The following is a 72,089-nucleotide window of genomic DNA, read 5'->3' as shown; positions in this document are numbered from 1 at the left end:
GTTATATAAAATATGAAGTTAAAAGATGAGCATATATGAAAACTTGAAGTTAAAAAAATAAGGTAAAATGATAATTTATTAGTTTGTTTTTAATAAATTGGGTATATTTGATATTTTAACTACTTATTATAAGGGCATATATGATATTTTTAGTTTTAGTCGGGTATATATGAAACTTTTCAAGTTTGTAAGGGCAGATGGCCTTCAAAGGGGTTAAAGCCACTATTTTATATATTGATGCATGTAGACCCAACCCCTGTTTAAAGTTTTCCCATCTTGTGATTTTTATATTAATGTTTTATGACATCAAAAAACAACAAACTTTCAAGTTTTTATCTGTGCATCAGTGCATGAAATGAAGTAAATTTTGTACGATTTAAATTAGCAAACTTTTATTTTGTTACCATTAAAACCGTTGTCACGTCAAACGTGAGTCATGTCACCTTTCTTCACTGATTATGGCAGGTATGTTGTATCAAATTATATCGAAATAAATAATTTATTACTTTATGATAAAAACAAAAATAAATAAAGTAATAACCCGTTCATTGATGATGTAATAAGCACTTTGGTTTTGTCTTTTAGTTTATAATTTTTAGCTAAAATTACCTAGCTTCCCTCGAAATCTATGATGATGAGTACTAGAAAGAAATAGACAGGTATTAATCTCAAAATAGAAGGCTACAAAATATGTTTTAAAAACATAAGCGAAATCAGAAAGCAAATACTTTTTAAATTTTAAGTCATCTTATTATATATGGTTTCGAAATTATAAAATATTATTTCTCCAAGTAAATATTTAAGGTTTAAGCTAAAAGGTTCTTAACATTCTATTTGTATTCATTAATTAATATTTAATGCTACAACTAATCTTCAAGTGTAGAAACTTTTTTAACGAGCACACACACACACACATTTATTTACCTGCAGGCGTGGAAGTTTCCACACAGCCCTCATACTTTCTCTTGAGGCTGCACCTTCAGGCCAATCTAACCGTGCACCCCTTCTAAAATATTTCTCAGATCGACGGCTGACAAAAGAACGAGTTTAGGTCAGAGCCTTTTCAGTATTCATGAAATAAATACAGGCGGCAAGATTTAAGGGTTGGGTAACAGGAGTCAAAGAAGGTCATGCTTTCGTACCAGTCAAAGTAGCGTTGACACATTAACACCTTTTTGTCTATTTTTATAGGACTATAATATAATATAATAGAAATAATTGAATGTATACAATTTGGAGAGATTGTGTTCATTAAAAATGGACTTTTGGTGAGTTTCAAACTGATTGACCTCTTACCATTTTAGCTAATATAATTATGCAACCTGTTTAAAAGAGTAAAATGCCATTTTCTTTTTCGTCCCTGAGGTTTGGCCACTTTTGCGACTTTCGTCCAAAGGTTTGTTTATTGCATCTGGATCCAAAAGGTTTGAAATCTTGCCATTTTCAACTGATTCGTTAACTCCATCCATTTTTTAACATTAAATCAGGGGTATTTTCGTCATTTTAGCTATTTGTTTGGTTTATATATATATATCAAAATGGCAAGATTAAATGACGGAAATACCCGACTTGACGTTAAAAATGGATGGAGTTAACGAGTCGGGTAAAAATGGCAATATTTCAAACCTTTTGGATTCAAATGTGAAAAACAAACCTTTGGACGAAAGTCGCAAAAGTGGCCAAAACCTCAGGGACGAAAATGGCATTTTACTCTGTTTTAAATAAACCCATCTTTAAGTAAATGAGTCGAAATTGCTAATGTAAGAGTTACGTAATAATATCTTACTCAGCTCTCATGATCATATGTTGAGGAAGCGGTCCTAAAACTCTCTCCATCATGGCAAGATGTTCCAAGTTCTCATGAGTTTGGAATAAAGCTTCACCCTATTTGCAAAAGAAAATAAATAGATTAGAAAGGTTTGTCATTAATGACACGAACACTTCGATTTTTCAAATTATACTTCCTAAAGAGTAAAATGCTATTTTCGTCCCTGAGGTTTGGCCAGTTTTGCGACTTTCATCCAAAGGTGTGTTTTTCCGCATCCGGATCCAAAAGGTTTCAAATCTTGCCATTTTCATCTGGCTCGTTAACTCCATCCATTTTTTGTCTCCGTTAAGTCAGAGGTATCTTCCTCTTTTTTGCTAACTTGAAGGGCAACTCGGTCCTTTTCATTTTATGTAAGAAAAGAACCGAATTGCCCTTTAAGTTAGCAAAAAAAAGACAAGATACTTCTGGCTTAAAAGAGAAAAAAATGGATGGAGTTAACGAGCCGGATGAAAATGGCAAGATTTCAAACCTTTTTTTGGATCCAGATGCGGAAAAACAAACCTTTGAACGAAAGTCGCATAACTGGCCAAACCTCAGGGACGAAATTGGCATTTTACTCTTTCCTAAAAGAACATTTATTTCAAGGAAACCGTTTAAAAAAAACTCACGGAGTCCGCATATAAGCCCCCTGACATTATTTTTTACATGAATCTTTGAACTTCTTAAAGAAAACAAAACACTTACAGAGCAAAGTTCAACAAGAATACAACCGACACTCCACAAATCACATGGATAATTCCAACCAAGGCCTACATGTAACAAAATATGCAACTTAAATGACACAAAATGATATTTTACTTGTGAGACCACATGATAATAGAGTAGACCACACTTACCCAATATAACCTCTGGGGCTCGGTAATGTCGCGTTGATACAACATAGCTGTGATCTTGGTGTTCAAACGTAGTACTCCCAAAATCAATTAGCTTGATAGCACTTGTTTTTGGCAAGTTCTTAAAACAAGAACCTTCTTTTCCAGATCTTGAGAGAAACTTGATTACCATATGAGAAAAACAGCATTAACATCATAATTGCTAACATTTCTAACAACACTGTCATTGTCAACATATGAGAACTACTGAATTACACAAAATATGCTTGCATTCAATGTAGGCATCAAATTTTTAGATCGTTTTCTACACTAGATAGTTCAGATACACATTAGTTTGTTTCAACTGAACTAATTTATAATTTCATTTGAATCTTATATTTACTTAATTATTTAAAACTTACTAATCAGTAATAGCTATTATAAATGAATAATATAAAACATAAAAATCATAATCAATATCACGATAACTAGGTTGTTTTTGTTTTACAATATATTTCGTAAACTAATTACTAACTTCTAACTTTTTTACTGTTGTGTTGATATATAAATATATGTTACTTGCTACAACAACAAAAACAATTAGACCACTTTAGTGATTTTGATTGTAGACGAGCAGGTTTACACCAAATTTTACACCATTTAGGTGGTTTGGTGCATACAACGGGGGTAGGGGATAGTCACGGACTCACGGTATAAGTAATTAGGGGGTAAATACTAACATGTAATTAGTAGGTAAAACTCGCATCTTAGATAGTTACAAAATGATGAATAACAATGCATATTTCATATATTAGCATAGGCAAGTCCTACCTTATAATCTGGCACCTTGATATACTCCGATGAAACCAAAAGAATATTTTCTGGCTTTAAATCGGTATGTATAAGGCGTAAATCATGCATAACTGCAAGAAAAAAATAAAGGAGAAATTAGAAAACCAGAGGTAAAACTGACGATGACGTTAGTGATACAGGAAAAGATGAATAGAAAAACAGTACTAACAGTTCACATAAAGACACGTTTTGTCTGAATAATATATAAAAAGAAATAAAAGAAACAAAAAAATGGTACAAGTTTTTGCACACACATGCAACAGATTCCAAAAGTTGTCTGCCAAACTCGCGAACAAGATCAATGGGAAATGAACGGTAGTTGTTTTTACGGAGAAAATCATATAAACTTGGACCAAGCTTCTCAAAAACCTGTTAAGAAGTTCTTTTAACTCACAGATCCAGGTGTGACGATGACATGGCATCATTGTCATCGCTAAACTAATAAAATCTCAAACAAACACCGATAAATACTTACAATACAAATATGATTACGATAGTCAAACCAATTCCGTATTTGCACACAACTGCAAAAATATTAAAAAACGTTTACACCACAATCACTTTAATTTCTACAACTAACAACTTAGCAAAACAAAAATAAATAAATAAACACCTACCGTGAACCACCAACATCATGTCTGGCAAGCTTCTGTAAAACATCAATTTCAATCATGGCGGCTTCACGATACTTGTTTATCGATCGAACGATTTTAATTGCTACAGGCTCTTTCTTTTCATTGTCTAAACACTCCAAAACTTGCCCGAAAGTACCTACAATTGATTTCACCAACAAAATATCCATAAAAAAGTTAGTTATATTATAGAGTAAACTTCTATTTTGCTCCCTGTGGTTTGGTGGTTTTAACGCTTTTGCCCCAAACCTTTAAAAATGGACATTTTACTCCCTGATCTATGCAAGCTATCTCTATTATACTCCCCGCCTCAAACGCCGTTTATTTCAGCTGTTAAATGACTGTCAGTTACTAAACCACATGACTAAATTGCCCCTCACATGAGGGGCACATGACAGTCATTTAACAGCTGAAATGAACGGCGTTTGAGGCGGGGAGTATAATAGAGATAGCTTGCATAGATCAGGGAGTAAAATGACCATTTTTAAAGGTTTGGGGCAAAAGCGTTAAAACCACCAAACCACAGGGAGCAAAATAGAAGTTTACTCTATATTATATATCCAGACAGAAAATAACACAGAAAGAAGATAGCTAACCTTCACCCATTTTGCTCAATATCCTATCTGCAATTTAAAAACATAGCATCATTAACCATTATCTGTTAAATAAAAAGTTCATTATTCTTGAACATTGAACAAGCAAAAACAATAACTCTGAAAAGAGTCAAAGAGAATACGTGCATTCACTAAAAAAGTGGTTCTAGTCCCTATACAATTTTCATGATTGATCAAGCCCTTGAAGTTTTAGTCTTTGAATCAAATATATGAAAAATATTTCGGGATCTGCGGTGTTCTTACATCGAGGAGTTATATTTTCTCCTACTGCAAACATATAGTGCCCTTCTTTATCATCTGGTCTCCATGGAGGAGAACCATTATGAGGTATCCCTTTGTAGTATATTGACGAGTAAGAAAAAATAGGGACTGCGCCGTTTACGTATTCCTGCCTGCAATATAAAGCTGGATGTACCTGAGTGACAAACAAGCATACAAAATTTAATGTTAGCATCGGAACAATTAAATTTCTTAGAAAAACTCAGCACTACAACCCCATGCTGCTTTACAATGCTTGAAGACTCTTTATAAATCAATTGTTCTTCATCCAGTGTTATATGTTCCATGCAGATCCGATTACCAAGTTATATACAAGTCAAAGTGTTGAAACTCAACTTTAGATCCAAACTGGAATCTGATCATGCAAAAACAGATCCATTTCCTAAATCGAATCACAAGTCCATACAAATTTAACATCTCTTATATTAATCAATCATATATCACTATATCAGATGTTATCTATAATAAACTAATCAAACACATTCTGTAACATGTTGATCTGTTAATTACCTAATTTACAAAAAAAAAAAAAAAACTGCATAATTTTGGGAGAAATCAACCAGATCCGTACTCAACAAACATTCTACAAACAGAAATAAAAAATTCTAAAATTAACACAAGTAATTCGAATACAAACAACTCAAAGTTTCTAGAAAAATTCATCATATATCACTATATCAGATGCTAGATGTTAACTAATCAAACACTTCTCATAACATGTTGATCTGTTAATTACCTGATTTACAAAAACTGTATAATTTTGGGAGAAATCAGCCAGATCCGTACACAACAAACATTCTACAAACAGAGATATAAAATTCATAAAATCAACAACACAACTAACTCAAACACAAACAATTCAAAGTTTATAGCAAAATCAATCAATCAAATCACAACAAAATCATGAAATTAAACCTTCGGAGGAGGATGAACAGGATCAGGCACGTCCCAGGCCAATCGAGGCCGTTTTCTCGGTCGTTTATCCATGATTCTGTGAGGAAATTCGACGATCCTCTGCGTCTCCATCACGTAACGCAAAGTGAGAAGTTAAGATCTGGATGCATGTGTAGATTTAGCAGAAGTTATACGTAATTTATCGGTGAAAATCGTGGCGATTTGCATGAACCCTAGATCTGGTTTTGAGAGAAAGGTGAGAATGGTGATGAGGAAGAAAGTAACCATGGTTGAGTTAAGTTGTTAACTCCATGGTTAGGATCACTCTCTTTAGCTGCACTGCACGTGACGTTAGTGATATCGAGACTTTTACTTTTTTTTTTTTTTTTTCTTTTAGACCATCCGTAGTGGTTGCAAATTTGGGCGTTTTGGGGCTCAATCACGCCCATATCGCTCTCATTACACCCATTTTATTACAAACATAATGTCTCACATCTTCACTACATCCATTTTAAAAACGCTCAATAATGCCCAATTGCTGACTGGGTTGTCACATGGCGCAAAACGCCCAATGGTGAATATTGCCCACTACGCATGGTCTTAGTATGTAAGAAAAAAAGTTAAATGCCCGGATAGTCCCTGTTGTTTGCATTTTTTTCACATTTAGTTCCTAACTTTCTAAAATTACAGCTATAGTCTCTAACTTTTCAATTTTCGTTCCCGGATAGTCTTTGTGCCTAACATCAGTTAGTTTTCTCAGTTAAGAGGGTGTGAAATGACAAAAATACCCTTTCCTCACCACCGCCACCACCAATGATGCCACTGTAGCATCCATAACCAACATATCACCTCTTGCATCAACATCCTCCTCATTCACATCAACATCTTCATCAATAATCATCGTGATTATCGTTATCGCCTCATCTATCATCGTCTCCGCCTCTCTCTACCTCTTCATCCGCTTCTTCTCCCATCGCTGCAACCGCTCCGTCGTTCAATCTTTCCGTCTACAAAGTTGAATCGATACCGGTAAAGTTGAATCGCTTGATTCGCTTCCGATGTTTACGTTTTCGTCACTTACAGGTAACACCGTCGGTGGTTTATATGAGGTTGATAATAGTTGAGTTAGATTTGTTCCTAATTTGATGACAATCGAATTAGGAATCTATAGGGTTTTAAAGTGATCATAAGTTCAGAACACAAGTTTCAAATGCTAAGATACTACCTAGGAAAATTAGGTGATTGAGTGCTATCATGTATTTATTTTATATTTAATTGAATTACAGTGAGGATTCCTAATTATCTGATTGTGTGATTTCTAGATTGTTGTTATGATATTATGTTGAATTACGGATCCAGTACCTAGATGGGGGGGAATGGATAATTGTCAACAGAATGATTGATTTTCTTATAGATATTGAAATTTGGGTCGGTGTTATGGTGTTTATGTTGGTACTGAATTGATTTGTGTTCTGGACACGCAGGTTTACCTACAAGATTTAAGCAATTGTGGGAAGCCATGTCGTTTCTTATGGCTGTGGTGGTTACGGTTTGCATTGCGATATACCTGGTCTGTCTTTTGCTTCAGTATTACAATGAAGAGTGGGGGGTGGGGTGGGTTGAAGGTGACTGTGGAGGTGGTGGTGGTGGTGGGTTTAAGGTGACGGTGGAGGTGGTGGATTGAAGGTCGTGGTGGTGGGTTAAAGGTGGTGGTGGTGGGTTTTAAAGAGGGGTGAGGAAGAAAATGAGGGTATTTTTGTCATTTCACACCCTCTTAATTGAGAAAACTAACTGATGTCAGGCACAGGGACTATCCGGGAACAAAAATTGAAAAGTTGGGGACTATAGCTGTAATTTTAGAAAGTTAGGGACTAAAGGTGAAAAAAAGGCAAACCACATGGACTATCCGGGCATTTAACTCTAAGAAAAAAAGTCATATTCTTGACCGTCTCCTTTCTCTCAGAAGTAACTTTACCTTTCTTCTTAACATGTTGTCATACAGTGACTTTAATAACCATAGTAATATAACAATCTTTAACACGGTAAACTTACATCTTGTGTTTTATTCAATCGTGAAGACATGCATCTCTTCGACGTGCATTCGGCATTCGTTTGTAACTTCTTCTAAATAATACATTATTGGATAAATGTAACATCAGTAAACAGCATTACTAATAGTTGTAAAAACATTAAATTCTTATATGTGTTAAATTAAAAATAAATAATTGTAATAATTTAGTAAGTACCCGAGTAACAGTTCTTCTTTCACCTACAGACACAACTTCTTCATCCTCATAGATGTCCTGGTCAACATTAATAAAATAATTAATATAATGCTAAAATAATTAAAACTTTTACTGTTAATGCTAAATACATACGCACCTTGAATGCATTCTTAACATAATCAGCCTTTGATATCTCAAGTACACTATCATCATCAGATTCAGCTTTCTTCGAAAAGCAAATCTCAGTCTCATCTCTATAAACTACTACCTCAAAAACAACATCATCAATTCTGCTAAACACAAGCAAATCATCCTCAAGTATCCCAACATCCTTGCACATTTCAGGCCATCCTCTAGAAAATACAAAGATTGTATCAACCTTAGACACCTCAACATTCCAATAGGAACCCTTATAACAGATTTGAAATTTGCCACTTGGTGGGCTGTTTACATAAAACTGTTTAATGAAGCAGTCTTCAATTATCTGCATAAAATTAAAAATAATGAATACTATATGTGAAGTATGTAACTTATGAGAATAAGCGCTGACACGTTTAAGATGCAAAAGGATTGAAGTTAAGATCAATAGTCATACCGTAAAACCAAATCTTGCATAACGATTAAACGTGAAATAAGATTCACCACACATCCCATCAGCAAAACATGAAAGTTCAAACCCTAAATCACCTAACGCTTTAAAAACCAACAAAGTATCCCTCGACAGATTGAGATCTTTAACAACATTGTCCCAACCGTCAGTTATTATTGGTGTTGAATTTTTTGTTCTGACCTTCATAACCCATTTTTTACCAGACTCATGATAGATTCGCAACTTATTTTTTTGCCAACAATCTCCCCACTTTTTATTAGCAAAGGCTATAGGTACATCCTGTATATAATTTTTAAGTAGTGTAAGAAAATATAACCCATAACAACTGTTAAATATATATCTCAATAAAAATAAATTATGTATATAAAAACATTTCATACCAGTTTCAAAGATTCTGGGTTATAAAGAAACTTGACAAATGTAGTATACATGACAAAACCTGAATCAGTAAAGATGTTAAAACATTGAAATTAAAAAGTTGGCTTCGAAGATGAACATTAACTTTTTGTATTAACAGAGTATCTACTGAAATTAATCATAGAAACAGAGTATGAGTTAAAAATTTTCTGCAAATAATAATTATTTTAATATGTTATCAACAAATGATTCAAACACCTAACTAAACCCTTCTTAAATGTATAGCAATAAACTTAAAATCGTATTTGTAGCAAGATAGGATTTGAATTATTTTTTTTTTTTTGAATTAAAATCGGTTAAACAATATAAAGTATTACAATATGAATTTACATACCAGTTGTTGAAGAAAAAACAACAAAACCTCCAGTGATTCAAGTGTAGAAGACGAAAAATAAAAAAGTTGAAACCCTATAAAATGACTGGGAAGAAGAGATTTTTGAAAGAAGTCAGATGATAGATGTTTGATATGTAATGATGCTAAAGAAATAATGACGGTTGTGTTTTCGTTTTCCCATATTTTCAACAAATGAAAAATATTTACACATAGACCCCTTATTGAATTTGTTGTTTACATTTACAAACTTAATAAAAGATATCTAAAAAAATGTGTTTGGAAACCTCTATTGGTCGTTGGAAACAGTGTAAGTCAAACAGTTGTTACATAAATAGAAGTTATGACAACAAATGATAACTTTAAGCAGTTGGTTTATTTTTAGCTAACATCTGTCCACGTCAGAAGCTCTGTTATCATAATGCATGACAGTTAGCAATCAGCACTATAGTAAATGAACAGTCATTAGGAAAAACAGAAATTATGATAACAGACGGTACCATTTAGCAGTGGATGTGTTTTTAGGCAAGCTAAAGTTTCAAAAACAGTTGTTTTCAATCAGTGTAATTCAACAGTGGTAAGTCTAACATCTGCTATTAGCCCAACCACTGTTAGGAATGACTGAAATAATTAAAATGAAGATGCGACAACAAAGATTAATACTATTTAAATTTATGTCATTTAGTCAACAGTGGTAAATCAAACAGTTGTTAGCATACACAGTTGTTTCATCATCAGCAGATTCTTAAAAAAACTACTATCAATGATCAAATTCTGAACATTTGTTTTATCTTTGCATTCATCTGTTCACCATCAAAGATTAATACTATTTAAATTTATGTCATTTAGTCAATAGTGGTAAATCAAACAGTCGTTAGCATACACAGTTGTTTCATCATCAGCAGATTCTTCAAAAAACTACTATCAATGATCAAATTCTGAACATTTGTTTTATCTTTGCACTCATCTGTTCACTATCAAAGATTAATACTATTTAAATTTATGTCATTTAGTCAACAGTGGTAAATCAAACAGTCGTTAGCATACACAGTTGTTTCATCATCAGCAGATTCTTCAAAAAACTACTATCAATTATCAAATTCTGAACATTTGTTTTATCTTTTCACTCATCTGTTCACCATCAAACCAACCCCTGATGATATTAAACCTCTGTTGACTTAGAGAGCAGATGTTCAGAGAGAATTCAACATCAACATAATATGTTAACCGTCAAACCAACCGTTGATACTATTAGACCTCTGTTGACTTACCAAACAGATGTTCAGACAAAATACGACATCAACATTATCTCTTCGCCATCAAACCAACCCTTCATATTATTAAACTTCTGTTGACTTACCAATAATTAAACTAATTCAAACTAGAAAACTAAGTAAATAAAACTAAAAGGCAACATAGACTCATAAGTTTACAATTTATTCATTTAAAAGTCCAAAAATTACATGACATACTGAACAACATTAAAATTCAAATCTAACAATAACAGCAAGAATGAAGAAACTTTAGCTTCAACTCCATCGATTGTTGAACCTCTCGATGTATGTCCTTTAGCATCGCCATGAACTTCACGTCTCTATCACCGCACTCTATATTACTAACAACACAAAGCTCACGAACGGAAGTTGAAGGCATGCGCATAAGATCTCTGGAAACCTTCTCTCTTGTAACACCTCTCACTAAAAATAATAATTAGGATGATAATTAATCAAAAAAGGAAACCCTAATTGAGACACCCAAGTGATTCTGCATAAACCCTAAAATTTCCAGAACAATTGGAATCAGGATCAGGGCCCCAAAAACTCAGGGGGTGATAAACCCTAGTGACGATTATCTAAATAAATTCGTTGTCTAAATTGAGTTTCATAAAACAGTTGACTCAGCATAGCTAGTCCCAAACCTGGCTAGCCTATAAATAGACTGCTTCCCTTACGGACCGTAAGGGAAGTGGCTTATGGTCCGTAAGCGTGTCCAAAAATCAGTATAAATAGCAGACATTGGGACTTGCATTCTGTTGTTAGTTCGACAAAGAAATTCGTTGTGTATAGTACGTTATAAGCAGAAACAGTCCATAACACACACAATCACGAAGTGCTGCCACAATCAGGGTAATAACTCGATCGCTATTACGATTCAACGTCCGATCGATTATAACTATCCAACGATTGTCCGAGTGCTACTCAAATTGAGCTTGTACTTTGATTATTCTTCGTGATTTCGACTTGAATATTTGAGTGCTGTTTGAATTCGGACTATGCTCTGTTATTCGTCGTGAATCCGTTGAATTATTAAGTATTGCACTTGTAAATCATTGTGAGGGTTTAATCTCGTGAATTGTCGTAACTGCTGTATTAGTTACTAACCCGTTTGTGTGTGCATTATTGTTAAATTAGGTTAATCAAGGCAAATCAGTAGGCTTATACTTTGCTCGTTAAATCTGCAATGTGAGTCATTCTCTTTTTATCAACTGTTTTACAAAACTCCAAGTTATTTTCAAAGTTATAATTACAGGGATTAAGTCTATGTAATCACCAAAGTACAGCCGGTATGTGGGGTTTTGTATACATTACTTGTTTCTCGTCACAATTGGACAAACGGGTGGCCAAGGGGTGATCTGACCACAGTCACAGACACCATTGGACAAATGGGCTAGCCAATGGATGGTCGAGTGACAAATACTGTGGGTAGTTGGATTGATATCAGAAACATTGTAATCGCTCTTAATACTGTGAATTATAACAAACGTAATGTTTTCAGTAAAATGAATGATTCACTCAGTATTTCCCCGCTGACAAAACCTTTTCCAAACATGTTTCAGGTGATCTGTTGTGATCTAAGGAAAGTGCCGTGCAGCACTACAAGCTCAGAGAAGTGGCTCAATGTAAATAAATAAAGAAACATGTTTTGAGAAATAAAGATTTCCTTGTGAAATCATCTTATTGTAAATTATGGGATTTTATCCCTAAAACTTTATATAATATATTAAATGAGCATTTTTAGTATTAAAAGATCCTGTGTTAAAAGACTTCCGCTGTCGCCTAAATTAAATACCACGGGATTCCTATCCCGCGGCTCTGGAACCAGGTCAAACCGGGACCGAGGGCCGTGACAGGAAAAAGGTGGTATCAGAGCCACTGATCGAGCCACTGATTTAAGCCTATAAATTAAGTGTTTAACAAAATACTTGATTTTACTAGTTGCTATTTTGTGATTATATGTGCTTATTAACTGGTTATTTATTAGATACAGTATGGGTAAACAAAAGATTTCTGCTATCTACCACAAATTAGATACTGCACCTCAGGAAAAAGGAACCTCTTCCTCCAAACCCCCAGCAGATCTAAAAGAATGAATTTTTATTCGTAAAGCAAATTATGAAAATCCTCTTACCCCAGAGAAAAGAAATTCAATTCTTAGGAAGGGTCAGGAGAAAATAAAGAAACCCCAAGCCAAGAAAGTGAGGTTTAATCCAGAAATTCAGGAATTAGCCAGTAATCCACCTTGAGAAGACCAATTAGATGAAAAATGGGCAAATCTGTATATGCTAGCTACCGTAGCAGAAAACGCAAATCTTTAAATTACCAATAAACCTGAATTAGTAGAAAATTGCTACTCCGTAAATAAATAAATCAATCCTAGTGTGTTCTCTTTCCTGTTGTCTTTGTACAAATTAGTATGCAATAAAACTTCAATGTTTATTTGTTAAATTTTGTTCCAAAGTTTTAACTTAACATTTTTGTGCGTTTTGCATATATGCTATCCAGCATGAATGAGATATCGGAAGCATTTCAGAATCTCAACCTCTACCCAGTACCAATTGAAGTCTCCCACGACTTTACTGGTTACATTGCTGACATAGAGGAACCCCTGGAATTCCAAGCTCCACCGCTGGAAAAAGCCAAACCTAAAAAGAGAAGAAGATATGTAGGATGGAGAAAGGTGCGCAGGAGGAAGCCAGCCACTAGGAGACTTCCTGAAATAGAAAATCCTGTGAGCAAAGGAAAAGAAATAGAAACTGGAGAGAATTCCAAACAAGCAGAAATAGAAATAAGGGAAGATATTAAGCAAAAGGGAATAGAGATCGGAGAGAGCTCTAAACAACCTGAGGAGATCACATTCCAAGACGAAATAGACCGTCTACTGGCGAATTGTGATGTCATAGAACCTATTAACAATAATCTCTACTCTTACCCTGCCACAGCCCAATTCCCAATAAACTTAGAACCAACTATTCCAGACCCACTAATCCACACACGACCTTTAGGCCAAATGGAAGAGTGGTGGACAAATGACTGGCAATTCCAAAATATGATCAATAGTCCCTATACTTTACTTTCTCAATTTGATCCAGAACCTATCCCCAACCCGCCAATGAGCTATGAAAACCTGGCCGAACTTCATCAGTTTGGTGAAGAACTGATAGGTACAGGGAATAGGATCCGGAAAATAGGGGAACAAATCTCTTGGAAGTATGACGAGAGGGAGCGTCACTACTAAACTGCCAGTTGATCAAAGAATAGTGGGGTTGGAAAGTCTGTTTGTATAATAATAGTAATAGTGAAATCTAACTCTGTAAAATGGGAAATAAAACATTGTAAGAAAGATAGTGTGTATTGACGCCTATATAATCTATCAAACAAAGTAGAAGTCGAGAAAATCGACAATTTTGGTTATAGATATGTGTTGTAAGGTTTTATGTGTTTATGTGTAATTGCTTTGTTATATTTAACTAGCAATTATTTGACACTAATAAATTACACTTATACCAATTATCAGATGGAAAACGCTAGTAATGAACCAGTTAATGAAGAGAATCAATCTGAGCAAAATCAGGAAAACCAATACATGACTAGACAAGATATTGAAAATATCATCACTCAAGGGATAGCTAATGCTATTCCTGCAATCATGGTTGCTGCTCAGAAACCTGTTGAACCGCAACAAATCATTCCTAGTAAACGTACCCAGGAAGATAATTTTAGTCATAGTGTAAATGGAGGCGGCAATCATGACAATAATAATCCACGACATGCTCCACCTCCTAAGAAAATGAAAGCTGCAACACCTGGTTGCACTTTCAAGGAATTTCTTGCTTGCAAACCTGCTGAATTTGCATGTAACGAAGGAGCAACTGCAGTACTGCGTTGGTTAGAGAAAACCGAAGCAGTAATTGCAATAAGTAAATGTGCCGAAGACGATCAAGTTATGTATGCGTCGAATTTGTTCAAAGAAGGGGCGTTAGAGTGGTGGAACACTGTATTGCAAGCAAAAGGAAGAAGGGTGGCCTATGCAATGAACTGGGAAGAATTTAAGAGTCTTGTAGAAAGAAAATTCTGTCCCGAATACGAAAAGGAACAAATGGCCAACAAATTCCTAAATCATCGTATGATAGGCGTAGATTGTCGGAAATATACTTCGACATTCTTCGAATATGCGAGAGTAGTACCTACCCTGGCTTCGCCAGAACCAGTACTCATTTCCCGTTATATTTGGGGACTAATCGAAGAAATCCGTAACATCGTTAAGGCTGCGAGACCACGCACTATTAACGATGCTGTGGAGTTAGCTAATACATTAACCGATGAACTGGTACGCACAAGAGAAGAAGATCGAAAGAAGGAATTGGCTCAGAAGATTACCCAAGGATTTCGTGTGGGTAATACTAAGAAAAGAGGAACAAGGCAATCCTCATCACCTCCTTTCTGCAGAAATTGCAAGAAGAAACACTATGGACAATGCAATATAATCTGCAACTTTTGCAAGGCAAGAGGACATCGTGAAGAAGACTGCAGAAGGAAAACAAGAATCTGTTATAACTGTAGAGAAATGGGACATTTCCAATCTGAATGTCCTAAGTTAGCTAAACCAGCAGACAATAAAGCCAAACAAGCCGATGGAGCTACTAAGAAGAATGCACGAGCATTCCAGTTGACCACTCAAGAAGCTGAACTCATCCCAGATGTGATAGCCGGTACGTTCCTAGTTCACGACGTGTTTGCAAAAGTATTATTTGACTCTGGTGCAAACCAAAGTTTTATTAATACTTCATTCTGCCAAGCTCTTAATTTACCATTAACTACCCTTAGGCAGATTTTTACGGTTGAAACCGCAGAAGGGAATTCTGTTAACATAGATAAAGTTTTGCAAGAAGGAAAAATAGAACTATTAGGCCATAAGTTTTCTGCAAACCTGTTACCTATGAACTTAGCCGGATTCGATGTGGTATTAGGAATGGATTGGTTAATAGCCAACCATGCTCGAATCCTCTGTGATAAGAATTCCGTAGAAATTCGTACCCCCACAGGAGATGTGATTTTAATTACAGGAGATAGACCTCGAAAACCATTGAAATTCATCTCAGTGATGAAAATGACTAGTTATTCGAGAAAACAAGAAATGGTGTATATGATTTCTGTAATCATTAACACTAAAAATAAGGAACTGCAGGACATCCTGTAGTCTCAGAATACCCAGATATTTTTCCAGAAGAATTACCCGGGTTACCACCCGATAGAGAGGTAGAGTTTAGAATTCATTTAATTCCGGGTACTACACCAATAGCCAAGGCACCTTATCGATTAGCACCCACCGAAATGCTAGAATTGAAAAAGCAATTAGACGAATTACTAAGCAAAGGATTGATACAACCTAGTTCATCCCCTTGGGGAGCACCAGTGTTGTTTGTAAAAAAGAAGGATGGATCGATGAGAATATGTATCGATTATAGAGAATTAAATAAGGTTACAATTAAGAATCGATACCCATTACCTAGGATTGATGATCTTTTTTATCAACTTCAAGGAGCTAGATATTTTTCCAAAATAGACTTAAGATCTGGATATCACCAATTGAAGGTACAAGAGGAGGACATACCTAAAACTGCTTTTAGAACTAGGTATGGTCATTATGAGTTTACAGTCATGCCCTTTGGATTAACGAATGCACCCGCAGCATTCATGGACATGATGAATAGGATCTGTAAACCATACTTGGATAAATTTGTGATCGTTTTCATCGACGATATACTTATTTACTCCAATAGCCAAAAGGAACATTGTGAGCACCTACATGTACTCTTAACTTTGTTAAGAAAAGAAAAGCTCTATGCCAAATTCTCGAAGTGTGAATTTTGGCTGCAAGAAGTGCAATTCTTAGGTCATGTGGTAAATCACGAAGGAATTCAGGTAGATCCTGCTAAAATAGAAGCAATCACTAAATGGAAGGTTCCACAAACAGCTATGGAAATTAGAAGTTTTCTAGGCTTAGCTGGATACTACAGAAGATTTATTAAGGATTTTTCTAAAATAGTTGTACCCTTAACTAAGTTGACCTGTAAAGCCATTAGGTTTGAATGGGGACCTAGACAAGAAGAAGCTTTTAAGATTTTAAAACACCTGAAGAGGTATGGTCCCAATTCCCTGCCTACATGGCAGGGACCACACCACCTCCATACACACAAGGCATCCACATCATCTGGATCTTCTAGAAGCTTCCAGAAGACACCCGGATAAGGCCCGGCTGGCATCAAAGATGCCTCGCCCAACATCAAGGACAATACGTGGCACCATACACAGGAAGCCACATGGGCCTGCGACAATCCAGGGAGCAAGGCCGACATGACCAGTACGAGGTACCCAGCACCGTCGAATGCAGGGACGCCACGTGTACCACTATGCCGTCCCTGACAGAGCAGACCAAGAGGATATTCCCCTTGGTCGGACAGCTGGCGCGCACCCACAGCTGGCACAGCTGCTTCCTCCTTCTTCACCCTCCGGCTATAAATAGAACCCTTCATCATTCAGGTTAAGGATCTTGGCTCTCTTTACTCACTCTATACACACACTGTTTTATTCATCTCAGAGCAGTACTTATTCTCACGCCGGAGCCTGGTTAAGAGGGAAAACCCCCTTTCTCCCTCTTAACGAGACTAACGGTGTTTACTGTTTTGCAGATCTCGGGCCTTTGATACGAGCAAGAGAAGAGGTTGAACCCCATAAGCGAAACGACCCTCTTGGTTATCCTTTTGTGTTAACCATTGTTTCAACATTGGCGCCATCCGCTTTTTTGCAAGACCACTCTCACCTCTTTTTCTCTTTTAGAAAACACTCGTGAAAATGGCAGACCAGAATCATTCACACCCAGCTGACGGAGAAATCTCTTCTTTTGAACTCGTTTCGGACACGGCACACGTCCAACGCGGTCAAAGGAACGAGACCATCCAAGAAAGCCAGCTGAACAACGAGTTTCCGTCCATTTTTGGAAGTGCGTCCAGGGCTGCTAGCCAGACCACAACTGGACCCATTTTCCAAACACCAACAAGAATCATCACTCAAACCACAAACGGGGCTGCTCTCCAACCTCCAACGGGGATGTTACATCAAACCCCACCGCCGATGCAGACTGTAAGCCATGGGCCAGGCCCTTCGGTGCCATCAGAACAAGCACAACTCAACTATTCTGCACTTTTAGGGCTACCCGAAGGAAAAACTCTGGCTTCCTGGTACGCTGAACAGATGGCGTCTATAAACCTCGTTTATACGCAGCTCAGCGCACAACAAGCCTTGCTCCAAGCACAGGCTAACCAATCAGCATTCGTAACTCCACAACCAAGGTCTCTGAGTACACACACGGCTCAGCAGACAAACGCGTGGAACTTACGACCAGAAAGAGAACCAGTGCAACAGGTCAGAAGACCCAGCATACAAGACACGCGCGATACCTATGCTGAAACAGAGAGCAACTTCGTCCAAACTTCCAATCAACAACGAAGGCCGATCCAAACCCGTTTGGGCGCACGAAACATGAATACAGAATGGGAAGAGGAGGAAGACGACCCAACATACAAGGCAGAGTCCACAGTGTTTAGCAGACTTCCTCCAGAAGACGAGGCTTACAAACCAACCAAGCGCGCGGGGTACAACCCCAAAGCAGAACATGACTTCACTTTGAGCTATCGTCCTGAGGACATGGCTGAAAATTCAAAATTTATCCCAGAAATCGCGTGCGCAGCCATCGACAAAACAAAGTTACCACACAACGTAGGTAAATACAATGGGTTGACAGACCCAGATGATCACCTCCAGGTGTTCAAAGGCGCAGGAGCAACAGGTGGTTGGAACCTACCAACATGGTGTCACTTGTTCGCTCAAACTTTCGTTGGTGCGGCACGCATCTGGTTCGACAATTTACCAGCTGGAAAAATCAAATCATGGGTCGACTTCCGAGAAAAATTCTTAGCACACTTTTCTCAACAGCGAAGACACGCCAGAGACCCAGGTGATTGTTTGAACATATACAGAAAAGACTACGAAAGCGTAGAGGATTTTATTACGAGGTACAACAAAGAATGTTTGGAAATCGGAGACATACCGGAAAAGATGATGCGCGCACACTTCATGCGAGCAGTCAAATGCGACGATCTGGTTAAAAGAATCAAAGGGCGCGACGGAGGACCCAAAGACTGGGAAACCTTCATTGAAGCAGCCAAGACCATTGCGCAGACAGATAGGCAACTGACCGGTGACGATCACCGTCAGCGCGCACACAACCATCACGATCGAAACAACAGAAGGGGTAGAAATCAACCCTGGAGGGCTTCTGGGAACAGAGAAAGAAGCCCCCCGCGGGACGACGCACGCCATACGATCAATCAGATAGCCCATCGAAAAGAAGTAAAGCGCGAAAACAGAGAAAAGCAGTGGACTCCACTAACCAAAACACCTTCTGAAATCTTAGCTACAGAAAACCATCAATTCAAACCACCCTTGCAGATGCGCAACAAAAGGGGTCAGGACCCAAATCTCTTCTGTGAATTCCACAAAGATACGGGCCACTTGACCGACGATTGCTTTAGCTTAAAGCAAGAAATTGAAAGAGCTCTAAGAGACGGAAAGCTCGGTCACTTAGTCAAAGGAGGAAAGCGCGATTACCGCCAGATACAACGAAGAGATGAAGGTCCAGACAACAAAAAGCTCAGAAAGCTAGAAACTCATATGGTGTAAGGAGGACCACGGCGACCAAGAAAAAACTACAACAAACGCGCGCAGGATGATTCATGGCGCGAAAAGCAAGTAGTGTTCCCAGTTGTCAGGGGAGGTCCAAGAGAAAAACGGCCAATAGTCATTCCAGGGGTGATCGGCCACTACCAAACAGATTACATCTTTATTGATCCCGGAAGAACTGCAGACATCATATATGAACAGTGCTTCAATCAATTCGACCAAGAGGATAAGGCGCGCCTGGAACCAGTTGACTACCCATTAACTGGATTCTGCAATGAGGCCGTCTTTCCCCTAGGACAAATATCTTTCCCAGTATTACTTTCTGATGGGAGAAATTCAAGAACTGAAGAAGTCACATTTATGGTGCTACCGGCACATTCAAGACATGACATCCTCTTAGGACGAGAATCCCAAGGAGATTTCAGCATGATCTGTTCCGCACCACATTCTGCCATAGGCTTTCCAACCGAAACAGGCGTTGCGTTGATATACGCAAGCAAGGAAGTGCTAGCAACAGACGAAATCAGGCCGGCAAAAGCAAGCAAGCCCGCACCGCGCAGAGAGGCAGAAAAATGGGTATTGAATAGCGCATACCCAGAACAAACGGTCACTCTGGGACCCGCAATGTCTGACCTAACGCGTGCGGCGCTAAAGAAATTACTGCATGACAACATGGACGTGTTCGCCTGGACACCGGCCGATATGGTTGGTGTTCCACGGCATATAGCGGAACACCGGTTAAACGTCTCAGAGGATGCGAAGCCAGTAGTGCATGCCAAACGACACCTGGGAGACATCAAACATGATGCAATGAAAGAACAAGTGTTAGAACTGCTAAACGCAGGAATCATCAGGGAAGTCCGGTACCAAACGTGGGTGGCAAGCCCAGTTATGGTAAAGAAACCGAATGGTAGTTGGCGAATGTGCGTCGACTACAAGGATCTGAACAAAGCATGCCCCCGTGACTGCTATGCGTTGCCAGACATAGACGAGAAAATAGACTCTTTGGCAACATTTCGATGGAAATGTTTTTTGGATTGCTACAAGGGATACCACCAGGTCCAGATGGCTGTTCAAGACGAGGATAAAACCGCATTCCGCACGCCAACGGGGCTATACTGCTACACCAAGATGCCGTTTGGCTTAAAGAATGCAGGTGCTACGTATCAACGGTTGATGAATGAAACATTCAGTGACGCCATCGGTAAATACATCGAGGTATACATGGACGATCTGGTAATCATGAGCAGGGAGGAGAGCGCGATGCTGGCAAATATTCAGAAAACCTTCAACACGCTGCGCAGCGTGAGCATCAAACTGAATCCAGCAAAATGCTCATTTGGAATGGAGGAAGGAAAGTTTCTGGGCTTCATAGTCACCAAAGATGGTTTTAAGGTGAACCCAGAAAAGGTCCAGGCCATAGAGAGGATGCCTTCACCAGCAAGCATCAAAGATATGCAAAAGCTCGCAGGACGATTGGCAGCCCTCAATCGATTCCTAGCAAACCACGCGGCAAAATCCTTCCCATTCATCAAGACCTTACGAAACTGCATGAAGAAAACCCAATTCCAATGGACTCCGGAAGCAGAAAATGCGTTCCGCGAGATGAAAGACTATCTCATCAAGCTGCCAACTCTAACCGCACCAAACAAAGGAGAACCTTTGGTTTTGTACCTCTCAGCTTCCGACAGAGCCGTCGGTGCCGTATTGCTGGTTGATCGACAAGGTGTCCAAACACCTGTGTATTATGTGTCCAGAACCCTAACCGACCCAGAAACAAGATACGCAATCATGGAAAAGCTTGTCCTTGCACTGATTCACGCGTCGAGAAGGCTACGCCGATATTTCGCCAATCACGTCATCCACGTGTTAACAAATTACAATATTGGGAATATCCTAGCAAGGCCGGAAATATCAGGAAGGTTGGCCAAATGGGCGATAGAGCTAGGGGGACTCAACGTAGTCTTCAGACCACGACCGTCGATAAAAGGCCAAGTTTTGGCAGATTTCATGACGGAAGTCCCCGATGACAAAGACAGAGAGTGTAAGGCGATGGAGAAAGCGGAGAAAAAACAAATCGAAGAACCATGGATGCTGTATACTGACGGCGCGTCCAACGAAGATGGGGCAGGCGCGGGGCTGCGGCTAGTGAGCCCGGACAAAAACGAGTTCACTTACGCCATACGTCTAGACTTCAAGAGCACAAATAACGAAGCAGAATATGAAGCCTTCCTGGCCGGCTTGCGCTTAGCAATCAAAATGGGAGTCCGACATATTGAGGCACATGTGGACTCCATGCTAGTGGCAGGCCAAATCAACGGTCAATACGAAGCCAAGGGCGACATAATGGCACTCTATCTCAACCAAGCAAAGACGTTGCTGCAAACTTTCTATTCTTACAAGGTGCACCACATAAACCGCAGCGAAAACAAGCCGGCAGACGCCTTAAGCAAGCTTGCGTCAACAAGTTTTCAGCACCTAGCCAAAGACGTACGCATAGAAGTTTTAAGCAACCCGTCTGTTCCACTCCGAGAAGTCAGCGTCATCCAAACAGGAACCACGTCATGGATGACACCCATCATCATGTACTTACAGTCCGGGATACTCCCAGAAAATAAAGCCGAAGCGCGGAAAATCCAGTATAAATCAGAACATTATCAAATGACAGACGGGATATTGTACCGAAAGTCATATCTCGGCCCCCTGTTGAGATGTGTTGACGCTGACGACGCAAATTATCTGATCCGGGAGGTACATGAGGGCATCTGCGGCATCCACGCCGGGCCACGCATGGTAGTGGCTAAAGTAATGAACGCCGGTTACTACTGGCCCGGAATGCACCTCGACGCCATGAAAGAATTAAGGAAATGCAACGGCTGCCAACGGCATGCACCAAAAACCATGCGTCCAAAAAACGAGTTGGTGCCAGTAACAACCGCATGGCCCTTTCAGCAATGGGGCATAGACATGGTGGGCCCCTTCCCAGAAGCTCCGGGGGCAGTCAAGTTTATCATCGTCGCGGTCGATTACTTCACCAAGTGGGTAGAAGCAAAAGCACTTGCGTCAACCACATCGGCAGTCGTTAAACGATTTATCTGGGAACAAATCATATGCCGTTTCGGCCTGCCACTCCGAATCATCACCGACAATGGTACAAATTTTGCAGCAGATGATCTCGAACGATGGTTCAAGGAACTAAACATTGAACACACCTTCTCGTCGGTCGCACATCCGCAAGGGAATGGTCAAGTTGAAGCAGTCAATAAAAGCATCGTTGATGGCATCAAAGCAAGACTCGGTGAAAAAAGACGAGGATGGGTCGACGAGCTACCAAGCATATTATGGGCCCATAGAACAATGCCCAAGACAAGCAATGGAGAAACACCGTTCAGCTTGGTCTATGGGTCCGAGGCTGTGATCCCAGCAGAAATCGGGCTTCCATCTCCGAGAATGCTCTCCATGAATCTGATCAATAACGAAGAAGAAAGGAGGATCGACCTGGACCTCCTAGAAGAACGGAGAGAGATAGCGGCAATCAACGAAGCCAAATACAAGACAAAGCTTGAAAAATATTACAACTCCCGAGTCCGCATCTGCACCTTCAACCCAGGCGATTATGTCTTAAGGGACAATGAAGCGTCCAACGCAGAAAAACCGGGAAAACTGGCTCCCAAATGGGAAGGCCCATACATCATCGATGAAGTCCTCGGCAAGGGAGCATACAAGCTACGCACCATGAACGACAAAGAGGTTCCACGAACCTGGAATGCCCAACAGTTACGAAAATGCTACATATAAACATGTAATCGTATAGGGCGAATCGCCGACACATTTACCTAATACAAGAAGTGTTTGGCTATATTTACTTCATGCAAATTTTTTGTCACAACTGCATTTATCACTTTGGGCGTACACGAAAACATCAATGGCTCGACCATAGGAAACGTTGTAGACCTCCAAGGCTCGTCACAGCCAAGTGCACAGCCGGGTCGAAAACACAACCAAAGCCTACAAAACGCCAAAAAAACATAACTTCGTGCCCACATAAACACGAAAACATCGATAGCAAGGCAACTAAACATTGTAATGCTCCCAAGGCTGTAATCCCAGCCGAGCTCACACAATAACCTGCAACTCGATCACTTCGTATATCACATGCAAGCGCGCATACTTAAACGACAGAATAAAAACGTTGTAGTAACACAACATCACCTGTCAGCGCCATCATTCATTCGTGACACCTAATCAAAGTAATTAAAACATGCACATATTATGACGATTTCAAAATTTGCATAAACATAATCAAAGTAACAAACATTCGTCAAAGTACACAACACTACAAGTGCAAAGTAAGAAATTGTCTTGAAACATCATTACAAGCCCATACAAGGCTGTACGCGGCACACAGGCCGGAAATCCCAAATTAAGTGCGGCTGGAACCAGCACCACCTGCACCGCTAGCATCATCTTCTCCCAATGCCTTCTTTAACAAAGCAACCCCATCAGCTTTGAGGGCCAACTTACCAGCAGCCTTAACTACGGCAAAATCAAGCATTGCAAACTCTCGCCGTTTCTCCGCATACGCACTATCGCAGTCAACCTTGAAAAGCTCAAATTTATGATCGCTGTCGTTATTAGAAGCAGCAAATTTACCCTCCGCATACCCGAACTTGCGTCCACTATTATAACCCGCTCCACCTAGTTCAAACATGTAGCGGGCAAGCTCAGGAGAATTCAAGATACGATCAGCAAGCTGCATGAAAAACAAGGTCGAATAAGATAGCAGAAATAACTACGCAAAAGTAGAAATAAAGGAAGACAGAAATAGAACAGGCAAAAAACATTACCAATGGAACACCGCGGGATAGCAGCCACCTACTATCAGCTGAAGCTTCCTCAGCAAGGAGCTCAGACGCACGGCACTCAGCCGTCTTCTCATCAAGGAGACGCTGAGCAGCCTCACATTCCGAAGCCTTCTCTTGCACAAGAAGCTCCAGCTTATCTATCCGCGCAATATACTCCTTCTCCTTCTTCTCCGCAGCAAGACGCGCTTGATGAGCCTCTTCCGCAAGAGCCGTCTTCTCACCGGACAGCCGCACAATAGCATCACGCTGCGACTGCATCTCCGCGTTCGTACGAGCACATGCCGACTCCCAATCCTTTTGTTTTTGCTCGTTTAACTGTTTCTGCTCTTCAAGCTTCCGCTCAGCATCAGCAACCCGCCATTGCAAACCTTTTTGCTCTGTGTTAAATTTCTCTCTCTCCTCAGAAAACGCCTTCTTAGCCTCTTCAAACTCGAGAGTTTCTTCTCCCATAGATCGCCATTCGCGAAGAATCTCCTGAGAAGTGGCAAAAAAGTTAACCCCAGCCCTAACATGATCGTCTAAAAGAGCAAAGCGGCTGCGGTTTTTCTGAAACATTCTCTCTGCAGGCGGAAGAGACAAAGAGAAAAACTCATGACAGTTCTGCAAGTCAGTCATCCGAGAGCCCTGAGTAAGGCCCCAACGGGGGACGTGCGGCATATCATCACAAGCTGGGTTACCCCAGGAATCATCAGGATTTCGTTCAAAGTGCGGACTTCGCACAAAGCCAGAAGTGGCTCCACCTTCAACGGGAGGGCGTTTTGTGTAAACGGTTTGTTGCGGAGTAGTCTCACTAGACTCCACCTCCACTTCAACACCTTTACCCTTACCAACTCCACCAGCATCACCACCAACATCACCACCAGCAGCGTCACCTCCCTCAAATATACCTTCAAACCCTTCCCCGCCCTTCACAGTTACATCAACATCATCTCGAGGAGGGGTCAAGCCAACAGTCCTCGAAGGAGGAGAGGTAGGTGGAGTAATTTGAGAAATATCCACTGGCCGCGGCTTCTTGCTAGTCTTAGATTCTGCCATAAAACTACAATTAGCAAAAAAGACCAAAGGAAAGATGACAGAAACATACACGGAAACTAAGTTACCAGGGCGGGAAGCAGAGGCCTCAAATATCTTCTCCAACAAATTCCCTCGACCCCCACTAAATACACCCAAATCAACCTCAGATTCAGAAGGGGCTGGGGGGACATCCTTTTGAAGCTTGGCCCTCTTGGCCGCAAGAAGAGCAACAGCTTGTTCATCCAGATGACGCTTATGATCATCCAAAGCTTTCTTTTTCATATGTTCAGTCAAAGTAGCTCCATCATCAGGATCTGACCCTCGACGCACCTCCCCAGGGCCTAAGCCAGACAACGTATCAGACACTACTACATAATCTAGACAAGAAAGAATGGAGGGTCGCTTACGAGAAGATCCGGCAGCTCCACCCTCAGCTCCCTCTCCCTTCCTTCCAGACCTATCAGTCCGGGCTTTCTTCCTCGTCTCCAACTGGGCAGACGGATCAACATCTGCTTCCACATCATCATCATCATCTCCAACAACCTCGTGTACAGGTTCAGCATTGCCACCAGGCACGGTACCTGCACGCGCGGAACGAGACGTTAGATCCCCACCACTCCGACCAGAACTCCCACTGGAAACAACGATGACATCCTCTTGATCAGAGTTAACAAAGTCACCCAAAACATCCTCACCAAGAACCTCAGCAGCATATCGGTTCAAACTTTGCTCGGTAGGGTGCAAGAAGCGATCTTGTATTTGATCCAGCCACGTCGGGTTACCATCAGCCTGGATGGCTTCAACCATGGCACCAGCTGCTTTGGGATCCAAAGCATTCAACAAACTGTAGCCAACTGCAGAAAAACAACAAAAATCAAAACACAAAACAAGCCCAAAGGGAAGTAAACAACCGACAAAACAAGAAGGAATCATACATTTGCCCTTATGGCTGTATACAGGCTGACCCAAAGGATGCTTAGGCACCCATAACATGCTCATCCCAGCACCGACCAAGGCCATTTCATCCAGTTGAGAAATAGCAGTTGCCTTGGCCGTTATCCTCCCGTACCATTCTTGGGCAGCAAAATTCTCCAACGGTTCCACCCTGGGAATCCCTTGATCCACCTGCCTGTACGTCATCTCCGACGGAATCACCCCACGACGAATATAGAAAAACTTCTGTTTCCAGTCATGAATACCCTTTATTGGGGCAGAACACACTGGGACAACCCCCGTCCTAGCTTGAAAGGAATAAAAACCACTAGAATATGTCACGCTATAAAAAGTGTTGAACATTGGAAACGTCGGTTCAACTCGATAAGACCGGCAAACAAACTCGAAGTGAGTAATCCGGGGAAGCCCAATGGCATTTATTTGAGAGATATGAAGCCCATAACCCCTCAAAACGCCGGCAACAAACTTAGTAATGGGCAATCTAAAATTGCCTTCTCGGAAAAAAGCGGCATATAAAGTAATAAAACCGGGGGGGGGGGCATCCAGTGCAGTAGATCCGGAGGGAGGATATCGAGCCCCCCATTCAGGTCGAAAGTTATGACCCCTAACGAGGTTATGAAATTCCTCCTCTTTCCAGTTTATAATGGCCTGATCTGGGCCAGGAGGACCCCTACTCCGTTGTTTCCTCTTCTTCTGAGTAGGATTTTTCTCCGCCATAGAAAAAATCAGAAGCAAGAAATTTCGGACTCAAGAACGTATGAGGAACAAGAAGAGCAAAAGAGGAAGAAAAAGAGAGAATCACTTAGAAATTTCGAAGATAGGGGAGAAGTGAATAACCGCTCTACTATTTATACTCATCGCATTAAATGCGAGAGATAGTGGAACGTCAGGAGGCAGGAAAAGTAACCAATAGATGGCAGACACGTCAGAGGAAAGAGAAGACGTCGGCTCGTTTTTCGGGAAACATGGACGGCAGCGACTGCTGATGTGACAGAAAGCAACTGCAAAAGCAACTGTTCACCTCCGACAGGACAGAGACGTCAGACGGTCACACCAAACACGCCCCCATAACCACCAAACTTCCAACAGAAGAAACCTCCAAAGAGCCAAAACCCATGCGGCATGCGGCCTTTTGGCTCAACTTTTCAAAGAGCCAAAACCCATGCGGCATGCGGCCTTTTGGCTCAACTTTTCAAAGAGCCAAAACCCATGCGGCATGCGTCCATTTGGCTCAACTTTTCAAAGAGCCAAAACCCATGCGGCATGCGTCCATTTGGCTCAACTTTTCAAAGAGGCAAAACCCATGCGGCATGCGTCCATTTGGCTCAACTTTTCAAAGAGCCAAAACCCATGCGGCATGCGTCCATTTGGCTCAACTTTTCAAAGAGCCAAAACCCATGCGGCATGCGTCCATTTGGCTCAACTTTTCAAAGAGCCAAAACACATGCGGCATGCGTCCATTTGGCTCAACTTTTCAAAGGGCCAAAACCCATGCGGCATACGTCCATTCGACCCCCTTTTAACGAAACGCAGAGAAAAGCAACTCTCATAAGTCCAGAATCCCTCCTAGACGATAAACTCAGCTAGAAGGCACACTGGACTGGGGGGACTTGAAGAGGTATGGTCCCAATTCCCTGCCTACATGGCAGGGACCACACCACCTCCATACACACAAGGCATCCACATCATCTGGATCTTCTAGAAGCTTCCAGAAGACACCCGGATAAGGCCCGGCTGGCATCAAAGATGCCTCGCCCAACATCAAGGACAATACGTGGCACCATACACAGGAAGCCACATGGGCCTGCGACAATCCAGGGAGCAAGGCCGACATGACCAGTACGAGGTACCCAGCACCGTCGAATGCAGGGACGCCACGTGTACCACTATGCCGTCCCTGACAGAGCAGACCAAGAGGATATTCCCCTTGGTCGGACAGCTGGCGCGCACCCACAGCTGGCACAGCTGCTTCCTCCTTCTTCACCCTCCGGCTATAAATAGAACCCTTCATCATTCAGGTTAAGGATCTTGGCTCTCTTTACTCACTCTATACACACACTGTTTTATTCATCTCAGAGCAGTACTTATTCTCACGCCGGAGCCTGGTTAAGAGGGAAAACCCCCTTTCTCCCTCTTAACGAGACTAACGGTGTTTACTGTTTTGCAGATCTCGGGCCTTTGATACGAGCAAGAGAAGAGGTTGAACCCCATAAGCGAAACGACCCTCTTGGTTATCCTTTTGTGTTAACCATTGTTTCAACAACACCGATTGACGAATGCTCCAATCTTAGCTTTACCCGAAGGAATAGAAGATTTCGAAGTATATTGTGATGCCTCAAGGTTAGGATTTGGATGTGTGTTGATGCAACGCAAGAAGGTAATTGCGTATGCCTCAAGGCAATTGAAAAAGCATGAAGAGAATTATACGACTCATGACTTAGAATTAGGAGCCATAATTTTTGCCCTTAAGATCTGGAGACATTATCTGTATGGAAGTAAGTTTACTGTTTATACAGATCATAAAAGCTTAAGGTACATATTTGGGCAAAAAGAGTTAAATTTGAGACAAAGAAGATGGATGGAAATCCTAAGCGATTACGACTGTGATATTCAATATCACGAAGGAAAGGCAAACGTAGTCGCAGATGCCTTAAGTCGTAAGTATCATGAGAAACAAAAGCGAGTCCGTGCTCTTAGATTAAATCTATAAGTAGATTTAATGGAACAATTAAAGGAAATTCAGGAAACAGCAATCAAGGACGAAGCTGAAAGAATGAAAGGTTACATTAAAGAACTAGAACAAGGAAATGATGGAATTTGGAAATTCCACAAGAAACGAATTTGGGTACCTAAGCAAGGAGAATTAAGAAATAAGATTTTAGAAGAAGCTCATAAATCTAGGTATACTATACATCCAGGAAATAATAAGATGTACCAAGATTTAAGGAAGAATTTCTGGTGGATAGGTATGAAAAAGGATATAGCCGAATACGTATCTAAGTGTCTAACCTGTTCCCAAGTTAAAGCCGAACATCAGAAACCTTCAAGACTACTACAACAATTGGAAATGCCTGTATGGAAATGGGAACTCATAACAATGGATTTTGTTACTAAGTTACCCAGAACTAGAAAAGGTAATGATGCGATTTGGGTAATTGTAGATCGATTAACCAAATCAGCTCACTTTCTACCAATGAAAGAAACCTTTAGCATGGAAAGGTTAGCAAAGTTGTATGTAGACGAAGTCGTATCTTTACATGGAGTTCCGCTCTCCATTGTATCAGATAGGGATAGTCGTTTCACTTCTCATTTCTGGACTAGTTTCCAGAAAGCAATGGGAACCCGACTAAATCTGAGTACTGCATATCATCCACAAACCGACGGACAAAGTGAAAGAACGATACAAACTTTGGAAGACATGCTCCGAGCATGTGTAATAGATTTTGGTGGAAATTGGGATAGCCACCTACCTTTAATTGAATTCTCCTATAACAATAGTTATCATTCAAGCATTGAAACTGCTCCATTCGAGGCACTGTATGGACGCAAGTGCAGAACTCTAGTATGTTGGGCAGAAATAGGAGAAAATCAACTATCAGGTCCAGAAATCATACAAGAAACTACTGACAAGATAACTCAGATCAAGGAAAGACTGAAAACGGCTCGAGATCGTCAAAAGAGCTATGCAGACAATCGTCGCAAGCCATTGGAATTTCAAGTCGGAGATAAAGTACTATTGAAAGTTTCCCCTTGGAAAGGAGTAGTACGATTTGGTAAGAAAGGAAAACTGAGTCCAAGGTATGTCGGACCATTCCCAGTGATACAACGAATAGGACCAGTTGCTTATCGCTTACAACTACCAGAAGAACTAGCTAGAGTACATGATGTATTTCATGTATCCAATCTCAAGAAATGTTTATCAGACGAATCCCTGGTAGTACCTCTTCAAGATGTAGAGGTAAACGAAAAACTAAAATTCATAGAAAAACCACTATAGATCGAAGATAGAAAAGTCAAGTTTCTCAAGCAAAAACGACTAGTGCTGGTCAAAGTCAAATGGAATTCAAAGAGAGGACCAGAATACACTTGGGAGCTAGAATCAGAAATGAAGCTCAAATATCCTCATTTATTCCAATAAATCTCGAGGACGAGATTTTTCTTAAGGTGGGGAGGATGTAACAACTCTCACTAAAAATAATAATTAGGATGATAATTAATAAAAAAAGGAAACCCTAATTGAGACACCCAAGTGATTCTGCATAAACCCTAAAATTTCCAGAACAATTGGAATCAGGATCAGGGCCCCTAAAACTCAGGGGGGGATAAACCCTAGTGACGATTATCTAAATAACTTCGTTGTCTAAATTGAATTTCATAAAACAGTTGACTCAGCATAGCTAGTCCCGAACCTGGCTAGCCTATAAATAGACTGCTTCCCTTACGGACCGTAAGGGAAGTGGCTTACGGCCCGTAAGCGTGTCCAAAAATCAGTATAAATAGCAGACATTGGGACTTGCATTCTGTTGTTAGTTCGACGAAGAAATTCGTTGTGTATAGTACGTTATAAGCAGAAACAGTCTATAACACACACAATCACGAAGTGCTGCCACAATCAGGGTAATAACTTGATCGCTATTACGATTCAACGTCCGATCGATTATAACTATCCAACGATTGTCCGAGTGCTACTCAAATTGAGCTTGTACTTTGATTATTCTTCGTGATTTCGACTTGAATATTTGAGTGTTGTTCGAATTCAGACTATGCTCTGTTATTCGTCGTGAATCCGTTGAATTATTAAGTATTGCACTTGTAAATCATTGTGAGGGTTTAATCTCGTGAATTGTCGTAACTGCTGTATTAGTTACTAACCCGTTTGTGTGTGCATTATTGTTAAATTAGGTTAATCAAGGCAAATCAGTAGGCTTATACTTTGCTTGTTAAATCTGCAATGTGAGTCATTCTCTTTTTATCAACTGTTTTACAAAACTCCAAGTTATTTTCAAAGTTATAATTACAGGGATTAAGTCTATGTAATCACCAAAGTACAGCCGGTATGTGGGGTTTTGTATACATTACTTGTTTCTCGTCACACTTGGACAAATGGGTGGCCAAGGGGTGATCTGACCACAGTCACAGACACCATTGGACAAATGGGCTAGCCAATGGATGGTCGAGTGACAAATACTGTGGGTAGTTGGATTGATATCAGAAACATTGTAATCGCTCTTAATACTGTGAATTATAACAAACGTAATGTTTTCAATAAAATGAATGATTCACTCAGTATTTCCCCGCTGATAAAACCTTTTCCAAACATGTTTCAGGTGATCTGTTGTGATCTAAGGAAAGTGCCGTGCAGCACTACAAGCTCAGAAAAGTGGCTCAATGTAAATAAATAAAGAAACATGTTTTGAGAAATATATTGTAAATTATGGGATTTTATCCCTAAAACTTTATATAATATATTAAATGAGCATTTTTAGTATTAAAAGATCCTGTGTTAAAAGACTTCCGCTGTCGCCTAAATTAAATACCACGGGATTCCTGTCCCGCGGCTCTTGAACCGGGTCAAACCGGGACCGAGGGCCGTGACATCTCTAGTGAGCAGACCAACCTGCAATCCATCAAAACATCTCTTCAACTCTTGAAGAGTAGCCCTGTCTTCATACACCTGTTCCTCGATTTTCCTGACAAAACGCTGCTTGAAATCATCCGATTTTGCATTTGTGAGTGAGGCCATTTGAATAAACTATATAACTCGACTTTCCTGAAAGTATGATATCTTCTTAGGAAAACGTGATGAAAAAACAGGTGAAGTGACTATGAGTTTATATACTTAACTTTGTAATTATGAAAACGTGTAGATTTAATATATATAAACATAATCTGCCTCATTAAACAGTCTTTTAATGCAAAAACTAATTCAAAACCCCAACTTTTATGGGAAATCCGTAAAATTAAATACCAAGAAACTCAAGGGATAAAATATCGAAATTCAAATAACAAAAGCAGATTATGAAAATTACAATTAAACGATTCATTTTCCATGTAAACGCGTTTTTTAAACTCAATAAAAAACCGCTGATTTGTTTTGATTCAAAACATTAACAACTCATCCAACAAATCACTTTCTATCAAAAATAGTTCCAAATAAGAAAACCTACAAAAAATCTACATGGCAAAGTTCAGTTTCTACCACTGGTCAGACACCAGCGATCTTAAAACACAATTCTCGATGTGGTCACTCAAAGAAAAAAGAACAAACCAAGAAGTAATCAGGAAAGTCGACATAATCAACAACACTAATAACAACAAAACCTGGAACAACATAGCATTGCTCGATGAAGTCATCCACTCTCCTCAATCAGACTTCCAGAAGAATGCAGAAGAGTTTCTTACACAACTTCTAGAACAGGATCAGAAAATCTGTAACATGCTAACTGACCTGAAATTAAAAAGAGAGCATGAAATCACATGGAGAAATGCTAGAGTCTACGAAATCTTAGCAAGTGTTAATCCTAGCGTGTAATACTTTATAAATATTTCATTCAAATTCAATATTTTTCTCTGTAGTAGTTCATTTTAATAATATAAACATGCATCTTAACAGTTAATAAAAAATAAGAAACAAACCTAAAATGCAAAGATCTTTTCCCAACTGGTGTAGCACAACTGACCTTTTCACGATAGAAGATACATATCGTCGGTTGAAGTTACAACTCTCCCATCAAAGAATGTAACACATGCAACTTTTCATGATGTTGCAACAATTATATTGCAACATCGACATTGAAAGGTTGATGTGTGATGGCCAACATCATTGATACGACGATGTTGGAACAATGATACCAGAACGATAACATGTAAACAGAATCATCAAACATTCGAATAAAATTGTGTAATCGGATAATAGCGGCTAAATCACGAGAGTCGAGAAAGATGCATTTGAGAGAGAGAGAGAGAGAGAGAGACACGCTTGCAGATATCAGCGAGAGAGATTTGAATATGCAGCCAGATAATTATGTCTTATTTATAAAATGGTTTGAATTTTGAATTTTGAATGTGGAGCCAGAATTTGAATTGGAGAAGATGTTGATTAGAGAGAGTAATTGATTGAAGAAGATGATATGTTATATATCTGGAGCCACTGTAATTTTGAATTTTGATTTTGAAGCCATAATATTGAATCGTCAGAGATTTTGAAGTTTGAATTTTTAATCATTGTGGTTTGGTTACAGTGGTTTGATTACATTCGTTTAAATGGACAGACCTTTGAATGGGCAATGGTTTTGATTACAGTGGCTTGAATGGACAGTGGTTCGTATGAGATTTTGAATAGGCAGACCTTTGGAATCTAAATGTGGGCCAACTTTAAATTATAAAGTCTTTTAATATTAGCCTTTATGATGTAATAATGAGATAAGAAAAGCCTTGTTGGACATGCTCTCAAGCTGACACATCAGCTTTTCTTATGTCACTTGGATTTCTCATTTCATAGAAATTATAGATATATAATTATATTTATTCAACCCGTATTATACACAGGGTTCGATTACAGGGTTCTACCTAGTTTACACTTATATAAAAAACCTTTTTAAGGCGCCTCATTTTAAAACTTTTAACATTTGAATTTTTGTACAAAAAAGCTCAAACGGACCCCACACTCAATCCCAATTCGTCAAATAAATACACACTCTTTGTAGCCGTTAGCAAAAAACCCAATTCAAAAACCGCAATCAAACACACACACACACACACTAATTTCCCAGATTCAAAACTTTTCGATCTCAAATCACCGTTTAGCTTGTTATTATACCGTTAATCTGTTCAATCGCAGGTAAAAACTTCAACAATTGATTTTGTATTTGATGTTCGATCGGTGATAAAGTGTGTTTTGTAACTTTTGTTAGGGTTTTGAACATTTGGAACATTTGATTATATAGAGATGGAGTATAAGAGGAGTACGAGTTCGATGACTCCGGATCAGAGCGGAAAAGTTGGAGTCGGAATGGTTGCGAATCCGGTTCCGTTTCTTACTCCGAGACCAGAACGCAGGCGTCCGGATTCTAGAGGTGTTGATTGGGGTTCGAGTAAAGCTGAGAAGGATCGTGGTGAAGTTAATATTCAGGTTTTGCTTAGATGCAGGTATATGTTGATTTTCGATTTGTGTTATTGTAGCTAGGTGTTTGAATTCATGTGTGTTTTTGGATTTTGCATGAGTTAATTGAAATTAGGGTTTGTTTTGGTTTTGGTTTTGGTTTTGTTGGTATTACCGACAGCTGATCGAGATTAAATGAGGTTGAAAGTTGTGAGATTAGATGGAAACAATAGATTTCTTGAATGTTATATGCATGTTCTATGATTATGGAGATAAGGTGGGGTTAGATATAATCATATAAGCTGTATGACTGATTGATTGAATTTACATGACAATTGATCTGACTCTTTATGGGATATGCATGATTCTGGATCTTGGTTTAAAAAGGGTGTGGTGCTCTGTTGCGTTTTGATCCTAAATGCTGATGTGCAATGTGCGTGCATCACGTATGTGAGGCGTTAAAATTACTAAAAAGATTATATATAAAGAGTTAAGTTCAAGTGAAAATAAAATAAACGTACGAAGTGAAAGAAAAATCAAAAAAGTGGTCGAGTAATTTTGTAAATGTTCAGGTAGAGTAATTTTGGTCGTGTAGGGTAATTATCAAAATTATACTACCCCCCCCCCCCCCCCCCCAACTAAAAGCTAAAAATTAAACCATAAAGCTAAACCCCATAACTAAATGCTAACAAAATTACTCTACAAGACATTTTCCAAAATTACTCTACAGAAGTCAAAATTACTCTACTAGAGTAATTTGATAATTACCCTACATTTCCCCAAATTACTCTACAGATGCTCAAAATTACTCTACAAGACAGTTTTTGCTTTTTCCCCAGTTATTTTGAAGTTGCTCATAATTACCAAAATGACACCGCTACTTTTTGCTTTTTCCCTCAATGCGTACGTTTCGTACGTTAATATTATTTTTATTTGATCCTTTACCTATATATAAATAGTATTTTAAATTGTTAAGTTATTAACACTAAAATATAATACATTCTCGTTATCTCTTGTCGGATTTGTCCCATTAATGACATAATTTGTTCAAATATTCAAACCCATTGCTCAATCAATGGTGAGATATGAAAAACTCGGACCTATTGCAACTGATGATCTGGTCTAAATTGTTCAAATATTGGTCAGCTGCATAATGTGTCGCATCAGACTGCATCACGCATTATGGAATCACACCGCCTCAATTGCAGTGATGCAATCTCATCACCACCATGCACATTGTGCATTATGCGCTCTTGATGTGCTCATTTCAAAACCAAGTTCTGGATGTGTTGAATTTGCGAAACTAGTTAAAAGTATCTGTCAAGTCCTAACTTTCTAATGTACTCATAGGCCCTTAACCGATGAAGAACAAAAGTGCAACGTACCGAAGGTGATAACATGCAATGAACACAAAAGAGAAGTCTCTATATTGCAAAATGTTGCTAACAAGCAAGTGGACAAAATCTTCACCTTTGACAAGGTACATCTGTTAATTTGTTATTATTTAATATTTCTTTTTTAAGGTTTTCGGACCCAAAACACAATAGTATGTAAACAATTATCTTATTATTTAATATTTCTTTTGAAGGTTTTCGGACCCAAAGCACAACAGAGGTCAGTATACGACCAAGCAATCTATCCTATTGTAAATGAAGTGCTTGAGGGCTTCAATTGCACAGTGTTTGCATATGGTCAAACCGGTACCGGAAAAACATACACAATGGAGGGAGGCATGAGAAATAAGGGGGGAGAATTACCTGCTGAGGCTGGTGTAATTCCAAGAGCAGTTCGTCAAATATTTGATACTTTAGAGGCTCAAAATGCTGATTATAGCATGAAAGTTACTTTTTTGGAACTTTACAACGAAGAAATAGTCGATCTTCTTACCACAGAAGACTGCACTAGACCTTCAGAGGACAGGCAAAAGAAGCCCATTTCATTAATGGAAGATGGAAAAGGTTGCGTTTTTGTAAGAGGTTTAGAAGAAGAAGCTGTGTACAGCGCAAATGACATTTATAACCTTTTAGAACGCGGTGCTGCTAAAAGGCGTACCGCAGATACATTGTTAAATAAGCGCAGCAGGTAGACTTATTCTTACTCTTAATCTTTATTGTAGAAAACATACCACTTGTTACCTAAGTACTCTTTTTCTTGCAGTCGTTCTCATTCAGTTTTTACAATAACCGTACATGTCAAACAAGCAACGGTTGGTAGTGAGGACCTTGTTAAATATGGAAAGCTCAATCTTGTTGATTTGGCAGGATCAGAAAATATTTCTCGATCAGGTGCCCGAGATGTAAGGAAAAATAGATACATTTTTTTTATTTCCAAAAAAGCTATTGTCTTTCTGTTATTAGTGACAAACTGACAATCGTTTTTATTGATTGTGTAGGGTAGAGCAAGGGAAGCTGGAGAAATAAACAAGAGCTTGCTTACTTTGGGTCGTGTCATTAATTCACTTGTGGAACATTCGGGTCATGTGCCTTACAGGTTTGTGTTGATATATAGATATACCTTCTAGTAATACATTTGTGTCCATGAGTAGAGGTGGCGGGTTGGCCACTTTTCTAGTCCTTGTTGTTCATTTATAATCGATTAAAATGTCATTTTCGTCCCTGAGGTTTGACCAGTTTTGCGACTTTCGTCCAAAGGTTTGTTTTTTCGCATTTGGATGCAAAAAGGTTTGAAATCTTGCCAATTTTATCTGGCTCGTTAACTCCATCCATTTTTCTCCGTTAAGTCATGGATATTTCCGTCTTTTTTAATAACTTAAAGGGCGATACAGTCTTTTTCACTTTATGTAAAATGACCGAATTGCCCTTTAAGTTAGCTAAAAAGATGGAAATACCCTTGAATTAACAGACAAAAATGGATGGAGTTAACGAGCCGGATGTAAATGACAAGATTTCGAACCTTTTGGATCCAGATGAAAAACAAACCTTTGGACGAAAGTCGCAAAATTGGCCAAACCTCTGGGACGAAAATTGCGTTTTACTCTTTATAATTAATGCATTATATTAATGATTACCACTGCAATAGTAATCAAAATCTTTCAGTGAAACTAAATAGGAGGCTGCATGCTCGAAAAATAGACTATGAACAGCTTTCACCTGTAAACACAACCCAAATCGACATGTTATATGTTTAATTGTACAGGGACAGTAAGCTGACAAGACTGTTACGCGACTCACTTGGTGGGAAAACCAAAACATGCATCATTGCAACGGTTTCTCCATCTGCTCATTGTCTAGAAGAAACATTAAGCACTTTAGATTACGCACACCGTGCTAAAAACATTAAGAACAAGCCAGAGGTCAGCATGAATTTAGTTATCTTTCTTACACATAATTATATATATATATGTGTGTATGTATGTATCAATGTATGTAACCATGTATGTATATGACTATACGTACACCTAACGGTATTTGAATGTATATAATTTATTGCAGGCAAATCAGAAAATGTCAAAAGCTATGCTTTTGAAAGATATGTATTTGGAAATAGAGAAAATGAAACAAGGTTTATTTTGCATTATCCATAATTTGTGACATAATTTAGTAACGTTGCGTATGAATATGTATATCATATTACAATTTACGCAGATCTTCGAGCAGCTAGGGAAAAGAATGGTGTTTATATTTCACATGAAAGATATGCACAAGAAGAAGCTGAAAAGAAGGTATGCATCCATGAAAGTGCCTTAACTTATTTGACCCGTTCCTTTTTTAGTCAACAATATCATTTATTTATATGCGATTATGTTAACGATTGCGTCATCTTTACAGCTGAAGAACGAAAAGATAGAGCAGCTGGAGGCTGATCTAAACCTCAACGAGAAGGTAAACTAGTTATAGCTTTTCTACCTTCACTTATTTACTTAAAGCATTACTGATAAATAAATATGTTTTTATTTTTCAAATTTTCAAATGTAGGAAGTAAATAGATATCGTGAGCTCTACGAAAGTGAACAGGAAAGGAGTTCGAGTTTAGAAAGGGATCTTAACCATTGCAAGGTATGAAATATTTGAAATGAGCAGTAAACTTATGTAAATGAATTAATGAAGTTTAATTTTGGTTAATTATAGTTTTTGTTAATATCGAATTCAGGAAAATTTGGAGAAAAGTAACAAGGCGTTGTTAGATATTCAAGGAAAGCATAAGGAAGCCATGTTAATGTTGAAAAAGAAAGATTTTTTCATCTCCAAACTTTTGGATTCAGGTCAATTGGTCAAACATACATCAACGCCTTTGTTTTTACTTAAATGTCAATTCTGATTTTTCTGTCTAAAAAAACAGAAAACTGTCTAGTTGAACATGCCAAAGGTCTGCGAAACAAACTACACGATGCATCAGAAGACGTGACCAAATTATCTTCCAAAATAGGTATATCCATTTTCCACGTAAATTTCATTTTTTTTTTCATTTAAACTAATATCATAATGTTGTGTATACTGTATAGATTATAAGAGCAAGTTAGAAGCCGAAAACAACGGTCTGCTTACGTCATTTAGTTATCAGCTAGATCACAGCTTAAAAGACCTGCAAAAAGTTTTTGTAAGTTCGGTTTCACAACAACAACAACAAATGAGATCCATGGAAGAACACGTCTCTTTGTTCCTCGATAGTAAACATGATGTATGGATATTTCTCTATGGTTATGTTTTTTTTTAATTTATATTCAAAATTTACAAATTCATCACTGATTTATCTGTACTTTTATTTACCAGAATGCCCAGATCTTGGAATCTAGAATCAACAAGATAACAGATACGTACACTTCAGGCATGACGGCATTAAAGAAGCTTGTTGACACACTGCAAATGGAAGCTTCATCTGATTTACTTAACATGAAGTCCAAAGTATCTAATCAGATAATGGCAGTTGAGAATGTATGGAATCTATTTTTTTTTTTTTTTGGCAAAAGAAATTTATCACCGCCTTTTGAAAAAAAAATATTTTTTTTTCCTTTTTGCATAATATTCACAAACATTATTTTGCTATTGTCTGTACACAGATAATTCAAAATGCAGTTATGGAGGCTAAAAATGCCACCTGTGATATTCAGAATTCTATATCCGATCAAAAGCAAATGTTGGCTTTATCTGCTCAACAACATGAAGAGGTAAGTCTTTTTTCTAGGAGTGCAAACGAGCCGAGCCCGACCAGGCTCAAGCTCAGCTTGGTTAGAGCTTTGAAAACAAAGCTCAGCTTGCTGGTAGTTTATTAAGCTCGGGCTCAGCTCGTTTATTAATGAAGTAATTAATATATTAAAATTGAAATAATATAAATAATAGAGAGTCGTTTAGGCTCACGAGCTCGATAAGTAAAGCTCTGGCTCAGGCTTGTTTACTAAAAAACGCTTATTTTTAGGTTCGGGCTTGGCTCGTAAACAAGTTTAAATAAGCTCGGCTCAGCTCGTTTACTAGACAACTTTTAATAAGGGGTAAATGTTATTAAATATTAATAAAAAATTCATATTACACTAAAGCTCGAGAAGGCTTGACGAGCCTGACGAGCTTCACATGCCAGGCTCGAGTTGGGGCTCGATAAATAAAAAAGTGTTATTTAAGCTCAAGGTCGGCTCGGGCTAGGCTTGGCTTGTTTCGAGCTTTTTCTCGAGCCACTCGGCTCGTTTGTACCCCTACTTTTTTGCTTCCCTTTTTATATCAAAAAGGTTTCAATAAATATTCAACACTTGTAATATTCGCCTGTTCAGTACTGTTTTGATTTTTTTCTTTCTAATTGTATAGGGACTACATAAGAGTTTGGTTTCGGCACACGAAATCTCAACGGCAACGATTAATTTCTTCAATAGTCTTAGTCAGCAAGCTACTAAACTAATGGCAGCTCTCGAACAAAATCATAAAACTCGATCTCTTGAGCTAGCAGCATTCGAGAGAAACTTCAAGGTAAAGAAGCAATAATATCGATATATTATTTATAAACAAGTATGCGACTTTAATAATAACTTGACAAAAGTTTTTTTTTTTTTTTTTTTTTTTTTTTTTTTTGTTTCACAGGAAGATGCAGCTAGAGAACAACAGCTGGCAATAGAAAACATTTCTGAAATTTTAAGGAACTTAACATTAAAACAAACATCAATGGTAAGCTGGAATCTGTCTTCTGAAAGACCCTTTTGTACATATCACGAGTTTGTGACAAAAAAAGTTAATCCATAACCAATTTTATGATCAGGTTACTAATGCATCACGAAAGGTTGACGAATCAAGTTCACAAGATAACGAGAAGTTGTTGAAAGACTTGTCTGACATGGTGCAAATTACAAATGACGGAAAACGTGAGGTGAATGAATATATGGAGACATCGAAAATTCATTATACAGAAGACACGTTTATTTCAACTGAAAATCGAGCTGTTATGGAGAATTGCCTTGAAGAGTGGTAATTATTATTATTATTATTATTATTATTATTATTATTATTATTATTATTATTATTATTATTATTATTATTATTATTATGTTAGTTAAATACTAAATACTAGATGGTAATTTATGAGTAAAATGCCATTTTCGGTCCCTGAGGCTTGCCATTTTCATGTGGCTCGTTAACTTCATCAATTTTTCTCCGTTAAGTAAAGGGTATTTCACTTTATGTAAAAAGACTGAATTATCCCTGGCTTAACGGAGAAAAATAGATGGAGTTAACGAGCCGGATGAAAAGGGCAAGATTTCAAACCTTTTGGATCCAAATGCGAAAAAACAAACCTTTAGACGAAAATTGCTTGGATCCAAATGCGAAAAAACAAACCTTTAGACGAAAATTGCAAAACTGGCCAAACTTCAGGGACAAAAATGACATTTTACTCGTAATTTATTTACAAGGTAGTTTTAACATTTATGGAGAATTGACTTGCAGCACAAACAAGATCGGGAAGTCTTTACAACACTGGGATAACACAAAGTTAGTTATCGATCAACTTAATGAGAGTAGTATGGTTGATACAGAATCATTTATAAGGTACTGTTATACACACATGCACTTGAACAACAATTTTATTTCTTTTTTTGCATTTTTTGACCACTTAAATATTTTGTACAGCGAAACGATTCGTGTAAATAAACTCAGAAGTGACGATATTGCTGCAACACATATGTCTATGGATGCATTGTTTAAGTCAGAAGCTAGCGATCTGAAATCATCAGTTAATGGTAATATTAAACTATAAGCATCTGAAATCATAAGTGAACCGTTAATTGTTAATTTAATCGGGCAAATTGTATTACAAGCAGATTCGTTGAAGCGGGACCAAGAAATGAAGAAAGAGTTTGACTCCAGGTCAAAGATATTTTTGGATCACCTGACATGCTTAAAAGACAAGCATGGTGACACAACTGAAAATATGCTAAACAAAACTGAAAGCCTAAAGAAAGACTATCAGGTAAACTGTGGTTACTTAATTACTACTATGTAGGGCTGTAAACGAACAGAACGAACACGAACAAGGCCTTGTTCGTGTTCGTTTGTTAAGGAAATAAATGTGTTCACGAACGGTTCATGAACAGTTACCGAACGAGATTTTATGTTCGTGTTCGTTCATTAAGGAAATGAGCATGTTCGCGAACGATTCACGAACACAAACGAACACAAATAAGTTTGGCAAACGCGACGAAGGATAAAGATAGATGGCCCAGAGAGTAGCACTCGAACTTGAATCCCTTATTGTGGAACGGAGGTCGATCTATTCGCCAATGTAAATAATGAGAAATGAAAGGGAAATGATGCATAAAGAAGGTGAAAGTGAGTTTCCTAGTTTAATTTTTAGGGTAATAAAATAAATAAAGTTTAATAATCTAAAAAGTACAAATAAAATATAAGTACAAAGATCTTCAATTAAAACACAAACATACGAACATAAACGAACGTAAATCAACGAATGTTCACGAACACGTTCACGAACACCTTACCGAACGTTCACGAACACAATCGAACGAACGAGACCTCTGTTCATGTTCGTTCATTTAACTAATCGAACGAAATTTCTTGTTCATGTTCGTTCGTTTATTAAACGAACGAACATAAACGAACTTCCCGCCGAACGGTTCACGAACTATTCGCTGAACGTTCGGTTCGTTTACAGCCCTACTACTATGTCAACTAGGTAAAATATGCCAACCGAAACCGAAAAAAACAGGTCGGGTTCGGGTTGACTCATACATATAAAAATGAGCTGACCCGTTAGTTATAATAATGTTAGTTTTGACACATATATTATTTGCTTGTCACACTCATACTCATCATTAAACATGTTATCGATAACCCGCTTAAAACCCGACAACTCGCTTATAAATCGTCAACTTGTAGACTCGTTCAAAACACGGGTTAAACAGGCCGGGTTCGGGTTGACCCGAATTTATGCGTGCAGGTTAGAGTTGAACATTTCAACCCGCCAACCCGACACGATTGACACCCCTAAAACTCATTAATGAGTAAATGGATCAAATATGTGACCTTAATATAATATTATCATCACTCTTTAGTCATCACCGTATTTTCTTCTTGTTACTTGTGACGTGTATTGATGTTGGCGTAACATATAACAGGTTGATCATGATTCAACTCCAACAAAACATGAAATAGACGTACCTAGCTTGACATCCATCGAGGCATTGCGAACACCGTCTTTTACAGATCTTTTAGCAACGACAAATATTGTTTGCGAAAACCGACAAACTTATGTGGAAAATGGAAGCAAATTCAAATATCATCATCAACAAATAACCTCAGGATCTCCAAACAGAAGCCCCTTTGCAGATGTTAACTAATTTTTTTAAGGTTATATGTCATATATGCAAAATCATGATCTACCGATGCAGTTTAAGATTAAAGTATACTCATCTACTGATGAGTATGAATGTTGTAATGAAATTGAGTAAGCTAAATTTTTATTGTGGTATTTATCGTAAATTGTATTGTTTATTCCTATCAGTTTTTTATATCTTATAGTTAGTTACAAGCAATGTTGGTAAAAATATGCAAGATGGGTTCTACAATAATTCTACTGAAGATGCTATATATTAGATTTATATCAAGTAAAAAGGACCTTTTTATACAATTCTAAAAAGTTAGAAGGATTTTAATCAGGCAAAAAGAGGTTTTTTTTAGAGTGAATTTCAAGTTTTGTCCTTTATCTTTAGGCCACTTTGTAAGTTTTGTCTTTTATGTTTAAATTTGACGAGTTTTGTCCTTTATGTTTAAAAATCAAGCACGTTTTACCCTTTACGTTTAAAAATCAAACACGTTTTGTCCTTTATGTTTAAAAAATCAAGCACGTTTTGTCTTTAAAAATCAAGCATAAAAGACAAAACGTGCTTGATTTTTAAACATAAAGGACAAAACTCGTCAAATTTAAACATAAAGGACAAAACTTGCAAAGTGGCCTAAAGATAAAGGACAAAACTTGAAATTCACTCTTTTTTTATTATTATTTGAGTTAAATGCCATTTTAGTCCTTGTGGTTTGGGCCATTTTGCCAGTTTAGTCCAAATGTTTCATTTCTCATCTGTGGGTCCAAAACGGTTTCACTGTTGCCATTTTAGTCTGCCGTGTTAACTTCATCCATTTTTTCTGTTAACGAGAAGGGCAGTTCGGTCATTATATATGTAATTTTGTGAATTAGAAGGGCAATTCGGCCATATAAATGATCGAATTGCCTTTCTCGTTAACAAAAATAATGGATGAAGTTAACCCAGTAGACTAAAATGACAACGGTGAAACCTTTTTGGACCCATATGCGAAAAATGAAACATTTGGACTAAACTGGCAAAATGACCTAAACCACAGGGACTAAAATGACATTTAACTCTTATTATTTTTTACTCCAGGGACTTTATAGTTAAGTTGTATGCAAAACTAAAGTCAGGAGACTTATTTACCGATTTTGCACCTGTTATAATTTTGACAGTTAACCTATGATTTGCTTATTTATAGTTATAAAAACCTTTAGCTAAAAGGGGAACAGGAAAAACAACTTAAAAATCACTTTAAGTCTATTTTTTGATGCTTACATTCTCTTAAGTAGGTTTTTAAAGGCTTAGATAATTTTTTAATGGTATTTTTATAATCATAATTAGCCATTGATTCTTTATAAAGTGGACTAAAAATGTCTGCGTACCAACCACTTGACCCAACCTGACCTTTCTCGACCTGCTTCAACCCTTTCGTAAAAAATGACCCGTTTCAATCCTAAACACGTTGAACTTATTCCTCAACCCGCACATTTTGTCACCCTACAACGTAGTAATATTAGATTTGCATTTCGATATCATACTTACATAAGTAGGTTTTATACATTGATTAAAAAAACTACTATTTCTTATACATTAAGCCATTAAGGTTAATGGACTTTTTTGCTATCACATACAGTTTTTCCATGTTTTTTTTTTTTTTTTTTTTTTTTTTTTTTTTTTTTTTGTAATTAACCGATTGATGGAGTGCTTGGCTCTACAACTACCGTTACGCATACATCAACTGTCTGATTATCTTTATCACATACTCCATCTGCTGATTTGATGATAGTAATAATCTTGTGACAATCATTTTGTTCAGATTCTTTATCCAATATTTGTTCTTCTGGTGCCACTTTACCGTCAGTCGGAAGCTCTTTATCCTTGCTTTTACCCCACACAACCATATAAAGCCCCGCAACTATGACAATAGCTCCAAGAACCCTGTGAGAGCATAAATTAGATGTCAGATTTTTTTTTTTTTTGTTCATGTGTTAAGGTAAAATGATCAAGATTTGTCAAAAAAAAAAAAAAGAAATATTTACCTTCCTAGATATGTTTGCTCTGCTAGAATAATAGAGCCCATAACAGCTACAATTATCATACTCAACGGACTGAATGCCGTCACGAAAACAGGACCCCTATCTTTCATTATAATCCCTTGGATGTAATACGCAAGACCCGAACATATTATGCCCTGGATAGACATAAATATAAGTTTTATTATTCAAGCATAAAACCTTCTAAATGATTTGATTTATATTGAAATGATGGAATTTTTGTAATCACACCCGACGAAAGTTGGAGAATTAGTGTCTTGACTCGAACAATATTTTTTAGAGTGAATTTCAAAAATTGTCCTTTATCTTTATACTCATTTTCAGGCGCTGTCCTTTATGTTCAAAATTGACGAGTTTTATCCTTTATGTTTTCATATCATACACGTTTTGTCCTTTAGGCCTAACTTAGATAGTTTTTTAAGTTAAATTTGATCATATGCTTTGCACATAAGGGCATTTTTGTCAATTCAACGGTAGATTTACAGCTCAAAGCTTCTGTAACCTTTGAATTGACAAAAATGCCCTCATGTGCAAAACACATAACCAAATTTAACTGAAAAAACTAACTAGGTTAGGCCTAAAGGACAAAACGTGTATGATATGAAAACATAAAGGACAAAAATCGTCAATTTTAAACATAAAGGACATCGCCTGAAAATGGGTATAAAGATAAAGGACAATCCTTGAAATTCACTCTATTTTTTATTTGATTAGTGAAAGATCCTTACACTATAGAGCGTTGCTAGAAGAGTGGTATCCCACTTAATAGCCCAAACCGCATAATTCCCTCTCTCCATTACTAATGCTACTATTGATCCCTCAATTGAGCCCAAGAAGCAAATCCAAGCGGTTAATGATAGCGCAACCGGATAAGACTTTAGTGTAATTGCCTACAAATTACAATAAAAACATTTAGAAATTGTTGATACTTAATAGGGTAAAGGATCAAATAAAAATAATATTAACGTACGAAACGTACGCATTGAGGGAAAAAGCAAAAAGTGGCGGTGTCATTTTAGTAATTATCAGCAACTTCAAAATTACTGGGGAAAAAGCAAAAAGTGTCTTGTAGAGTAATTTTGAGCATCTGTAGAGTAATTTTGGGAAATGTAGGGTAATTATCAAATTACTCTAGTAGAGTAATTTTGACTTCTGTAGAGTAATTTTGGAAAATTTCTTGTAGAGTAATTTTGTTAGCATTTAGTTATGGGGTTTAGCTTTATGGTTTAGTTTTTAGCTTTTAGTTGGAGAGGGGGGGGGGGGGTTAGGTTTTTTTTAGCTTTTTGGGGGTGGGTGGGTGGGGTGGGGTGGGGGGTGGTTTAGTTTTTTTTAGGTTTTTTTTTTTTTTTTTTTTTTTGGGGGGGAGGGGTTAGTGTAATTTTGATAATTACCCTACACGACCAAAATTACTCTACCTGAACATTTACAAAATTACTCTACTAGAGTAATCTTGAAGTTGGTGATAATTACCAAAATGACACCGCCACTTTTTTGACTTTTCTTTCACTTCGTACATTTCGTACGTTTATTTTCACGTGAACTTAACTCTACTTAATAGTACTTAATTATCATGTCTATCAAACAATAAAAACATTTAGAAATTGTTGATACTTAATAGTACTTAATTATCATGTCTATCAAACATATAACTACTTCTTACTTGTAAAACCATGAAGCAAGCCCAACTAAAAATTCCAATTGTGATCATAATAGCACCCTTTAGAGAATGATGCAAATCTACCCCATTGTTTGTTACATTTCCGCTATGTCGTCCTTTTGTCCAAAATAGCTCTAAAACCGGGCCTTTAACCAGTGTCATAACCATGGCTCCTGCAATCGTTGTAATTGTTCCAACCACTTTCGCTTGGCTGCGAATACTCTTTAGGTTGACCACCTCTAGCCTGAGTCAACCAAACCAAAATTCTCCAACTTATTAAAAAACTACTCTTCACAAAAACTATTAATTAATGTGTATCTTATGATTATGGTTATAATAATTTAAACTTCAAATAAATCGACTTATGATGTTGTATGTGTTATTACTTATGTTTGAATAAAATAATTTTCCATAGTAAATTAATCGCGCATGTTAAGGGGCAGAATTTTGTGTTTAGCAGGGTAGGGTTTGCTATTCAGAAAGGGGTAGCGGCGCAACTTGTTGCTCGTCTACCTGCCATTAGTCTGTAATCGTCTCTGTTTAAAAGTGTTATGAAAGGTTCAAACTAGAATGGTTTTGCTATTATATTATTTGACCCGTTTGACATAAACACAACCTAAATCTACCCGTTCATAGGTAAACGGGCCACTTATAGTTTCTTTGATCCTTTCGGTAATACTGGTTTTATGTGCATGAATTTATCGTAAGTTCAAACAACATATACTGTGACACACGCGTTTTATTATTTGTTAACTTATTTTTTTTTTTTTTACCTTAGAATGCATGCAAGGACAAAAGTTATAGCAGGAAGAACATTGGACATTGAAACTGCAAATGTTGCTGTTGTAGCTTTCATTCCTAGAAAAAACAGATTCTGATCTATAACTGGCCTGTAAAACAAAAAACACAGATTAATTATTAAAGAGTTAATTACTGTTTTCGTCCCTGTGGTTTGTCAAAAATCACTATTTCAGTCCATTAGTTTAAAAATTGCGATTTCAGTCCCTGAGGTTTCACTTTCGTAACCATTTCAGTCCACCTCGTAACCATTTCAGTCCCTGTACTTACAGAATAAATGGGTTGGAATGGTTACGAAAGTGAAACCACAGGGACTGAAATGGTTACGAAAGTGAAACCATGGGGACTGAAATTGCAATTTTTAAACTAATGGACTGAAATAGTGATTCTTGACAACCACGGGGACGAAAACAGTAATTAACTCATAATAATCTTTTTCTTATTATTATTATTATTATTATTATTATTATTATTATTATTATTATTATTATTATTATTATTAACAAAAAATTGAACTTACTCCAACAGTGCAAGCAACATAAGCTTCATAAAAATCGATTTGGTCATCTTCGGCCTTATTTTCCTGTTACAAGTAGCGAAAATATGAACATAAATAAAGATTACAGTCTTAAACGGGTGCGTTTGTGATCGGTTGACACTTGTGGATGATCAATTCATTTGATTTGAGTATGCAGACATCGTTGAGTATTTATACGGTTAAAAAGTAACAGACACAACTAAATAAACACACACAATGTTTCCTAAACTAAATAAACACACACAATGTTTCCTAAAATATACAATGTTGACTTTCTTTTAAACACACTTTGACTTTTATTTGACTTCCTAAGTATTTATAATTTCTTGATTAAAAAAATCATTTTCAACAGTCTCTCCGAGAGAGAGAGAGAGAGAGAGAGAGAGAGAGAGAGAGAGAGAGAGAGAGAGTTACTTGTCTAGAACAAGGGCGAACGGGGCTATGACAATGGTGGCAACAACATGGCGATAAACGACGAATACATAGTTACTCATTCCTTCATTTAGAGCAACTTTAGAAAGAACACTCATTCCTGCAAACCCGAATTGCAAAAAAATGACTGCAAAAAAGGGTTTCCCCTTTCTAAAAAACTCACTCATTCGCTCACTCGCTACTTGCATACTCATCGCGATAGTTAATGACTTATGGTAGTTTATAACACTTGTGTTAATTGTGTGGAAATATGCTACCCTCTCATGCCTATTTATAGAAGACTTCAGCAGTGAGAATAATCATTTCTGATACTAATTTAGTAATTTGCATGCTTACCCATCCCCACCATATTATGCATGGCAGTTTCTTTTTTATAATTTCCTACTTTTGGAAATATATGTGACAAAATATCACCAACTTTTTATAATGATTATTTGATCCTTGCTTTGGTGTATAGTTATAACATTTAACATTTTTTGGCTGTTTTGCAGGACTACAAGGATTTGAGCCGTTAGCGATGACCGCTTTCAGGATTCTACTATATGATTTCGGTAAGTTTTTTCGGTTGACACGAATTGTTTTTTGCTAAGTTGTGATCTAAGAAAGTAATGAAGTTAACCCAACTTGAATTTATAATTTTGTTTTTATTTTAAAGCATGAGTTTTGAATTAATTTTTTGTTATATAATAGGAAATATGTTTTTTCATAGGAAGTCTAGGAAGTAGTTTTATCCGCGAGATTGTGTAATAAATGGCTAAGATTAAAAAAAAAAAGGAATGTCTGATTTGAACTAAGTGTAGTATGGTCCATCAAACATACGACATTTTTTTTTAAATTAAATCATAAAAATAAGCGTTTTTTATCTTTAAATATATTAAAAAAAAACAAGGACATGGTATGCCTAGTTCATTGTGTCTTTAAACATAATAAAGACACAATGACCTCGATATGACAAGTTCATTATGTTGAACAAACAGAATAAAAACACAATGAACATACCCATCTCATTGTGTTTTTCTAAACACAATAACCTGTGTATGCCCACTTTATTATGTTTTCTTTTAACACATAAACAATCAAAAAGTCCAATTCGTGTGTTGAATTTGGGCGGTGGTGGCTGTAGTGGCATTGGTAGTGGATGGTGGTGGTCAGGGGGAATGAAGCGTACATAGGTGCTGGCTTTTTGAAATATAGGGTTATACGAGATTAATTGTAATGGACTCATCATCATCATACTCAGTAAATCTCACTAATAGCAAAGCTATGATAGGGTCTAAGGATGGTAAGATGTAGACAACATTACATCTACCCGTTGAAATATAAAGACTATTTTCAGTGAGACTCCTGGCTCTCAGTGAGACCCCCGACTCAGTAAAAATTTGCATCAAGCCTTGGACGTAAGGCACATAACTGTCAGTAATCAACACAAAGGCCGATTGGTGCATGTACCCATTTGTCTTTCGGCTATCAATGTCACCACGTGATGCATGATTAACTGTTCGCCGTTTTTAACATTATCTTCACGAAATTAGTAAAATAGCGTTAAAATTGATGCAATTTCACTTTTGTCACCGGAGCGCCCACATATATCTACCTATAATGCACACATTGCAAGCGGGACATATATTTATAACGTACTAAAATACATTTCTCCTTGTTTTTATAACTAGTAACAATCGGGTTTATTAACTTTGGTTAGTTTTTTTTTCCTGTCTAATATAAAACTTTATGTGTGACATTTACATGTATGAAAAATATATATTCTAAAAATAAAAATATATAACTTCCACCAAACGAGAGTGGGTATTATAATTTTTTATGATGCTAGTAATATTTGAGAATCCTACTCCTAATATTAATTTTAAATTAAGTGGATGAATGGATAAAACATCTTTAGAATAATGAACTCAGATATTTTATTTGGTAAAGTACCTGTAATGAAGTTGATAAACTAAAAGTCTTACTTTTCTCTTCCTTTGGCTGTGTACAAAAACCTTCCTTTGGCTTTGTTAAACTTTATGCTACGTTGTTGTCTCGTAGGCAGTGGGATAAAAAAGTATATACAATAACAAAATGTAATGTTTAAACTAAAAAATAAATAAAATAAAAAAGATGTGATTGGTTGGTGTGTAGTGAACCCTACCCGTCGCCTCCTTCACTCCTATTACTGCTTTGGCGGTAAATTATTGACCTCCTTTTGACTGTCGCCTAGTGTTGTTTTTCACTTGGATGGGTTTGACATAAAGCCTTAGATTTCCTCGCTTCCTGCATAGTTCCTGGTCCCGATGCTGGAAACATACTGAAGGGCGCGTCAGAGGAGTTACCTCTTCCTTTCCTTGGGGGGGGGGGGGGGGGGATTACCTACCCCGTCTTCGGTGTACTTTTTATTCTTTTTTTTAACGATAAATGTTACTATTACACAAATTTTTTATATTACTCATTTTGCTAGTTTTGAATTCTGGACTTCTTCTATAACAGACGTGTGCCTCTACCAAATGGGCTAGCCTCACATTTCTACTTTTTATTCTTTAGTTAAAGTTTTGGTCATCGTAATGTTATAATCTATAAACTCTGTTTATAATCATTTTAGCCCTTGAAATCGAACAACCAACATTCATTGAAGTGGTAATAAGAGCATCTCCAAAGGTTGGTTCAGGTTGTATAAGAAATAACAATAACCATACCCAGTAAATCCCATAAATAGCAAAGTTACTTATAGGGTCTGGGGAGGGTGGGATGTAGACCAGGGCCGGCCATAAGCATGTGCGGGGTGGGCGACGGCTCAGGGCAAAAAACGTAGAAGGGCCCGTACATTTTTTAGAAGCATAAATATAAAAGATCTGGAGGGAACCCATAAATATAATTAGAGATGAAGCCTCATTTAAAAAAATAATTACAGCCTAGTGGAAAGGCCCCTTGTTTCCAACCAGATGGTGGCTGGTTCGAGTCCCTTTTGTATATTTTTTTTAAGATTAATGTCTAGTTTGTTCATGGGTTCCAATGAACTTGGTGTATTAGGAATTAATTGTAATAGATTATACTGCACTTATGCCTTTCTTATTAGGAATTAACTATAACAACTCATGTATCAATGTTTTTGTTTTCTTATTTTCTGTTTATCATTGCTTTTAATTAATAATTATATTTTAGATCAAATAAAGAATTGTACAAGTTCAAGCAAGATCGTATTTGTAAAGCAGATAAGTGTGAATTAAAGGCTATGTCGGCACCAACCATAGTTGAACCGGTTGTCGACTGCCCTTCTAAAGTTCAGGTGTTGGGTTCGAGTGTACATGCTAGGCGTTTTTTCGGTTCAGTGGGCTTACTTTGTTTCTCGCTATTTCCTTATTTATTGCAAAAGGTTATGTCAGGCCCGGTTTTTTTAATCTCGCTCAGGGCCCAAAATCTTTTTAGCATTTTCGGAGACGACCCTGATGTAGACAGACTTTGCCTCTATCCATAGGGATAGAGAGACTGCTTCCAGAGAGACCCTAGGCTCCAAAACGAACAGCATACCAACACACCAAGTCAAAGAATATAGAAATAGGAAGCCACCAATACCAAGAAAGTGATCAGAGTGACACAATATAATATAAATCATGTATAATAGCATACAACATCATTTGAGCATAAACACAAGAAGGAAATCACTGGTAAAGTCACTTAAGAAAAACCTACATCCCTAAAATACACTTAAGACCTTACTGCAATATCCTCTAGAAGTCCTTAACCTTAACCTTAACCCTAATCCTACGCCTCTACGAAGTCCTATCTTGGACCATGTCCTCAAAAGATGTAACTCTAGTAAACCATGCCTAATCTGCTCATCCCATGTCAGTTCGGGTTTGCCTCTTCCTATCATCCCCTCCACAATAAGAGTTTTCACTACTCTAACTGGTGTCGTCGTTTGTCTCCGCTTCACATGCCCAAACCATCTCAATCTCCCCTCTTTAATCTTATCAGATATACTAGTCACTCCTAATCTTTCCCTAAAAACCTCATTTGTTATCCGATCTAACCTCGTGTGTCCACACATCCACCTCAGCATCCTCATCTCTGCTACCTCCATCTTGCGCTTGTGTCTTCTTGATAGCCCAACAGTCTGTTCCATATAGCATAGTGGGCCTAACTGCTACCCTGTAAAATTTCCCTTTTCGTTTAGTTGGGAACCTCCTATCGCACAATACCCCACTGGTTGCCCTCCATCTACACCAGCCAGCCTGTATGCGATGGGTTACATCACTATCTATGTCACCATCTCTTTGTACAAACGACCCCAAATACTTAAATTTAGTTGCCTGGGGGACCAATTGATCCTCAATAGTGATTTGGATGTCATCATCATCGGCTACACCACTGAAATCACAGTGTAGATACTCAGTCTTAGATCGACTAATCCTTAGGCCCTTGCCCTCTAAAGCTACTCGCCACTCCTCTACCCTCGCGTTCAGGCACTGTTTAGTCTCTGCAATCAACACAATATCGTCTGCAAAAAGCATGCACCAGGGAACTGTCTCCTCAATCAACTTGGACAACTCATCCAAGACAATCGCAAAAAGAAAAGGGCTCAACGCAAACCCTTGGTGGAGTCCTACCTCAACAAGGAAAAAGTTTGTATCTCCACAGGAAAGAAGGTTGTATAAGAAACAAACTTGCCATATCATTTCAATAAGAAACATCAAAATAATCATTTCTTTTTTCCTAAAGGGCAAAATGGTTAGATTTTTTTTAATTTGTTATAATAAAACGTTAAAAGACTATTTTTCCCTTTATTAAAAGAGAGGAAAAAGACAGAAAAGTTGGATGTTAACTGAAAAATCTAACCAGATTTTGATTTTGGATGAAAATAACAACAAAATTGAAACCACAAGGACCCAGATTCAAAAGATTTGAGTTTTGGACTAATGTGACAAAATTGACCAAACCTCAGAGATCATTTTGACAGTTTACTCTAAAATCGTGCTATAAAAGAATTCTTAAACCTTATCTGTATCTTTAATATTATATGGAAATGAATATGGTACCCTTAAATATACTAATTCATTAGTCATTTCTCTTAATAAAATTATAAGGTTAGGGAATCATATCTATGAGGCTTTGAGAAGATGAGCATTTTTTTTTTAAATAAAATGATAATATTTAGTTGAATTATATGGATAAGGATAAGTAACTTATTGTGAATGCTATTAATTATGTTACTTGGTCAAAAAAAGGGTTTAGAGTCAGGGGTATGTGTTTCTATGAGATAGAGGAAAGGTTTGTCGTCATACACCGTTCTCATACTTTATCAATAGCTTTGTCTACGAGTAAAATTTTACTGGGTACAGTTATTTGTTTTGTTTGTAATAGTATTATGAAAATAATAGTAGAAGTAAAATAGGATGGTAATGGTAGTCCCTAGTTTTCGTTCTGTGGTTTTAAACTTTGTGTAAGTTTTTTATCCATAAACTTTGTTTAGGGTGTAAGGGGTGCTCACCTAAGGGTGAACGGGGCGTCTTCGGTGAGTGGTTGCGGTGATAGGTTTCCCCGATCGGGAACACCGCCGCCATCAAAGCGGGGTCCCGATTCGGGGTGTATATTGGGCGTGGGTTCACCGATGGAGGAGAGGGGAAAGGTGTGGGGCCAGCCCACTTTCAACCAATCAAAGCTTTTCTTTGTTTTTTTTTTTTTTGAATAAAAAAATAAGGGGAGTTAAGAGGGGAGTGGCGCCATCAAATGGGGGTGTTAGGGGAGTTTAAGAGGGGAGTTGACGTGGCACACGGGGATTGGTTTGGCGTAAGAGAGGGGACTCACCTATTAGGTGAGCACCCCCTTCACCCTAAGAAGTGAGTCCCCTCTCTTACGCCCAACCAATCCTCGTGTGCCACGTCAACTCCACTCTTAAACTCCCCTAACACCCTAAATTGATGGCGGCACTCCCCTCTTAGGTGACTTGGTTTTTATTAAATTAAAAAAAAAAAGCATTGATTGGTCCCCTCTCCCTCTCTCCTCCCTCTCTCCTCCCCCTCTCTTCGGTGAGCCGCCACCGGTTTGTTGCCTCTCTCTTGGTCACCGATATGTTGGCGGTGCATTCCCTCATCAGCAAGAGGGGTCACCGATGGGAAATCGGTGAGCACCCCGTTCAGCCTTATAAAGTGGTTATCGCATTCAAGAGTCAACATGTAGTGAGCTGTCATTTTTCTTATATTTTTCTATTACTATAAAGTAATTCTTTTTTTTTTTTTTTAATTTTTCTATTGCTATAAAGTAATTCTTGTATTAGTTGTAGTAATAATAGTAACTGTAGATACTAGATGGTAAACCCCATTTTTATTGGTCTAGTTAAAACTTTGTTTATTGCAATGAATAAACTTTGTTTATGTTCATTTTCAGCCCTTTTTTATGTTGGTGGTTGTGATCTAGGTTCGACTCCCACTCTCTCCATTATTTCTGTGACATCCATGTGAAGGGCGAATATGGGTGGCGACAGTTTGTCATGGATGGGAGACAATGTTTTACCGATTATTCCACTGTCGTGCCTTCGGACGGGCGAAGGTCGGGTTTCCGTGCATCTGGGAGACCTAAGGGGCTGGCGGCGGTCGAGTAGTCAACCTTGGCCATAACGCCTTGTGTCACGGTGGTTGGCACGTCGTTCCTTGCCGTTCAAAAAAAACACAAGTGGTGATTCAAATGTCAAAGCGATTGGAGTTAAGGTGTTGTTCCACTTGAGACAAAGAGTTTGAGCCCCACAGAAGACGAATTAGTGTAAAAAAAAAAGAATGTTGTTCAAATGAAAAGTTAAGTGGCGCCAAATCAACCGATAACGTTGATGATAACTCTCACCACGAAACCGTCGCAAATACTGATCCTATGAATACATATTGTGTTTGGTGTAAGTGTAAATTATTGCCATTAAGATAGTGGTGGAGTGGTTGGGGAAAAACTTGGTGTTCCTTGTGACCCAGGTTTGACTCCCACTTTCCCCATTATTTTTTGCGGCATCCGGGTATAAAATGATAATCAAAAGCATTCATGAGTTTTATTGATTTTGTTCATCTGATACAACCACAACCATTTGGTTAAATACAATGAAGAAAACCAAAGAAAAGGAAAGGCTAAGATTAAGGAGCCGTGAAAGGGAAGGCAATCAATTAGAGGAAAATATGGAATAAGATCAATTCCAATACTCCCCCTCAAGTTGGAACGTGTAGGTCTCGAGTTCCCAACTTGCCTAGTAAGAACCGAAGTTGTTGAGCGCCTAATCCTTTGGTGAGAAGATCAGCAAGTTGCATTTTGGTGTCAATGGAAAAGGTTTGAACTTCTTTGGAATCAATTCTTTCGCGAACGAAGTAGCAATCCATTTCAACATGCTTAGTTCGTTCGTGAAAAACCGGATTATTTGCAATGTGCCGAGCAGCTTGGTTGTCACAGAATAATGGAGTTGGGCTAGCGGAAGCGACATCGAGCTCTTATAAAAGCCACCGAACCCATAAGACTTCACTAACAGTGGATGCCATAGATCTATATTCTGCCTCTACCGAGGAGCGGGATACAACAGATTGCTTCTTTGTTTTCCATGAAATTGGTGCTCCACCCAAAAGAAGCACATAACCGGTTCTTGATCTTCGAGTGTATGGACACCCAAGCCAGTCTGAATCACAGTACGCGGTGAGGTTGTAACCTCCTGCTCGTGGAAATAGCACACCTTGGCCAGGAGTGGCCTTCAAATAACGGAGTATCCTATGTACCGCATCCATGTGAGACTGTCGTAGGTCTGCAACGAACTGAGATAAGATGTTTACCGTGTAGGCAATGTCTGGCCTTGTGGCTTGTAGGTAAAGAAGTCTTCCAACAACGCGACGATATCGAGTAGCATCAACTTTTGGTTCACTTTCACTACTATCCAGCTTATGATTTTGTTCCATAGGGATAGAGCTTGGTCTACACCCTTGCATCCCGCAATCATTGAGAATATCCAAGGTGTATTTTCGTTGGCTTAACACTAACCCTTCAGGAGTACGGGCAACTTCTATTCCAAGGAAATACTTTAGATTCCCGAGATCTTTGATGCTAAACCTTTTGTCAAGTTCACTTTTAGTGTGTTCTATTTTGGACGCGTCGTTACCAACGAGAATAACATCATCGACATAAATGAGGGCTGTCACGAAGCTATTGCCTTGTCGGTAAGTAAACAAAGAATGGTCAGCCTTAGATTGCTTGAAAGTAAGCTCCAGCAAAGCGTTGGTGAACTTCTGGTACCAATTTCTTGAGGCTTGTTTTAACCCATAAATCGACTTCCTTAATCGGCACACCTTCGTTTCTCCTGCTTTGACAAAGCCTTGGGGAACTTTCATATATACTTCTTCATCCAAGTCACCATGTAAAAATGCGTTGTTAACATCGAGTTGCTGAATTAACCAGTTTCTTTTGGCTGCTACGGCTAAGAGAGTACGGACTGTGACAAGTTTGGCAACCGGAGCAAAAGTGTCATGATAATCCACACCCTCCATTTGAGTAAAGCCCTTTGCCACTAGGCGTGCCTTGTACCTTTCAACATCTCCATTGGGCTTGTACTTGATGTTATAAACCCATTTCGAGTCAATGGCGTGTTTCCCATCAGGTAAATCTTCCAAAGTCCAAGTTGCATTTTCTTCTAGAGCTCGTATTTCTTTCTTCATAGCTTCAATCCACCGATTATCTTTGACAGCCTGATGGAAAAATTTCGGCTCATCGGTCGAATCGATTGTCGCTAAAAAGGCTTTGTGAGAAGCAGAAAAGTTATTATATGATACAAAATTAGATAAGGAGTGTACCGTTGAGGGGGCCTGAGTTGGTGCGGTTTGTGCATTGTCAACTGATGGGGGTAGCTTAACGATGTAGTCGTCAAGATGCTTTGGTTGTGAACGGTTTCGTTGTGGTCGACCTAGTTGGTCCTGTTCATCTGATAACTGTTCCTGGGCCCGAATCGATTGGTCTGATGATTCTTCTTGGACTTCATTGTTTTGATTTTCTACTTGTGGTTGTGGACCTTCAACTGTTGGGCTTTGGTTGATACCCACATTGTCACTAGCTTCGTGGGTTCCGAGAAAGTCGTTAGGGTCCATAGTTTCATGTGAATTCTCATCTTGAGCCACATGAAAGTAAGGATCGAACGGGTCTGTTAAATTTCCTATTTCACAAGGTAAATTTTCTGTTTCATAAACCTTGTCAAAAGGAAATTTGTCTTCAGGAAATCTCACATCTCTGGATATTATAATTTTCTTATTAACTATATCATAAATTTTGTAACCTTTTGTTCCTTGTGGGTACCCTAAAAACACCCCTGGTCTCCCCCTCTCTTCAAATTTGTCTCCTTTGGTTTCGGTGCTCCAATAATAAGCTAGACACCCAAAAACTCTCATAGAAGCATAGTCCGGTTTTTCATTGAAAATTACCTCGTAAGGTGTTTTATTTCCAATAACAGTGGAGGGTAAACGGTTAATGATGTAAGCAGCAGTTAAAACGCACTCTCCCCAAAATTTCTTAGGTAAATTTGCTTCAAACCTCAAGGCTCTAGCGATTTCAAGCAAATGTCTATGTTTTCTTTCGACTACCCCATTCTGTTGTGGGGTATGTGGACAAGTTGTTTCAAGCAAAATCCCTTGCTCATTGTAAAATTTTTGCATGTCATTCGAGGTGAATTCCCCACCATTGTCACTTCGAATCCTTTTGACTGATTTTCCGAATTGGGTTTTTATTAGTTTGTGAAAATATATTAAGTAATGACTAGCTTCATGCTTAAATTTTAAAAGAAAAACCCAAGTAGCTCTACTGAAATCATCAACTATGGTTAGAAAATAACTTGCCCCTGAAAAAGATGGGAATTGGTATTTTCCCCAAATATCACAATGCAGAAGTTCAAAACAATCCTTGGTTTTAATATTACTGCTTGTAAAAGGGTGTCTAGCATGTTTTGCTTTAGAGCAAGAATCATATACTTCATTAAAGGAACGATTGCCAAGAAAGTCTATGTGAGTAAGTTTGTTACCGGAAGCATGACCCAATCTTTTATGCCAAACATCCATTTTTGTCGTCATAGCTTTCTTTTCTCTTCTGAGCATCCCCATTCGGTATAGACCATTTTTGCACTCCCCCACACCAATCAAGTTCCTCGTGTGAAGTTTCTGCATTACACAAAAATCAGGAAAAAATGTTATGGCCGATTGCAGGTCTTTACATAATCTCCTGACCGATAAAAGATTACAAGTAAACTTAGGGATGTGTAAAACCCCTTTAATTCTGGTTCCTCCTGGTAAAACACATTCTCCTCTCCCTTCAACAGGTATCGCATTCCCATTAGGAATTACAACAGGGGATTCAAAATATCTTTTCGTTTTGTTCTCAAAAATGTCTGCAATATACGTGATGTGATCGGTGGAACCCGAGTCCATAATCCAATCGTCATCAACTTCATCTTTACTAGTTAGGTCTGGAATCCTGCTGGACTCAGACTCGATGCAGGCTGCCTTCGGTTTTAGTCCACCTCGCTTTCGGTTTCCCGGCCACCACACCGGATAACCTTTCCGTTTGAAACACCCGTCATATGAATGCCCATCCTTCCCGCAGAACGTACAGTGCTCGAGTATATTAACTTGTTCGGCATAATTTTGGATCAATTTATGCGGCTTTTGGCTCAGGGTTCCTTCACGACTCACTGGAACAGAAGATTTGAAGAATGGCGCCTCCATCAGATTTCTTGTCAACTGATATGGCTATTGGTCGGCTAGGGTTTGGTGAGTATGATTAATCCTGCTCTGATACCATATAAAATGATAATCAAAAGCATTCATGAGTTTTATTGATTTTGTTCATCTGATACAGCCACAACCATTTGGTTAAATACAATGAAGAAAACCAAAGAAAAGGAAAGGCTAAGATTAAGGAGCTGTGAAAGGGAAGGCAATCAATTAGAGGAAAATATGGAATAAGATCAATTCCAATAGGGTGAAGGGCGAATATAAGTGGCGTCGGTTCGTCTTGGATGGGAGGCGAGGTTTTACCGATTATTCCACTGTCATGCGTGAAGGTGGAGGTCGGGTTTTCGCGTATCTGGGAGAACCAAGGGGCTGGCGGGGGTCGAGTAGTCGACCTTGGCCACCGCGCCTGATGTCACGGTGGTTGGCACGTCGTTCCTTGCCGTTAAAAAAAGTGTAAATTATTAATACATAATTACAAATCTTATACTATATATAAAGTCAAGCTGTATAATTAATCTTAACATTTCATTTGGCTCTTGAAACCGAACAGCCTTTTAGTGAGGTGTTATTTTTCTTATTCTTTATACTCTTTAATAATATAATAGTTAAACTAATAGTACTAGAAGTAAAAATAATTATAATAGTAGTAGTGATAATAGATGGTAGTATGTAAACCCTTTTTTCATTCTTCAACCGACTATTGGGTATCATACAATAAATAAGGTACAATATTCTGTCTTTATTTTCTTACAAAATGGTATCGGTACTGTTGAGAATCCAAGTACCGATTTTGATGATATTTATAATATCATACTAGGGGGAATACCCGTGCGATGCACGACATGCATAATAGTTATTGGTTTTTTCTGAAACGACAGGGGGAAGGGTTGTAACTAACATAATAGTTATTGTCTTTATTTTGCCTTTTGAGACCACGCTATAACAGGTTAAACAGTACATGGGGAAGGGTTGTAAGTAACATGTTAACAACTTATTTATATCAAACAAAGTAAAACCACGTAATAATTGTTGAGATATAATAACCCAAAAGGCACCCATTGACTCAAGTGTTGTGACATTGCAGCATAGCTTCTACATGGATTTTCATTTAGCAAGCAATGCATTTGTCCATTCAAAGAATTTTGGGCACTCCATAACAAAACCAGATATCGTTTATAATGGTTCGTTTCGGTATACATGCATTCGATATACCAATCAACACCGGTTTTACATGGATTAAAACCATTAAAAACCAAACCTTGGTACCCATGTTCGAACAGTATCAATTCGGGTAATCACGGTAGTTAAAGTTGCTAGGCAAAGTTACTATTTGTCGTAGTCACTACTAACATCACCGGTTAATACTAAGAGAATAATTTCTAGCGATTATTAGTTCATGCTTCCTACTATAAACTTTTGTCCCTTGGGCCCTGTGCGTTTCCCCTTTGAACCCACTTCAAGCACGTAGCCCACACGGACCACACCTTTCATAAATTAATTACACTAAAATCACCAACACTTGTAAGCATGCATAATTTGAATCAATAACATTTCCATTTAAAGTGACAGTATATAACCATATATAATATAAAAAAGTTGATGCATATAAAAATAGTTCAACTACTGGATATGAACATCAACTTTATGGGTGAGGTCATGCATATCTCTATATACTTGATGAGGTCAAAGTCAAATGCTTGATCATAGGCTAAGCTTGTGCAGAAAGTATTAATTAAAAAAAATCTACGAATCTGTCTGCTCAATGGTGTATGCCTGGATGTTCAAAAACAAAATAATAAAATATCACTTTTTGAACCAATTTTGACATCTAAATCAATTGTAGGCTAAGCTTGTGCAAAAAACTGTTTACGGCAACCTTACCCAGCCAATTTTGACCCGTACCAAAATGACTTGTTTTGGCATGTTACTAAACACGTTTGAAAACTGCCATTGTAAACTCACTTGATTTTTAAGTTGGGCTCAACTTGGGATGCCTCTGGCATTAGCAATTCTAGTAAGTATCCCAAACTTCTGGCAGCCATATCTTCAATCGCCTTTTTAATAAACTATACCTGTAACATTAGGAATGGTTAACTATTGATCATGGCTAATAGCAAACAGCTGCCCAGAAAGAGATCTTCATGCCCTCAATTTTCAAAAGTTTTTCAATAGCATACATCACATTACATTTATTCTTGGTAATCAGAAATCACGGCATCTGCTTCCAAATGATGAATGCCCAACACAAGTTCCAAATTCTTCCATCGTTAAACCCACATACCATCCTTTGAACCTCATCTATAGCAAAAAGTCAAAAATAAAAATTTTACAAACAATATCCAAACTAATAGTGCTTAGTAACATATAATATTATGTAATAAAACATTTTTTATAAACATATCACAAAATTTATAAAGTTTGTGTGAGAATACATGGCAATTTATATGCTTAATGCTTTAAAACATATAATTGTATTTCAATAAAGGATAATAAAAAATAGAACGGGTCAAAACAGGTTCGGGTCAGAATAGGTTAATTTAAGCAAGTTACTGGTGAAGAGTCTTTAAGCAAGTAAGTTACTTTGTTCTGGCTGTCATGTTGGCCATGTCGATTGTGTGCGGAACTCAGCAAGAGTACCATAAAGGATGTTCACTTGATTAAAAAAAATCAACAACTGCAGATAACAAAATATGAACAAAACAGTAATTACAAAAATTAGTAATCATATGCTAATTTACATGATAAATCATTGAAGATCGTTACCATTAATTGCCAGCCATTCGTTAAGATCTTCTCCAGGAGGTAGGCAAACAACTTCCGTCAAATATCCACTACCCAAAGTTGCATCAATGTGTTTTTTAAGTTGTGCGCCCTGAACACGTACGTATATCCGAGCACTCTTTTCTGGCCAAAAAGTCTTCTGGTTTCTACAAACATAAACGTGAAAAGATCATTTGGCACTCTTGATCTGCTAACCAATAACTTGCCTTGCAAAACAACAAATACGATAATTACTCAAGATTTGTAGGTAAAACTTTTTAAGATATATAAGCATCACTAAGGTGCCAGCTTACATACCTTAGCCATATGTGAATATGAGAGATGTAGATTTCTAAAGTGATTTTTCCCATAAAAGAAACTCGCATTAAAGCTCAAGTAATAAAAAGGCCGGACAAAGAATTATTAATCAGGAAGAATCAGTACTCACGCCAAAGTGTAAGGTTGTAACTGCGGAACCATTGGGTGACATTCCAAAGGCTTATACACACACTATAAGCACACAAAAAAAAGAATCAGAACCGTAAGAAGTACAAAAAGTTAATATATCTTTGCACATAAAAAAAAGAATCAGTACTCACGCCCAAGCTTCAGTTATAGAGCTCGAGTTGGCTAGCCTGTGTAAATGAGCTTACTACTTAAGTATTAACCCAATTTCGATTCAAATAGTGTTCAATCATCACAACCTCTTGTAGTTTTGAATTTCAAATCAAGAAAGTATTAGGTTCAACCAGATAAAAAGGCATAATCATTTTAACGTGGGTATTTCAGGAAACTAAAACGGATCAGATAACACCTCCTAATAACAAAACCTTTACTGGAACAATCGTGTATACCAACCTGCAAAACATAGATAAACGTTGATTTCTTATAAATCGAAATGGAAAACCAATATTAATGGACTAATAATAAGTGGATGTAAACAAAAAAAGAAAACAAAACCCTTTATTGGACATGGTAAGCCGAAGAACCCTATGTCCCTGCAAAAACAATGGATTCGTAATCAGCTTAATATATCATTGGTTGGGGAGAGAGCAAATATACATAAAGCATTCGTTGCAGACGATGTTAGAATTGAACGAAGGGGCGATTCACATCCACCATACGGTATACTTAAACACCGATTACAGCTTCAAAACACAGGTATAGATTAGTCTCATTCGATTATCATCATTACCGAACATAATCAAATCCAAAAACATACCTCTGTAAGTCTCAATCGGAACCCTAGATGGAAGATTTGGGAATTTGGAAGTAGAAGATGATGATGAAGATGTGCTTTGGTCTTGTCTTTTGTGCGTTTGGATGATAAAGGGTTTCACAATTACTGACATTCAATTGAATAACCATCAAAGTCCCTTCCTCTGCTTGCCTGTTCTCATTCCCCCCATTCTCTTTCTGGCGATCTATGCCTGATTCTCTCTCTATATGTATTAATTGAGCATGAATTGAAGCAGGGTTGAAGGAATTGAATCGATTAGAAACAGATGCATTCAATCGCCGATATAGGAGTCTGAAATCCCCCAATTACCCTTTTAGTGTCTTAAAATTTTGGATGAAATGGCTTACACATCCTTGTACGTAATGCTTCACAACTTGTAAAAATAGTAAAATTACAATTTGGTACATCACTTCTTCTTTTTAATATATTATAGATATAGATTATTAAGTAAAGTAAATTAAATGCAATTAATAGGATTTTTATAGGCTAGTGCATTTAAAACAACCATAAATTTTGGTTTTAAAATAGAACATATAACTAAACTTTAGAATATATATAGATTTTATAATTAATAATATCTTAAATTAATTAGAGAGCGAAAGCCTGTTAAAACCCAAACTAGATTTTTCCGTCAATGATCCAATTACAATTCATTTAAATAATTACACAAACCACAACCATAGGGTGTTAGATATTTATACCTTTGATGATCACAAAAAGTCTCACATGATGGATTCGACAAACGTCACGCTAGCTGACACGATCACGAAACACCCAAAACGAGGCACGCTCGAAGACTGCTCCGGCGACCATGACACATGAGCGACGGTGACGGCTCTAGCCACGGCGCCGGTAGGATCACGGGTGCAGCCGTCATGGTCGTAGGCGCGGCAACGGTATCACAGGTGGCAACCGACGAGGTCGCGAGAAGTGGTGCCTCCACTATATATAACTCTCACTCTCTCCATATATATATAATGTAAGTATAAATAGGAAACCCACTTGATATGAGAAAACCATATGTAACAGTTTTTTTTTCATTTTTTGCAGGGTGGTTTTTATATATAATTTCATCATAGAAATAAAATAAAAAAATAAAAAAGCGCTTACAGGAAGTTTGTGTTACACACAACTCGTTTTTGTATTATACGCTAGCATTGTTACATACGTAACACACGTGGTAACACCAAATCCTTTTGTCGTTTGTTTTTTCAAAAGTGACAAAACAAAATATTAAAGCTATCATGGGGAGGATCATCAGAAAACTTATTATAATGAGAAAAACTAAAAACTTTACCAAAAAACGTGTAGGCCGCATGGGTAAGGGCTCGCGATCCGCAATGTAAAAATATTGTATTACACATATGTTATAAATAATATATTACACATACAATAATATTTTTTTCCAGTTTTTTTTTTTATTTTTTCGCATGACACATATGTGCAGTATATCCAAAAAAACATAATTTTTGAAAAAAGAAAAAATATATTATTGCATATATGTAATATATCATGTATTACACTTATGTAATACTACATATGTCTGCCATGAACCACATGTTTTTTCCAATATGGTCCGCAACGTTTTTTTCTCTGAGTTTTCAGGGTTTTGGAGTTTTCTAGTTGAACATTTCCATATATATGTATATATCTAGAGAGAGAGCAATGTTTTAGAATCTGGTTTTTATACCATATCGAATTTGGCTCAATAATATGGTTTAACCGGGGGTGTATCGGGCGATTCAACCGGTAAAACCAGCCGGTTTGAACCGGTTTTTAAAACACTGAGAGAGAGAGAGAGAGAGACACACTTTATCTATCACCCTACCACCGCCGCGATCGTTTGTAGAAATATTTCCGCACCATCGTCAGATGATGATGACAATTCACTTGAACTTGAAGAACTCATGGCAATATTGAGTTTTTTATGTCTTTGATATTGTGTGAGAAAAATGTTAGAAATGGTAAGGTATTTATAAAGGAATTTTTTTTTTTAAATAATGCCCCCAACGGCTAGCCTAACAGCTAGTTTGGTTTGGCCATTGAGAGCCCGTCATGTCAGCTTGCTAGACCCGCCACACGCCCGGCTTCAAACTCTCGCCCCTTGGGCCACGCCCCAACCCAAGCCCACACAGGTGGTGGCTTGGGCATTTTCCCCCAACCCGTGCCCCGTACCCCACAGTATTACTATATAGTCAGTCATTAAGAAAATATAAAAAGAATATGCCTCACTAATGTTGGCGGTTCATTTCGACAACCACTAAAATAAGGACTAAATGAAGTTTGTGGATTAAAACATAAGAGTATCAAGGTCAAGGAAAGCAACAATAATGATAAACTATTTAAAATAATGTATGTGAATTTAATAAACGACAAAATCTATATTTCGAGATGTTGTTTAACAGGAAGATGCAGCTAGAGAACTAGAGCTGGCAGTAGAAAACATTTCAACAATTTTAAAGAACCTAACATAAAAACCAACTTCAATACCCATTTTAAATTAAGCCCGTGACTTTTTTTACGTACCAATGTTCATTAGTAAAGGTTAAATCATTTTAAATTGGCTCAATAGTTTAAAATCAAACCCAACTAAGGTTTAAATCCATTTAAAATTGGCAATCTCGTCATGGGCCTAAATTTTTTCAAGGATTCTTAAAGACGGCTTCGGTGCACGCACTTGGAATGACAATTTTTCTTTGTTTTTGCATTTTTTACCACTTTAATTTTTTGTACAACAACACACATGAAATAAATTTACCTAGCTTCACATCCATTGAGGCAATGCAAACACAGTCTTTTAAGTGATCTTTTATTTAGGGTGTCAATGGAGTAACACCCCTCCTCCATCTGAGCTAGTTAACGCCCTCAACACTGCCATATGCTAGCCAAAGGGGGACGTCAGAAGGGGCTCCGCGAAGCTTTTAACAGGGAGGGAGAAAGATAGGGGCCATGGGTGGGGTCCACAGTCCACTTGTCTTCGCCAATCACATTCCTACAAAGACACACACACGGCTCGATTTTGGTGGTCCCCATTCAATTTACTGTTCACAACGGTAATATTATAAAAAATTTGACTTTTATTTTTAAAATTTCACAATATATATATCCTACCATTTTTACTCAAACCATATCATTTCTACCATCTATTCTTCATAAATTTTATAAACTCTATCATACTCACACAATGTTTCCCAACAATCAAAACGTTTGGGACCCCAACAATCCGTTTTGGGGTAATTTAGCAAACAACGAGCAAGAAGAACGATACCGAAGAGACCCGTGAACGGGTGCGATTAGGTATTATCCGATGCCACCTACCACCCCAACCTCCCCTCATCTGACAACGCCACCACAGCTTCCCGGGTTTTTTGGATACTATTCCGCATCACATTTTCCCCAAACCCAAAACATACCCCAAACCCAAAACATACCTGAAATCCAACCGACGATCGAGAAGGCACCGTAAGAAGGCCGAGAATATCGAACGTGCTCCAAAAAAGAATGAGAGGTGGACGCCTACCGAAGAACTTACATTGTCACAAGTATTTTGCCCTTCATTAAAAGGGAGGAAAAAGACAAAAAAAAACAAAAAAAAAAAAAAAAAACAAGATGTGAAGTGAAAAATGTGACCAAATGTTGCTTTTGGATGAAACTGACAATAAAACTGAAACCATATGGACTCAGATTCAAAAGGTTTGAGTTTTGGACTAAAATGCCGAAAGTGACCGAACTCAATGACCATTTTGACAGTTTACTTCACAAGAAGATAGCAAGCAACGTTTTTTATCTATTTGACCATTCTTTTTGGTTTTTTACTTGTTTTTGGTTTTTTTTTTCTTTTAAGTTCACTGAGGTGGTAATATACTAAGATATGTGGGTGGTAACACGTCAAGATCAAGATGATCAAAATAAAATTGACACTTTATTATAGTCTATACTGAACTATTAGTTGTACACTACTATAGAAATCATGTTATAAAACTTTTACAACAATGAGTACTGCTTTGAGCTTGGATATATATTGCTAACTCTATCTTATATTCCTATATATCAATATCAACTATTATCGCATCTTAATGCTATAAACCGGTTGGGTAACTTAAAAAAATAAAAAACGGTATTTGCACGGTACCCCTGACCGCAGAAAGCATTTCAGCTTTCCCAGGCTAGCGGCCCGCAACGCGGCCTGGCGGTGAGTCCCCCCACCGAGAGTGGACATCGAGTGCACAATTTAAATGCTAACGACCGGAGTCGAACCCGAGTCCCCACGGTGTATGCAGGGTGTGGTGGCCACTGGGCTGACACCCAGTGGTTCGGTTGGGTAACTTGTCAAGAAGTTTAGTTTACTTTTAACAGATTCTTTTTTTTTTAACCGCAAATTTGAATCACTGACGAACCATTGGAGTATTACCGTGCACCAGCGGGCAGCGGAACCACCCGATCATATCCATAAACTTTAACAAATTCAACTTATGTCGATTTTGCTTACTTTTTGGTTTTACCTATTTCGTCATTCGGAAGTAAAGTATAGGGTAAAATAAGCTTTTAACTCTACATGCTTATGAAAATATCACATTTATTTGCTTAGCTTAACAAAAAGTGATGAAAAGGTGATTGACTTTGGGGCATATGTTTTTTGATGATTTTTTTATACACAAAATATAAATTTAAAATGGCAACTACTACAATCTTACATATGTGTGATGAGATATAACAGTTGCACAAGAAAACAACATTTTAAACTACTACAATCTTACATATGTCTGATGAGATATAACACTTGCACAAGAAAACAACATTTTAAATTGTTGCAATCTTTATTGGCTACTTGCAATTCATGTGTAACATATTAAACTATATCTCTTACTAGACGTGCACGAGGGACTACGATTTGGTTTAATTTTAAGCAAAAGCGAAACTGATCAAGATTTTCTTCACACTCGTAACCTCTTCCTCCATTGTGGCATGGATTGCAAGTGTTAATGAAAAACATGCAAGTATGTAACACTTAAGTTAGGGGCTAAATGAGTTCATGCTTTTTGCATCACAGAATAAACTCTATTAGTTAACATGCATTGGTAAACACTAAAAGGTTTTATAAATGGTATCTTGTTTGGTATATATCTAAGTTCCCTACTCTTAGGAGCTCGCCTACATAGTTACCTTGTAAAAGTTTGCTAACAATACAATACAAACATGTAGTGGACCTTCGGGCGGCAGGTTTTCTCTGAAACTGGTGGCTTAGTGGCTCAGGGAAGCATCCAACTCTGAATGTTATGGAGAAGGAGATGCATTTGCTCGATTGAGAGCATCCCATGATGCTTATCCGGTGATTTAGTTGCCGTTCAAAAAAAAAATACAATACAAACATGTCTTTACTCACAAAATTCAAATTTAAAATATAAAATATAAATAATAAATCATGTGAGTTTAAAAAAATGGGTGTTTGGATTATGTGATTTAAAACTAGAGTAAATTACTTTTTGAGTCCCTGTGTTTTAGTGATTTTAACCACTTGAATTCAAAATCAAAAAGTTTAACGCCCTGAGTCCATTGTCATTTATTTTAGTGGTTTTAATCATTTGAGTCCACAATTGTTTGTTACGCCTTCGGCCTAATTCAAAATCAGGGATGCTTCGGCCTAAATAAGGCGACATGAAGGCGAAGTACCCACAATTGTTTGTTACGGCTTCAGCCTAATTTCGGGATGAAATTCCCTAAACAAGGGGAGGCTGTAACACCCCAGTGTTTCGAAATCAAAGTAAAAGTCAAGATTGAAGTCAAAGGAAGAAAAGATTGCTAATTGCAATCTGTCTCTCCTTGCTCAATTCCTGTTTTGACTTCTTTGACTTATAGTTAGTCTATTTTATGTTTTGCGCTAGTTGTATTATGTGGAGTAATTATTAAGAATCGCAGTAGTCGACGAATCGCAGTAGTCTATTTTATGTTTTGCGCTTTACGACTGTGAGCAATAGGAAGTAACAATGCGATAAAGTTATTTAAACGCCAATCGAACTAATCTAATCAACATCGCACTCGCAAACTTGAATTTCGCATTTTGGTTATTGTTATGCGTGTGTGTGCCTTATGTGTTAACTGTGCATGTTTATTTATGTTATGTGTGGTAATCAATCGAATCGCAATCGAACTCAATCGCAATCGAATCGCAAACGCAAAACGAATACGAAATAAGGATGATTGTATGTTGATATAGTATGATAATTAGTGGAGAAGAGATAGCACGAGATATGAGTAGTTGGGATTAAAAGTCATTTGACTAGGAAACTCCATCGCATCGCTCGCAATCGAAATCGAAACAGCAAAACTCGTCGCACCGAACACTCGAACCAGGCAACCGATCGATCAGGCAACCAGCCGATCGACCAGCCGTCCGGCCCGGACTGCCGTCCGATCGGACAGGCTGTCCAATCGAGCTGCCTGGTCGATCGGCCAGCCCTTTCCTCTTTTGGAACTCTATAAATACCCCTGTCACTTTCATCCTTTCTACTTTTGCTAACTCTCTGACCGAACAGCACGCTCTCCTCACCTTTTCTTTGATTTCTCTCGATTCCGGTAAGATCTCGTCCTAAATCTTGTACTTTCTTAATCTACACGCACTCCTACACCTTTCTATCTTTTGAATCCTAACTTTTAATCGTGAAATCATCAAGATTCAAGGTGTTCGAGGATGACGTCATCATGTGTTCTTGAAGAACTTCATGTTTTGGCCTCAATTCACCAAGAACAACTTAGATCTAACCGATTTCCACATAAACTAACAAAGATCTTTTATAAGATCTAAACATATACACAATAAAAAGGATTGAAAGAAGGTTTTCCAACTTTCTTTCAACTCTTTTACACTCAATGCACTCAAAACCAATAGAACCGGGCCTAGTTCTAGCCTTCTACTCATTCTTAGTGTTGTGCTAGTGCAAGATCTGGATTCTACTCACGAGACCACCGATTTCGGGTTAACCAAGAACGGTTGTCTTGAACCGGTTAACTGGTCGAACTAGGGTGATTCCTGTTTGATCGGATCACTTGGGTCAAGACAGGGCTCTGTTGGTTAACACGTTGTCACATCGTCTCGATAAAACGACAAACAATCAAAACAACCAAGTGTAATACGAACAGGACGACCAGGACGGGGTGCCGTCCGATCGGACTGCTGTCCGAACGGACAGCCACCCGAACGACCGGTCAGCCGAACGGCTTGCACCTTGGGTCCCACACTTAACCAACTTTATCTGAAGTTTGAGTATTGAACGAGCTGCTACTCGATCAGACTGCCATCCGACCGGATTGCCCTTCGGATCATGAGATACTTGGACTTTAACACTTAATCGATTTTTCAAACATGTTCAATGCACTAAGGATGCCACCCGACCGGACTACTGTCCAATCGAGTGACAACCTGCTGAGAACTTGTTCTTGCTAAAGTGCCTAACCGAACGGGTTGCCGGCCGATCGCACGACCGTCCGATCGACCGACCTAAAAGGTAGAGACACTTCAATGTTTTCAAAATACTACAACAAAAACTTCAAAAGCCAAACCATCTTACACAAACACATCCTTCCCAAAGGAAGAAACAATCCACTCGAACGGCCATCCGAGCGGACCGTCGTCCGAACGGACTATCAACCGCACGATCAGCTGTCCGATCGGACTGCCATCCGATCGACCAGCTGTTCGACCCACCAACACTTGCTCTCGTTTACGCGTTACTTATCGTTATGCTATCGAACTTGTAACACCCCTAAAATTCCACCTGCGGGAACCCCGCGAGGCGTGTTACGCACCAGAGTTCGAGCCACCAATCACATTGAACCAATGATAAATATTTAAATAAGTCATGACATTAATTACTAATATAAAATGTCAACATGTTATCAATTCTCAAAAGTTGTGTAGCGGAAGCATGTAATCGTTTAGCAATCATTTCATAATAATAACCAAAACTAATGTATCGTTTATAAGTGAATCCAAGAGTCTCGATCCATGACCACTCCAGCACTCCCAGATAGCAAGTCCATGTTCCAAGGTTAACGACCTACAAGCATGCAAACAAGTGTGTCAGACTACGCTGGTGAGTTCAAAGTGTTGCTTACGTGTTGTGTTACCAGTTATATGTTAATGCGATTCAATGATGCGTTACGATGTTGCTCAAGTTAGTTACCCTAGGGACCACGCCCTTACGTAACCGAGGAGTGTGCCTCTTAGCAACCCACTATGTTGTTCAGTTAGTTACCCTAGGGGAACCGCCCTTACGTAACCGAGGAGTGTGCCTCTAAACAACCATAGTGAAACCCAGATAATTAGTTCACCCCCGTCCTTACGGCCCGGTGTGAGGTTTCCCACCTAATAGCGCTATCAACTAATTACCCCCATTGCCCTCCAGGCAATAACCAAAACCGATTAAGTTGTTTACCCAATGTTTCCCTTCCAAATGTTTACCAGTTGTCCCAAACCACCGGGACGCATGCTTGAGAAAATGCAATGAACTCACCTGGGATTGCTCGGTATGATACACAATAGTTCAATTAAGCTACAAAGTGATCAACCACGTCCTATCACAGTTACCATACAAGTCAGGTTGAGTTCAAGTAAAGCACGTACGATTACACAGAGTTAACACGTTACGAACACGTATAGATCATGGCAACACTTAACAGTTAAACAATACATGTAA

At 38.1% G+C, this 72,089-nt stretch overlaps 3 protein-coding genes and 1 long non-coding RNA gene across 6 annotated transcripts in view; 1 reads left to right on the top strand and 3 right to left on the bottom strand.

Annotated features, from left to right (window-relative positions):
* LOC110880640 (serine/threonine-protein kinase AFC1) overlaps positions 1-6,237 on the bottom strand; it is a 7,354-nt gene extending 1,117 nt beyond the window's left edge. Inside the window, exons 1-11 of the mRNA XM_022129124.2 lie at positions 5,933-6,237; positions 4,982-5,153; positions 4,721-4,747; positions 4,110-4,263; positions 3,968-4,016; positions 3,747-3,861; positions 3,472-3,563; positions 2,665-2,821; positions 2,513-2,577; positions 1,787-1,884; positions 925-1,030 (exon numbers count right to left, since the gene is read on the bottom strand). Coding sequence (XP_021984816.1) covers positions 925-1,030; positions 1,787-1,884; positions 2,513-2,577; positions 2,665-2,821; positions 3,472-3,563; positions 3,747-3,861; positions 3,968-4,016; positions 4,110-4,263; positions 4,721-4,747; positions 4,982-5,153; positions 5,933-6,043 — 1,146 coding nt within the window. The 5' untranslated portion in view covers positions 6,044-6,237. The remainder of the gene's footprint in view (positions 1-924; positions 1,031-1,786; positions 1,885-2,512; positions 2,578-2,664; positions 2,822-3,471; positions 3,564-3,746; positions 3,862-3,967; positions 4,017-4,109; positions 4,264-4,720; positions 4,748-4,981; positions 5,154-5,932) is intronic.
* A 27,811-nt stretch (positions 6,238-34,048) lies between these two features.
* Positions 34,049-43,393, top strand: LOC110880653 (kinesin-like protein KIN-5B). Of its 2 annotated transcripts, none has more exons than XM_022129136.2 (23): positions 34,049-34,186; positions 34,260-34,494; positions 35,798-35,927; positions 36,036-36,529; positions 36,605-36,743; positions 36,840-36,937; positions 37,604-37,760; positions 37,900-37,969; positions 38,053-38,129; positions 38,236-38,289; positions 38,383-38,463; positions 38,558-38,669; positions 38,747-38,833; positions 38,910-39,085; positions 39,178-39,339; positions 39,465-39,572; positions 40,201-40,359; positions 40,471-40,554; positions 40,646-40,851; positions 41,329-41,430; positions 41,512-41,621; positions 41,703-41,851; positions 43,014-43,393. In XM_022129136.2, the coding sequence occupies exons 2-23, from the start codon at positions 34,295-34,297 to the stop codon at positions 43,233-43,235; spliced, it is 3,177 nt and encodes a 1,058-aa protein (XP_021984828.1). In that variant the 5' UTR covers positions 34,049-34,186; positions 34,260-34,294; the 3' UTR covers positions 43,236-43,393. The 2 variants fall into 2 exon arrangements, with proteins under 2 accessions (XP_021984828.1, XP_021984831.1); XM_022129139.2 differs by having other exon boundaries at positions 34,293-34,494; positions 43,014-43,358.
* Positions 43,394-44,887: 1,494 nt separating this feature from the next.
* Positions 44,888-48,875, bottom strand: LOC110932627 (WAT1-related protein At2g37460). Its single transcript, XM_022175952.2, has 7 exons — positions 48,664-48,875; positions 48,232-48,294; positions 47,687-47,803; positions 46,917-47,157; positions 45,985-46,146; positions 45,242-45,393; positions 44,888-45,140 (listed from the first exon to the last, which is right to left on the bottom strand). The coding sequence occupies exons 1-7, from the start codon at positions 48,873-48,875 to the stop codon at positions 44,888-44,890; spliced, it is 1,200 nt and encodes a 399-aa protein (XP_022031644.1).
* Positions 48,876-60,980: 12,105 nt separating this feature from the next.
* On the bottom strand, positions 60,981-63,680 carry LOC110940348. 2 transcript variants are annotated; one of them, XR_002593053.2, is made up of 9 exons: positions 63,379-63,680; positions 63,117-63,154; positions 62,756-63,014; positions 62,475-62,666; positions 62,160-62,323; positions 61,977-62,070; positions 61,584-61,694; positions 61,359-61,468; positions 60,981-61,169 (listed from the first exon to the last, which is right to left on the bottom strand). It is a non-coding gene; the product is annotated as an uncharacterized LOC110940348 (long non-coding RNA). The 2 variants fall into 2 exon arrangements; XR_002593047.2 differs by having other exon boundaries at positions 62,605-62,666.
* Positions 63,681-72,089: the final 8,409 nt, after the last annotated feature.

Source organism: Helianthus annuus, chromosome 1, assembly GCF_002127325.2.
Source record: "Helianthus annuus cultivar XRQ/B chromosome 1, HanXRQr2.0-SUNRISE, whole genome shotgun sequence".
In the NCBI taxonomy this organism is placed as follows: Eukaryota; Viridiplantae; Streptophyta; class Magnoliopsida; order Asterales; family Asteraceae; genus Helianthus; species Helianthus annuus.
This window is presented reverse-complemented; position numbering and strand designations above follow the sequence as displayed.

What these genes read in the sequence shown, in the direction of transcription:
- LOC110880653 (XM_022129136.2), top strand. Translation starts at nt 34,295, where the DNA reads ATGGAGTATAAGAGGAGTACGAGTTCGATGACTCCGGATCAGAGCGGA. An exon ending in CAGGTTTTGCTTAGATGCAG is followed by an intron (nt 34,495 to 35,797) that starts GTATATGTTGAT and finishes ATGTACTCATAG; the next exon opens with GCCCTTAACCGATGAAGAAC. An exon ending in CATTCGAGAGAAACTTCAAG is followed by an intron (nt 40,360 to 40,470) that starts GTAAAGAAGCAA and finishes TTTGTTTCACAG; the next exon opens with GAAGATGCAGCTAGAGAACA.
- LOC110932627 (XM_022175952.2), bottom strand. Translation starts at nt 48,875, where the DNA reads ATGAGTATGCAAGTAGCGAGTGAGCGAATGAGTGAGTTTTTTAGAAAG. An exon ending in TTCGCCCTTGTTCTAGACAA is followed by an intron (nt 48,295 to 48,663) that starts GTAACTCTCTCT and finishes TACTTGTAACAG; the next exon opens with GAAAATAAGGCCGAAGATGA. An exon ending in CTTGCTTCATGGTTTTACAA is followed by an intron (nt 46,147 to 46,916) that starts GTAAGAAGTAGT and finishes TGTAATTTGTAG; the next exon opens with GCAATTACACTAAAGTCTTA.